This window comes from Molothrus aeneus, chromosome 1 (genome assembly GCF_037042795.1).
Source record: "Molothrus aeneus isolate 106 chromosome 1, BPBGC_Maene_1.0, whole genome shotgun sequence".
NCBI classification, from domain to species: domain Eukaryota; kingdom Metazoa; phylum Chordata; class Aves; order Passeriformes; family Icteridae; genus Molothrus; species Molothrus aeneus.
This window is the reverse complement of record NC_089646.1, coordinates 34,084,212-34,153,241: the sequence shown is the minus strand read 5'-3', so window position 1 is coordinate 34,153,241 and position 69,030 is coordinate 34,084,212. Positions and strand designations below refer to the sequence as shown.

General features: G+C 46.7%; 7 protein-coding genes across 7 annotated transcripts; all 7 read left to right on the top strand.

Annotated features, from left to right (window-relative positions):
- The first annotated feature begins 4,975 nt into the window (after positions 1-4,975).
- Positions 4,976-7,371, top strand: HOXA11 (homeobox A11). The gene is made up of 2 exons (XM_066568669.1): positions 4,976-5,642; positions 7,139-7,371. Exons 1-2 carry the CDS (start codon positions 4,976-4,978, stop codon positions 7,369-7,371), a joined length of 900 nt encoding a protein of 299 aa, XP_066424766.1.
- A 9,503-nt stretch (positions 7,372-16,874) lies between these two features.
- HOXA10 (homeobox A10) lies at positions 16,875-19,390 on the top strand. Its single transcript, XM_066568565.1, has 2 exons — positions 16,875-17,694; positions 19,116-19,390. Exons 1-2 carry the CDS (start codon positions 16,875-16,877, stop codon positions 19,388-19,390), a joined length of 1,095 nt encoding a protein of 364 aa, XP_066424662.1.
- Positions 19,391-26,015: 6,625 nt separating this feature from the next.
- HOXA9 (homeobox A9) lies at positions 26,016-27,931 on the top strand. The gene is made up of 2 exons (XM_066568508.1): positions 26,016-26,562; positions 27,693-27,931. Exons 1-2 carry the CDS (start codon positions 26,016-26,018, stop codon positions 27,929-27,931), a joined length of 786 nt encoding a protein of 261 aa, XP_066424605.1.
- A 7,023-nt stretch (positions 27,932-34,954) lies between these two features.
- On the top strand, positions 34,955-36,665 carry HOXA7 (homeobox A7). Its single transcript, XM_066568417.1, has 2 exons — positions 34,955-35,330; positions 36,382-36,665. Exons 1-2 carry the CDS (start codon positions 34,955-34,957, stop codon positions 36,663-36,665), a joined length of 660 nt encoding a protein of 219 aa, XP_066424514.1.
- A 6,978-nt stretch (positions 36,666-43,643) lies between these two features.
- On the top strand, positions 43,644-45,659 carry HOXA6 (homeobox A6). The gene is made up of 2 exons (XM_066568301.1): positions 43,644-44,079; positions 45,400-45,659. Exons 1-2 carry the CDS (start codon positions 43,644-43,646, stop codon positions 45,657-45,659), a joined length of 696 nt encoding a protein of 231 aa, XP_066424398.1.
- Positions 45,660-47,810: 2,151 nt separating this feature from the next.
- On the top strand, positions 47,811-49,609 carry HOXA5 (homeobox A5). The gene is made up of 2 exons (XM_066568182.1): positions 47,811-48,372; positions 49,359-49,609. The coding sequence occupies exons 1-2, from the start codon at positions 47,811-47,813 to the stop codon at positions 49,607-49,609; spliced, it is 813 nt and encodes a 270-aa protein (XP_066424279.1).
- An 11,945-nt stretch (positions 49,610-61,554) lies between these two features.
- Positions 61,555-63,022, top strand: HOXA4 (homeobox A4). The gene is made up of 2 exons (XM_066568057.1): positions 61,555-62,140; positions 62,694-63,022. Exons 1-2 carry the CDS (start codon positions 61,555-61,557, stop codon positions 63,020-63,022), a joined length of 915 nt encoding a protein of 304 aa, XP_066424154.1.
- Positions 63,023-69,030: the final 6,008 nt, after the last annotated feature.

Genomic DNA, 69,030 nt, shown 5'->3' with positions numbered 1-69,030 from the left:
CTGAAAAAAAGCGCGCAATATTTCGGCTACTTGCTGCTATCAGAGTCAGAGAGCCCTCAGATGTTCTTCAGCTCAAAGGGATGCAAAATATCATGATTGGTGGCCAACAACGAGTATATCTCTGTAGGTCCGTAGTCGTTTAATCCTAAAATTCAAACTAGACGGGAAGCTTGGTAGGAAAAAAACCCCAATCACCCTCTTAATTTCAGCAACTTAAAAAGACAGAGAGGGTGACAGAGGAAAGGAAAGGATTTTGCTAATTGATATTAAAAATTAATCTAAAGTATTCTAGCCCAGATGAGTGTAGCCTTTTGAGGTGTTCAAGCCTCTGAAATAATGTAATGTGGTAAAAATAAAAAAATAAAAAGGTCAGAATTACACCGAATCCCGTTTACATCTGCTCATTCTCTTTACACGTATTCTGCAGTTTCCTAGCAAAATCACAACCATGCCGCCTCACATTTTGGAAAATAAATAGCCATGTCACAGTACGAGGCTTCCATCTCATCAATATATACACATATACAAATACATACAAGAATTCACCTATTATTTAAATTATTTAGCTAACTGTTGTAGCACTTCATTCTATTGCAATCTTACGGAAACATATTTAGTTAAAAAAAAAAGAAAAAAGAAAAAAAAAGTGTACCTATAGCTCCTTTCTATAACAGACAAAACGGCAAACAGAAAAGAAATGCCTTTAAGAACTTCTGAGCCCGAGATATTTAAAATCCAAATAATTAGTAGGTTTTTCTGAAGCTGCATTCCTGGCAAATTTTGCGACGAATTATCGCCTTGTGCCCCTATTTGCATTGGTAAAGGTGGAAAGACGGGTGCGCTTTTTTTTGTTGGCAGCGACATTTCAAATTCCCTTATGCTACGCTTTTCTAATAAGCCTTTGTAGACTGTAATCAACCCTCAGTTTTACAAAACACTGCCCTAACTCCTTATATATTTTCTCCTGCTCGAGTGGTAATACCCCTCACCCTCCCTGTGCGAGAGAAGCAGCAGAGATTGAAGCCAGCGATCATGTAATATTTTAATTAGCTCCTCTTGACGCAAATTCCTTCTAGCACACGTTCCTCCTGTTAATTAGAGGCATCCACCCTACTGGCAAGGTAAATGGTCGGCTTCAAATATTTTCCAAGCAAAGCCTGGTACAAAAAGACAACAATTTAGATACAATAGAACTTGACCTTTTGGAGAAGCAGTAGTGAGTTAAACAGTTCCCCTTGCACACCATCTGTATATGTAAAAGCTAGACTATCGAGGCGTCCTAGTTCTGTTTATATTCCCCCAAAGAAGAAGAGATATAGCTTTTTTCTCCTCCCTTTGTTTAGCTTAGCTATGGGTAAGAGTCTCCCCACCTCTTGGCCACGCTTCTCCTTTGCAAAACCGTCCTGCAGCAGAGGTTCCAAATTCAGAGCGGTTTTACCCTCTCTAATCCGGTCGAAATACATGGGAAGGCGTAACGAATGCATTTTGCTTCTCCAAACGAAATGCCTGCCTTTGTTTATGTTGTTCTCAGTGAGGTTAGCGAGGGGAAAGCTCGGTTTTCCCCCTTCCTCAACGCGGAAGTCCCAATTACTGTATTAAAAGAGCAATTCAACATTAGACCAAATAATCAACATTGATAATTGTGCTGAACACAGCAACTTAACAGCAGGCTCCCTGCAATTACCCACACATTCCGGGACTTTAGGCGTACATTATCTCTTGTTTCACTTAACAGCAAGTAAAGCAGAGAACAGCCTGTGCCTTGGGTGTCTACTCGCTCCCAGACGAGCTGTGCCCCCCTCGGTTTTCCCCATCGCCCTTCCCGCTTACTGTGCAGGCGGCACCCGGAGGCGTTTTGGGGTCCCCCTGCGTTACAAACCCGCTTGAAGAGAAATAGGCTGCTCGCTTTGGAGAGGTGGGGGAGAGAGCCCGAGCGATTCAAAAGCAGGCATCGGGGCTGCACGTGTGCATGCTGTGCAAGCACATATATGCCCAGACACACGCACACCCACGCACACACACACTCCTATTTCCAGTTGCCTTCTCGCTCTTCTTGCCTTAATTTCCCTTTGTTTCCCAGAGGCAGCCCCGACCTCTGGCACGGCGGAGCCTCGCACGGCGCCGCAGCCCCCGCTGCAGAGAGGAGCGGCAAAGAGCCCCATACAAACCTGTGCCAGCTCTGCTCCCCATTTCTAGCCCCAAGGTTTGAAATTTATTGAAATGCAAGAGGGCGGCTGCAGTGAGTCCGAGGAGGTGGCGTCCCGCGATTAAGTGTTGGGCAGCTCTGTCATGTCTGCTCTGGCACAAGCTGAAGTTGACTGCCAAAGTGCTATAAAACCGCAGGTCAGTCTAGAACTGTTTTCGGTTCCCCTAGACGCGCCGTGTTCAATTATAGCCTTAAAAGCCCTAATACAAGTGCAAGAATTTGTTTGCCATCACACAGAGGCGGGGCGAGGCTCGGCAATGGTGGCGCCTTTGTTATCTCAAAGTCACTGAAATCCTTATACATTCCTTTTTGTTCGAAGGGAGGAGTGTCTGCGTGTGTGCAGGGTGTGGGGAGAGGTTTTCATCGACGGAATTGAACGGTGCGGGTGTACAGGGAAAATAACCAATGCTCGGACACCAAAAGAGGGTTTCCGACCCCCCAGTCCACTCCACCCACCACCCCACCACGACCACCCCTTGCAAAAAAAATGGGGGGAAAGTAAATGCGAGCAAAATTACAGCGTTAAGGAAAAAGCCAACCAGAGCTCTGGCACACCCCTCCCCACCTCAAGTTAAAAAAAAAAAAAATTAAGAGGGAGAGAGAGGGAAAAGCCCCCAAACCTTTTTACAATCCCTAAACGACATTGCAGTCTTCTGCTAGCGGTTTTGACGACATGCAATCTCTTTCCATCCACTTTCTAGCAAATATGTCAAGCTGGAAGATTAATTCATTAATTTCAAGTTCAGCTCACAGACGTGCAGTAAGCATAAGAAGTTCTTGCAGCAAACCAAAATAAAGAGTTCATTACAGGGATACGTCCGGAGCATGTGATTTGTGAAGGGTAACCCTTGTAAAATAAGAAAAAGGCATATAAACATTAATGCTAATAAATTAGTTTACTCCACTACAAAGTAATTACTTGATAATCTTGAATTTACAGCTTGAATTCAAACGCAATAGTTAACTATAATGTAGGGGAAATACATAATGAGAATATTTTCTCTCTGCATAACATGATTAGATTTGTTATTGAGTCGGTTACGATAAGCCAAGCAATAAATAAACAAATCGATGTTGACATTTAAATACCGAGGATCTCCAGAATTTAGTAGAGAACTTTCTCCGGATATATAAATACTTCCACAGCACTGCAGAGGAAGAGGGGGGGGAAATCCAAATATTATTTCCCTAACATTTTCGTTTCCCTTCCACTAGCCTCCCAAGTCCACGGAGGCATGGATCTTGAACTACGTCTGATTCCCTAAGAGTACCGACTTCACAATAGCCGTTTGCCATCCTGTTTTTCTATTTTGATAAAATCCAGCCGGAACTAAAATATTTCTTTTCTGAAATCGAGCATCAGAAGAGCAAAAAAATACTTTTTCCGAGAGCTTAGGGATGTCCGTGCCTCAAAAGGTGCTGTATTCTTTGGCGTATTTCTGTGTTTTCTTTGGCTCTGCTCATTCGGAGGGGTGTGCATTTTTATTGGCAGAAAAAGTACTTTTTCGTCTCTGCCCTGTACAATCCGCTTTCTATATCATCCCTTTCATGCAACAATAGTAAAAGTTTAACCAGGTTTTTAAAATAGGTCTCCCTGGGTGTCAGCCTTCAGCGACGACACAAAGCTAAAAGGAAAGTATCTCGGTACGGCGAGTTTGTTCCTACGGGTTAACAGTATGTCAAATAATTTTAACTAGGCTTCTGGCAATTAAACTCGGAGTATTTGTCAAGCTGGGGTAGCCCAATATCCACTGGTTTTTCAAGCATTTAGTTGCAGAGTTGAGGCGGAGAGATCAGCAAACAGTCTTTAGCTCCGTGGTCTGCACTTTAAAGGGCTTGCTGGCTTTCTGGCGTTGCGACTGAGGCAAGGGATGATTTGGAGAGGGTGAGGAGGGGAAACCTGCGTCCCGGGCACCCGACATTGTTAACTACCTCCAGTAAAGCTTGGCTGAAGCCGCGCGGGGTATTTGAGGTTAATATGTAAGTAAGGGAAGGAAGACACTAAGCGCTTCGGAAGTGAACATGAATGCAAGCATGTAATCTATTCACCATGAAAATCAGTAAAGACTTGACCCTGGCACATTCTTCCTCGTAAGGTTTCCAGAAAAACCCTGAAGAGTGAGGGCTGTTTTCTTTTTTTTTTTTTTTTTTTTTGGTGGGGAGGAGGGAAAGCTCAAACCGATTTAAAAAAAAAAAAGGAGAAAAAATAAAAAGAAAAAAAAAAAAGAGACGTTTTCTTCAGGAGCGTTTTCCTCCTCCTCCTCGTAAGCAGCTTTCCACAAGAAAGCGTGCGTGCATCCCTACTACGGTGCCCTCCTTCTCGGAGCCTGCCAGCGAGCCGCCGAACGCCCCAGCAAGCCCACAAACAAACAGAAAGGTCTCACCTAACCCTGGGGGGAATTGATAAGCCTCTCTGCTCCAGAGCCAGAGGGTGCCAGGGCCCGGGCGGCTAAGTCTGGGGCAGTGGCAGGGCGGCTGTGTGTCCCCCCGGGCTCCCCCCCGGCCAACCTGCGCTCGGCTCGCCCCTGGGCGCTGGCGACGAGCTGTTGCTTTCCCCCGCGACGGCCACAAAGGGAGCGGGGCCCGGGCCCGCCGCTCGTCAATGTCAACGTCGGGCCACGTGACCGCACCTCCCTGCCGCCGCCGGGAGAGCTCTCCACGTCAGCCTACGTCTCCCCATCCCTTACTTCACGGATCCGCTTCAAAGGGGCAGCTGCGTTAGAGAATCATGTTAAGCTCAGCTAATGCGGAGAAGCCGAGGTAGCCCTAATGATGGATTTTGATGAGCGTGTTCCTTGTTCCTCTAACATGTATTTGCCAAGTTGTACTTACTACGTCTCGGGTCCTGATTTTTCCAGCCTCCCTTCTTTTTTGCCCCAAACCCCGTCTTCTCGCCCTATGACATACTCCTACTCCTCCAACCTACCCCAGGTCCAACCTGTGAGAGAAGTTACCTTCAGGGAATATGCCATTGATCCCTCCAGTAAATGGCACCCCAGGAACAATCTGCCCCACTGCTACTCCGCAGAGGAGATCATGCACAGAGACTGCCTGCCTGCCACCAACACTGCTAGCATGGGCGAGATGTTCGGCAAAAACACAGCTAACGTCTACCACCCCAGCACCAACGTCTCCTCCAATTTCTATAGCACAGTGGGCAGGAACGGGGTCCTGCCCCAGGCTTTCGACCAATTTTTCGAGACGGCTTATGGCACGGCGGAAAACCTGGCCTCGGCGGACTACCCGGTAGACAAGAGTGGCGAGAAGGCGCCCGCGGCCGCCGGGGCGGCGGCGGCGGCGGCAACTTCAAGTTCGGAGGGCGGCTGCGGCAGGGCGGCGGCGACGGCGGCGGAGAAGGAGAGGAGGAGGCGGCCGGAGAGCAGCAGCAGCCCCGAGTCATCTTCCGGCAACAATGAGGAGAAATCCGGCAGTTCCAGTACGTATAAAGGCAGCGCCGGAGCGCTTTTAGGAAAGGCAGCTTGAAATCTAGCGCACCGCCGCTGTTAAATTTTTATATGCTGTTTTATAAGCATATAAGGTTTATGAAGGGCCTTTAGATTTCCCCCAACAAAACTTTGTTATAAAAGGCGAGATCACGTGTTTAGTGCTGAAATTGGCCGTGAAATACCCACCGGGCAATGGATGCCTAATTTTTTTTTTTTCCTTTTTCTTCTCTTTTTTTTTTCTTTTTTCTGCTTTTTAAAAAAAGAAAAAAATAAAAACCAGTTCCGTGGTCAGCTCTTGCAAATATAATAACGTTAGTTCTGTGCCTGTAAATTCGGCAAAAAAGGAGTTCCTGACTCCTTTGATATCAATGTAATCCAGTGATTTTATAAAAGCCATGTGTTGCACCAGAAGTCTAGTTAGGAGCTGAATTCAAAGCCCTCGCCGTTTTAACGATTGCGCTAGAATAGCGTTTAACAGATAAAGTAGCCGCCTGAACTGTAGCAATATATTAAAAGAAGCAAATTAACCTAAAGCTGGCCTTTTTGTCTAAAGGAAGCCATTTTACTAAGGCACTGTGGCAATTACGTGTTGCCTTCTGTCCAACAGTTTGTTACTTACAATTGTTATTCAATCTGTCAAAGTCTGATTTTTTTATGTGGGCTTTTTAAAAGGCAAAGCTAGTATACGGCCGGGGGAAAAAAATACCTCGACAATGAACTGTACCAGAAAAGGAAGTTTTTAAAGGGATAGCAGCTACGTTTAATGTAAAGAGCTCCTGAACCTTGAAACCTTTTATATTCTGCTTAATGAACTTTAAAACCGTAATGGCTAATCGAGAGGAGAATACCTCGATGCGGTGGAGAACGTGCTTGAAAATAGCCGGCTAGGGGGAGAGGGAGACGCCTCAGCCTTGGGCTCAGGGGTTTTTCCTCTGCTCGGGACGTAGGGACGGGATTAGGCCGGGCAACGAGGGCGAGATCCAAGCGGGCAGGGGCTCGGGGAGGGCTGGGCGCGGGCCCCCCCTCCCGCTGCAGCGCTGCCCGCTGCAGGCAGCCAGGTGATGGCTGCTCCCTGGGCAGCTCCGCGTGCGGGGTGGCGCCCGGCCGAGCAGCCGACAAAGGCTTTCCTCCGGCTCGTGAAATCCGCGAGAACCCCCCGCCACCGCTCTTTCCTCCAGCTGCCCTCCCCGCGGAGGAAGCGAGGCCGGATCCCCGCTCTCGGCGGGGGTTTCGCCCTGCGCGCTGCCCGGGGCCGCGGCGCCGCAGGGGCCGGGCTGTGCCGGCGGGTCCCGGGCCCGGCCGCACGCACCCGCCAAGGCGGAGGGCTGGCGCCAAGCCCCAGACCCACCAACTCCGACCCCGGAGCGGGCAAACCGCGTCTTTTCCACGATAACGTGCTTTCCCTGAGAGTACCCCCGTCCCTCCTCAGCCCCCGCCGCCGGCCACCGCCGGGTCTCAAGTGTTTCTGCCTTTTTTCGCTCCACAGGTGGACAACGTACCCGTAAAAAGAGATGCCCATACACCAAATACCAGATTAGAGAGTTAGAAAGGGAATTCTTCTTCAGTGTCTACATAAACAAAGAGAAACGCCTCCAGCTCTCCCGAATGCTCAATCTGACCGACCGTCAAGTCAAAATATGGTTTCAGAACAGAAGAATGAAAGAAAAAAAAATTAACAGGGACCGATTACAATATTACTCAGCTAATCCACTACTTTAAAACTCATAGCGTTTTTCAAGACGAGATTAAATTCAGATTTCGCCCTTGACAAGGTCAAGCCACGGGGTTACGTGGAGGAAGGAGGTGTGTATCTGACGGGACTAGAAGAATCTAAGGTTTTACACACACGTAAACCTTCTCTGGAACTGCGATGATGATTTTTTTATACATGTATTTACATATCAACTGGAATCGATTTGATTTTGACACACATGGGATCCATTTCTAAACGTGCACGTCACCTCTGAGTGCAAAATCCATACCTCTTACCTTTCCAGGCACTGCGGCTCACCCTGCCACCGCTTTCGGCAGGCACGGGCGGGGACGGTCCTTCTCCATCCCCGGACTCGCCCATCCTCGGCCTTTTCTCGCCCCTGTGCTGCTGTGGAACATCTGTCTGGAGATTGCCAGGTCGGGCTCACCCAACCAGGACCACTGCAGAATATAAACTCTGAGAAATAATCTTTTGTTCTTCCTTAGGAAAATATCTGGGTTAGAGGCAGTGTTCCATTGCTCATGGGTTTAAAATAAGATTTGAAGGACGGACACACACACACGCACACACAGACACACACACACATACACATACAGAACTAAAGAAAGGGGGGGATGTCATGTCCACACCTTCCTGGGGCCAACCGCGAGTAGTTGTAATATGGATGTAGTGATGGTTATAGTAGTGTTTCCTTTGGGGGTGTGGGATGGGATGGGGGCGAGGGGAAAAAAGACCGAAATTAAAAAATTAATTATTTACTTTTAAAAATCAGGTATAAATTCGCCATATGTCGTAAAGAAACAATCACTAAAAATAAAATTAGAAAAATTTAATTAGCTCTTGTATTATTTATGACAACAGACTATGTGTTGCCATCTTTTTGGAGACAAATCATACACAAATACTAAAAATAAATCGGCAAAAAAGTGTGAATTTCAGCATTTTAAAAGAAACAACTCCTTAAAGGAAACTAACCTTCTGGCTTCTGGCTCACAAACTTTCTTCAGGAAATACCTGTGGAGAACGACAGTTTAGCAAATACCACACAACACTTAATTGAAACTTGGAGTTGTGCAATGCACTAACATTGGATGATTAAAATAACTCTATTGCATGTTCGTTTAAAGGTGACTAGTGAGGAGTTTAAACAGAAGCCAAACAATGTAAATATGGTAATTTTGTTGTTGTCTACTTTAAATGTCATGAGCTCTACTTTGTCGCCCAGTCGACGTATGCAAAGAATGGAGAGTTGTTTGAACTTATTTTAAATATCTATAAATATATATATTTCCCTGCAGGAACCAAAGTGTGAAAAAAATGCAATTAAAAAAAAAAAAAAAAAGAGGAAAAGAAAGGAAAATATTTAAAATTCTATAACAGTTTACAAAGGATACCGTGTTCTATCGTTGAGGTAATTTGCTGTTGAGAATATCTGAATGTATATTTCATACAGGAATGGTGTTTTACAAGACTTGTAAATAATAAAAAAAAAAGAACCCATGACCTATTTTGTTCGAATGCCCTTTTTTTTTCCTCTGGTTGGTTTTTTTTCAGTGGTGGGGTTTTTTTGGGTTTTTTTATTGTTCCTTTGGGGCTAAAGGGTGTGGGATTTCTTTACATGTGCAACAAAGTGGTGATAAGAATGTTTTTGACTAATAAATTTTACCAAATGGATGTAATTTCTTTGTCACAATTCACAAAATGCAATATCTTTATATGACGTCACTGTTTTCAATATGTATCATCTATATGTATATACAGTTTTCTTTTAATATGCGCAAGTATTTGGTTGCATGTATACAGTGGAACAGCGCACAAGGAAAATAAAATTTAAAAGAAAAAAAAAGGAAACTTTATATTTTTAATCTGGTGTTACGTTACTGCATGTTCTTTTATCCGATGTAACTCTGGGACCCAAAATTCCTCGTGACCTTCTTTGGCCATTTGGGGTGAATTACTCTTCTTTTGTGAACTTCATCGTTAAACCTTCTACTCTGGAGTTAACAAGTGAACCTAGGCTTGTTTGAGCGTACTTCCAGCGGGTCACAGGAAAAGGAAAATTAAGTGTGTACATAGCTCGCTACATGCTAGGCCTTCTCCTGCCAGCACCGGTGGGGCAAGGTCCTGTGCTCCAGGGTTGGATGTGCCATTGCTGTTTGCTCCCCGCCACATGTGTCCAGGAGAAATGCCTGTCGGTAGCATTTGGGACACGTTTTTTAAATTGGCACCAAAGGGAAGTTTCGAGCCAGCTGATGGATGTGGCCAGAATTTGAGAGCCCTAAGAAAATTGTTGTCTTTGGGGAAAAGAATCCGCATGGCAATGTGGTGGAAATGGACTGTTTGAAATTGTCCTTGATCTCCAAGGCAGGGAGGGGGTGGACTGAGGCGGGCAGAGGGGGGAGGAGGGCTGGAGGGAGAAAGCTGGAGAGGGCAGGGGGGAGAAAACCCCAAACACCAAACAATAGCTGAGATAGGAATGTGTTTTGAGGAGAGTATTTGAATCTTTAATGTTGACCCTAATCCTAATTAGGAGAAGAAAGTGGATTCTGTTTTTGCATTGTTTACTGGCTTTGAACTTCTGTATTGCTTGGACATCACCCATAACCTTGAGGTGAAGGACTTACTGACTTTGGGCCTTTGTTGACCACCACCACCCAGCCAGACAACGTTTACCCAAAGGGAATGTTGAAAAGTGAGGGGGAAAAGAGGGGACTTTGTTTGTTTGTTTGTCTAGTATGCAAGGGGAAATGCCAGTTAAAAGGAGACAGACAGATGGATGGACAGACGGTGAGAGAGGGATAGAGGGACGGATGGAGAGCTGAATGGCAATGAAAGTTAAGCCTGCAAGCTTCCTTTCCTGGTTAAAAATTAACTGGTATTCAGAGCCAATCCTAGAGACAGTAAAAACATGGAGTTTCTGTGGTCGGGGTTTGGATTTCCTAGCCCAATAAAATCGCATCCTCTGTGTTGCTGTGACATTGCGGCCATAAAAACTGTCCGTGACTCGTCCGCTCGCCTGTACCAAACACATCGCTCTAAAGGCAGCCGAGGTGCGCCCAGAGGTTTTTACACCGGGAGGTGAGCCACCATTGCTCTCCGCCGCCGTCTGTCCGTCCCCCCGCCCGCCCGCCGTCCCGCCGCGGGGCCCCCGCGTGAGGGCGGGCGGGCAGACGGACGGACGGACGGACGTCGGCCGCGGTTTAGGGGCTGCTTTGCCACAAGATGGCGATCTTCAGATCAATGTCAAAGCCGCCCGGGGCAAGGGGAGCAGCCCTGCAAAGGGGAAAAAAAAAAAAAAAAAAAAAAAAGAAAATCTTGGCCTTTGTTCACTTTGCATCCCTGGAGCCACACGGGTAATTATTGCACTTACCGGGCTCCGCTGTACAAAAACCGGCTCGGGATGCCGGGGGAGGGGGGAGACGCTGGGGCTTCTCGGTGGAGTTAAAGCCTCTGGGCTTTGGGTTAGGAAATGCGCGAAGGTAAGTGTTTTATACATCTATCCGGCATGGAGAGCGGCGAGGAGTGTGCGGTGACCGGAATGGTACCCTGCCATGCGGGGTGGCCCTTGCCCCGACCGCCGAGCACCGCGGAACAGAACTGTAGGGAGGGGAAAGGATGCAAAAAGTTGGTGATTAGGATGTGAAATAATATAGAAGGGACTTTCTAAGCTGCAGATGACCTTTTATTTTCTCTTAGTTTTGGCCGGCCGCGTGGAAAATCCACGTTATCTGGAAATATTTTTCAGAGTAACTTGTAGCTTTCTTCCACTTATTAAAAAGAAAAAAAAAAAAAGAAGAAAAAAAAGAGTGTAGCATTGGAAATATTATGAAACTTGACATTTATGTGTGGAACAGTAGGTGTCTTCAATCAAATAGATCTATGGCAACAGAGTCTGCAAATGACAGACAATTCTGACGATCTTATTAGTCTTGAACTATAGTTTAGTTAGGGTCGTTTGGTAGCTTTAAAGGGTAGTCTGCTTCCTTGCAGCTGGACACAGATTGTGGTAAACAACTTTTGACATACTTATGCTAAAAACTGTTTATGTGATTGCATATTAAGTCAATGTTCGTGCAAGACCAGATTTAGATTTCGATTCTTTCTTTCTTTCTTTCTTTCTTTTTTTCTTTCTTTCTTTCTTTCTTTCTTAATCAGCACATGTGCTGTAAACAAACAATAGTCACTCATTCTCATGTGCTCAGGGCTGCTCTGGATTGTAGCTTTGAAACTCTATCCTCTCTACGAGTACCCCTAACTCCAGGTTACTTTTCATGCCCATAAAATTTTCACATGTTTTTCTTATGTCTCCATTTGAGAAGGGTGGGCGGGAAGGTGGTATTGTATGGAGAAGATACTGGTTTGACTACATACTTTAATACACGTGTTTCTTAGGGCAGAGTTTAAAATATCTGTCCGAAAAAATTAAAAATATTATTTTATCATTTCTTGTCTATGTATGTAATGCCTGTTGCCTGCAGTATTTTTTAAATTGTGCTTCCAGGGGACTGCTGCAAGTGTAGTTAAAAGCACATGCTCAGTCGACAGAGAGCAGTTTCAGATGATTATTGGAACCTATCGATTTCATCAAAGATGCTCCATTAAAAGCTCGGGGATGTTGATCCCTTTTGACTTCCCTCAGCAATGCCAGGATGCGAGAAGCCACGTGAGAAGCAGGGAGATTTGAGGGTCCCTTTGCAACATTTCATTTTACACCAGTCAAGTTAAACTCCGCATATTTGATCAAATATTTATTTTTCCCCTTGTTGTTTCCCTGTCCCATTCAATACTTGGCTGAATAAATCAAAGGGACCCCAGCAGCAGTTAAAGCGCCCTCTGGTTACGAATTGTTTACTGACGGCCGCGGTCATAGGATAATATTTTAAAAAAACAAGCTTTTTTCTTACAATAACTGTTTATTATTTCACATTATTTGGGTTTGCATGTTTTGGAGGGAAGAGGGGAAGCCAGCTCAGTGTCTACACTGTGTTTAATTAATCGTGTACTCAACTTCAGCTCACATACCACATCCAAACCCCTGGGAGGCTTTTTCATAAGCTCATTGGGTTTGTGTTTTGTTGTCTATATTTTTTAATTTTTTTTTTTTTGTTTGGGTCACAATCTTTTAATTAAATGCTCTGAAATCGAAACTTCTGGCCAACGTGTGTGTCTGACAGCCAAGCTATACCACAACCAAAAAAAAAAAAAAAACAAAACAAAACAAAATTGTATATGTATTCAGATCTTCTTTAAAGGGAAGACAGCCACAAAAAAAAGGAGAAAGGCTACAGTTTCAAATGCTTAATAGAGCGGTGCGGCTCATCTCTGGCAATAGAAGGGGTACACTTAAAAGACAGACTTGGGCATGCAATATTTTCCCCACACATATATAACCCGATACCGTTGTTGCTTCTGCATGGTGTTTGGGGCTCTCTGGACAATAGAAAGCCCCGTTGTTCTCGTCAGTGCCGGAAAACGGCGAGGAAATAAAGCCCTAATGAATTGGTTTGGGTGTATTTTGTCCTGCCGCACACCAGCATTTGAAACTCGTCAGAATTACTTGCAAAATATGTTCCTAATCCAAATAAGTAAAACGATACATGTATAATATAAAACATAGTTAGGCGAGCAAGCCTCCGGATGGCTGGAATAAAATTAAATCGCAGCCTAATTTTTAACAAGATAATCCGCCAAAACAAGCCAACCTCCCCAGCAGCACCACCAGCGTGAAAGAATTTCTAGTAAAGATAAAATTAGTGGGGCCGTCATTTGTCACCTAACTTGGCACAGACGCTGTTCCTAAGCCTCCTGTCTGAAATCCGCCTTCTTTGGAGCAAATCCAGAAAAGAAAAAAAAAAAAAATAAAAGGAAAAAAAAAGAAAAAAGAGGAATCTGGCACACACGCACGTTCCAGGGAGCTGACAGTTCCAATATTAAATAACTATAGTCTGATCGCATTAATTTTTGGAGCTGTATAAAATTTAGTCCACGGCTGTATTCTCAGATAGGCGGCGCATGCACTCCCGCACAGACTGCAAGGCCGTTTACGTTTTCACAAATTGCAGCTTGCCCATGTCTACAAATAAAAGCATATTTTAATTAGCTCGCAAAATGCGTCTCTGGATTAACAGCGCTGATCTTTTGGGTTATACGGGCCAATAATAAAAAGATAAATCACGGTTTAACACGATACGTTTTGAGATTTCCAGTCAGAGTTTGCTTAGGCTGAGCTGTCGGGTTTTATTTATTCCCTTTTTGTTTTTAATTTTAGTTCAACCAATAAAACGGCTTAACGACGCTATTAATGCATCTATTATATTTTTCTTAGATCAATAAAATTTTATTTTGATAGTATTGTCTATGTACGCCATGAATTTAGATTCTCCACGAAAACACCTTCTCGCTGGCTTTGATATTTATCAGAATTTTATTTGCTCGGTTTTATAGACCCTCGGATAGCTTTACTTACAGAAGTAGAATTAAAAAGAAAGTAATTCTCGTCCCCTGGCGTCCACAATATTCTTTAAAATTTCTTTTAAATAGGGGTTAAGTTCCAAGGGACACATTGTTAAGCGCTGGTAACGCAGTAGCTGCACTCGGCGCATGCCAAATTAGCTCAGTTTAGTCAGAATTGACCATTATCTTTTATAGTTACGAATCAAGTGAACATTATTAGTTTTACTTCGCTGGGTTTGATGATGCTGGTTACTATTTGCCTTGGCCTTGTTAGCGATTAAAGAAAGCGGAGATAATGCAGAGCCGAGCTGAGTTCATGATCTAGACGGGGTCGGTGCCTTGACCATCAAACCGGCTCCGTTTACTGCGGTCAACACAACAGCCCACGGCAGCTCCCGCGGGACCTGACACGGGGCTGGGGTAACCCACTGCTGCAAAACCTAAATGGGGAGGCTAAAGAACACCTTCAAAAATTCTCACCGGCCTCTGTGCCTTTTGTCTGATTCCCCTGCATTAGATTGCAGAGGGAGGAGAAGCCAACTCGCGTCTCATCGATGCACTCCCAGTCATTTCGGCTGACGAGGATTGCAGCGTACTTTTTATAGTACTTTCCTTCAATTTAATCCAATTTTTAAAAGGGAGCTGCTTATTTTAAAAACAGCTTTGGAATGATTTCAAGCGTTTCTCCTCGGTTCCGTATGGCTTTTAGATTTGCAATCCGTTTCTATTTAATTTGGCAAATGCAAAATAAACATACCGCAAGAGCGGACTTCCCCAGAGTAATTTTTATACCTGACTTGTGTAGAGAAATGTATTTGGAAGGCGGCGCTGGGGCTCACGTTTCTTTTTATTTAGATCTGTATTTATGAAGCTAAGCCTATTGATAATAGCCTTCCTGTATACCAGCCAATAAACCAGTTCCTTATGTGGTATTAATTTTGTTAGTAATGATATGGCCCTCATAGGAATCTGATAAGAGTTCGTCCATCGCACATTAACACATCCGAAGTTAGTCGGGTTGGGAAATCACAAACAATGTTACAGGAGGAAATGCGGGAAGGGAAAAAACCTCGAAGGGCTTCTATAGGCTGGGAGATCTACCCCTGTCACCGCATCCCACGGGCCGGTCAGAAGGAAACCGCGATGTGATGCTCGCCCCACCACGCTGGAAAAATCAGGCGCCTTTCCACGGAGATTTTATGGGTGTTTCAAAGTTGTAGCATCCCCTGCCTGCCCTGGTGCTTCCCGGGGGCGCGGAGGGACGCCGGGGAGGGCCCCGCGGGAAGGGACACTGCCCTCCTGCCGCAAGGAGGGATTCCTCCAGAGGAATGTCACGCTGTGGAAAAAAAGCTTTTCCCCGTGGCAGGCAAATATTGCGAGACAAGACCACGTGGGGCCTGACAGATCCGTGGGGCGAGGGGGAAGAAGCGCTCCCTGGGGGTCTCGAAGGCCGAGGGTAGGGGCCGGGGAATTCGGGGCGCCGCGCCTGCTCCGGCACACCCCTCCCCGCAGGCAGCGGCCCCAGCACCGCCGCCGGTGCCCTCCCGGCCACGGCAGCCGCTGCTCGGCAGGGGCTCTCGTCCCGGCCGGTGATGACGCCCGGTCGGCGGCCGCTCTCACCCGCCCGACCTGCTGGGAGCGGAAAGCGGCCGATGGCCGCTTCTCCAGGCGGCGTGCGGGAGAGAGGAGCGAGTGATGCTCCTCAGGGATGGGCAGCGGGAACTGGGCAGCCTCAGGCTCCCCTTGAACTAAAGTGCCCTTATTCCGCGGGCCAGGCAGTGAGGCGACTTCAAAATGGCATAAGCGAGAGATGATGGAAGTGAAAGCAAGCCATCATTAAGCATTTAATTACGAAATCTATCTGTCTCTCTGCCTGCGTCCCTGCCTGTCTGCTCTCTGTCTGCTACCTCCGCCACAATTACATATCGACTGGACCGGGCTGTCTAGTATCTCGGTATTTATCTGGCTACTCTTATTTCTATTATTTAGTGCATTGCTTAACGGAGACGATGCTTTTGAAGAGGCGAAAGTGAAAAGACCCAAATGGAGCGGGAGGGAGGGGAGATATAAAAATGATCGTCCAAATATAAACACATCAATAAACACGGTGCGCAGCATCCTGCGAGGATCCATTTGAACTGCTCGCGTCTGGATTCTTTCTGTGACATATGTCTGGCTTTATATTTTAAATGGTAATCAGACCTCAGTAAGAATCCAGCGTTAACTAAAGCATTAGAAGCTGCAACCGCACAATCAATCCTCCCAGAGTGGCATTGCTCCCTAAGAGATTCCTCAGCGCAGCGGCGAGCATTTTATCTCCAGGAAAATTAAGCCCAGCCTGGCGTCGTGGCGGTGATGTTAGGCTGCAAGCAGCCCCCTTCCTCGGTAGTTTAACGCGGGAGGCACCAGGCCCCTTTACGGTTTCCAATGATCCGTGATAAACAATAACACGTCTTTTATTTCTTAAAAAAACGAGACAATCAAATAAAATGAGCAGAGGCTGAGCATAAAACACCGGGCGAGCCGTGGCTTTATTAATTTCGTGTGACACATAGGCTGCGGAGGGAGGTGAGCAGGCATTGCTGCTGGAAAGCCCAACCACGGGGAGAGAGGAGCGATAGTAAAAGCTTCATCTGGACACGGCTTCAGCCTAGGTATAATAAACATCAGGACCGCCGGGCTATTTTATAGCGGTGTGTGTGATAAGAGGGGAGAAAACTTGGAGCCAGTACCAGCACAGCCCTCTCTTTCCCCTTCCCCTTCCCCTTCCCCTTCCCCTTCCCCTTCCCCTTCCCCTTCCCGGGAGTGCGGCTCCCGCCTGGGCGCAGGCGCTCGCCCATATGGTGGAAGTGCGCGCGCCCGTGTGTATGGAAATCCATATTACACATTAATATACATCTATCTTCCAAATTCAGAGGTCGACCTGAGAGCAGCTCTGTGCATACGAAACCAGACGGGGAGGGGTTGCTGGGGAGGCCCGGGCTTCCATTGGCTGCGGGCGCCTGCCGTGGTGCGGGGGTATCTCTCATCATATTCAGCATGTTTTGCACAAGAAATGTCAGCCAGAAAGGGCTATCTGCTCCCTTCGCCAAATTATTCCACAACAATGTCATGCTCCGAGAGCCCGGCTGCAAACTCTTTTTTGGTAGACTCCCTGATCAGCTCGGGCAGAGGGGAAGCGGCGGGAGCAGGAGGCGGAGGCGGAGGAGGAGGCGGCTACTATCCCAACAGTGGTATCTACCTGCCACAGGCGTCCGATCTGTCCTACGGGCTGCAAAGCTGCGGACTTTTCCCCGTTCTGGGCAAACGCAATGAAGGTACTTCTCAAAGCATGGTCCCCAACTCGCACTCCTACGTGTCAGGGATGGAAGTGTGGCTAGATCCTCCCCGGTCCTGTCGCATGGAAGAGCCGGAGAGCCAGCAGGCCACCTCGTGCTCCTTCGCTACAAGCATTAAGGAGGAGAGCTCCTACTGCCTCTATGACTCAGAGAAATGCCCCAAGGGCTCGGCCGCCACAGACCTCGCTCCCTTCCCCCGGCTGAGTGCCGAGGTCAGCCCAACCAGCGGCGGCGGCGGGGTCCCCGTCCCGGGCTACTTCCGCCTCTCCCAGGCTTATGGCACTTCCAAGAACTACGGCGCGGGGCCAGCCGGGGCTGCCCCCTTCCCTCCGCAGCCCCCCGGCCGCTTCCAGACGCCTCCATCTTTGCCTCCCGTCCCGGAGCCGGGGAGGAAGGAGGATGAGGAGCGCTCCCCAAGCCCCTTGGCGTGCGTCTCCCAGAGGGAGGACGAGACCCAGGCTTCATCTTCCACCGCAGAGGAGCTCTCTCCAGCTCCATCAGAGAGCAGCAAAGCTTCTCCAGAGAAAGAGCCTGTAGGTAAGCGAATGATGATGGTGATGGTGGTAGTGATGATTAAAGAGAAAAAAAAAAAAAAAGAAAGAAAGTAAGAAAAATAGTCGTTGAGGATCATAGTGGCATTGAAATGGCGAAAGGAGGATCCCAGCTGCCCCGCGGGGCTGCCAAGAAGCGCTGCTCAGACTGACCTTCTGAACTTTGTAATATTCGGGCATGGGGTTGCCGTAAAAATTAATGTCCATCCTATAGTTTAAAACCCTTAGAGCCTCCGCTATGGGCAACTTTAGCCTGCATGCTGCTAAAACATATAGAAAAACAAGATCAATCTCTCCCCCGTGATGTGAAGGTGCGTACCAGATAACAGAGATGTTTGTAAAGCATCCAAAATAAGCAATAGGCAGTGCCAATAAATAAACCTATTAACGCGGTAAGTTATATTTTACGATCCAGAATGCTTTTCGGAATAACAACCGCGCTGAAATGTGCCATCTATGAGCTGCTATCAAATTAGACTGATGAATGCACGGCGAATATCCTTCAGCATCTACACTAGATAACAGAGCTGTTATTTATACTTTTCCTTATTTATTTCCCTTTCGCGTCCCCATGGCAAAAAATAACTCCCCTTCCCCGGACAGCAGACTTAGCAGGAGCTTCTCTCCGTCCGCCTTTCGGACGCCCTTTTATTCCTTTCAGGCGACCCGTTGGAAAGTAGCATTTAAAGAAAAGGAAAAAAAAAAAAAAAAGGGTCACCGAAAAACTGTTAGAGAGCCAACCCCAAACCACTAACCACTCTGAGCCATTAAGGGATTGGTGTTACCTCTTTCCCAGTCAGTTCCACTGTTAGAAATCACCTCAAAACGTTTTTATTGTTGTTATGACCGCATTTTTTCTTTCCCGAAATGGTTGGAAATGAGAAGGCCATGGCGAAGCTCTCCGGAAAGGCAGGGGCTGAAGGCGGGGAGGCTCCGGCTCCCCAGCTCACCTTGTTTTCCACCTCCGTAGCATGCTTACAAAATCCGGATCCGGAGGCTTTGTTTTTTGGAAGCAGGTGCCTGGGGGAAAGGAAATAAGACTGAAGGCCCTTCAGCAACTGCCCCCAGTACCAAAGGGCTCGGAATGGCCGACAGGGAGAGGGTAGGAGCTCGTTTTGGAGGGTCGGAGATAAACTACAATCCGGGGCACGCTGCCCCGCCAGAGGCTGTCCGGAGGTTTTTGAGCAGTGCCAGTTCTTACCCGGACATATCCAAAACCTTTGGGAAACCGTTCTGAAGCTCTCGGTTCCCTCAAGGACACCCCACATTCCAATTCTCCGCAGCTGGCGGAGCGAGCCCATCGCACACACAGACACAGGCACACGCACAGATGCTCCTTCCTTCTCCCCCACAGCTCTTTGCCTCCTACCCGATGGTAACGTCCATTTTTTACTTTCTCAAAACTAGGCAATTCAAAAGGAGAAAATGCAGCAAACTGGCTCACGGCAAAAAGTGGCAGAAAGAAAAGATGCCCCTATACCAAGCATCAAACTCTCGAGCTGGAAAAGGAGTTTCTATTCAATATGTACCTGACTCGTGAGCGTCGCCTAGAGATCAGCCGCACAGTCCACCTCACAGACAGACAAGTTAAAATCTGGTTTCAGAACCGCAGAATGAAACTGAAGAAAATGAACAGAGAGAATAGAATTCGGGAGCTCACAGCCAACTTTAATTTCTCTTGATGAACCTATAAACACATCTTTATGGTTTAAAGAGCCAGTATCATTTTCCTAGGCTGTATTCATCCGCACCTGTATGGATTAACGATTTTAGGCGCTCTCAATATGTCCTTAACCTCTTAAGAGCTACTTTGGGGGGTGGGCGGACTAAACTCACGCTAAAGCACAAAATGCCGTGTGTGAACCTCCCGTCTTCCTTCAGCCTTTCCCGGGGCCAATTTGTTTCCTCTAAGCTTTGAAACACAAAAATACCATTTCAGGAGCTGCAAATATGTTTCTCCCTATCTGTCTCTCTGAAAAGTAAACAATCCTAGTTAAAGGTGCATACATTTAAAATATAAGTGCTGTAACTTGGACTGTACGTAGCTGCACAATGAAGAATTTAAGCGTTGCCATATTTCTATATATTGGGAGCTTTCCCCTTCTCTGTTTGCCTTTTCTCCCCCTCCCCCTTTTTTCCTTCGAAAAGCGGGACTTAAAATAATGAAATGCAGGCATCCTTTAAAAGGGTTTCACGGGAACGGGTGTTAGGAATTATTTTTCTTTCTTTTTTTTTTTTTTTTTTACACTTTACCTTAAAAGCCAATATTACAGCTTTAAATTTGGCCAGGAAAATGAAATATCTTCTCTTTAAAGGTATAAAAGATTTCGTTTTGCTCATGGACTAAATTATTACACTTACCTCTGAATTTCTCTCGCTGGTTGTAGATATTTACTTAATGTAGTTTTGCTTAAATATGTGAATTTGGTGATTTTCTTTTGTGTCTATATATAACGTTACCATTGGTAACGCATGACAAGCACACAGAAATTCCCCCTTGAAAAGAAAATAGTCACTTTTTTCCTCACTAATTTCACTGAAAGTATATATCCTGAACATCAGATGGACTTTCTGAGCCAGAGTCTGAGATTGCGAGGGAGAATATGTTCGTCTTCCTTTATACTGTGAAGTTACATTCATTAAAGGGTCAAACATATAGGTCAAAAAATTAAAAAAAAAAAAGATTAAAAAAAAAAAAGAGAAAGAAGGGGAAAAGCTATAAATACAGATATGGATAAATGTCTATTATTATTAAAATGCCGATACTGTTTTAAGCAAATGCATTCTATCGTTATTATAAATGTTAGTTCTAGCTATATCTAGTTCTTACCTTAAATCGGAATAAATTAATATTGTAATGCTGCTGTGCGTGAAAAAGACGATGTTTATGTTCTCATAGAAGAATAAAAAACCGTGGAATGAATCCTTTTAATTTTACCTCTTTTTGTGACTGTTTATCCTCAGGTTCTACTTTATGTCTTCGAGAACTTTTACAACAGGAATAGTTGCCTAAACCCCCTGCAATTACTTTAGGAATCTATTTAAATATTACCTAGACGGTCGTAATTTGTCTGGGCCATATAGCGATGGTGCTCTAAGGTTTGTCGGCTTTTGTTCAGTTTTATGACTTGCTAGTATATCTGGATTGTTGCTGTCTTGAACGAGTGGTTTCAGTTGACTGAGGAACTGCATAGACTGAGGAAGCAAATTACTATTTCTTGAGGGTAGGGAAACGATATATTTCTTCTCTTTTTTTTTCTTTTTTTTTTTTTCCTTTTTGTTAATCGAACACCTACAAGTGTGCGGAGATCTTTAATTCCAGAGGACGTTGACAAAATTCTAGCTTTATCTCAGGGCTGAGAAGAAATCGTAAAGGTGAGATCATGGGAGGGGGGGAGACCCCAGCCTCGCCTCCCTGCCAGCGGGCCCCTCCAGACAAGGCTATTCCCTACCTGGCTGCATGGGGAAGAGCTTATTTCACACAGGCTGCCTTCCTTTTTTTTTTTTTTTTTTTTTTTTTTTTTTTTTTTTTTTTTTTGCATCCTCTCTTCCTTGCTGCATGTTTAGCTAACAGGGTCTTTGCACAAAGGGAACCCAAAAAGAAGGCTGGAAGAAAACAGACAGCTAATGCTTCCTTGCAAGGGTATATGTATGCCGGGAGGAGGGGGGGGACAGACTTTGAACCCGGGCTGGCTTCTTGGGAGCCGTTAGCTTTTCGTGATGTAACATTGTCGTGCACGGCCCTTTTTTCCCCGATTACATCTGCATGGAAAGGCGAAAGCTGCCCGCGCGTGTGTGTGTGGGTGGTTGTTATTATATTTTACTCTTGTTTTCATTAACCCACCCGAGGCTGGCCGAGGGGCGCGGAGGGGCGCCGGCGGGGTGGGCGGGAGGGCGAGAGGCATGTTTTAGTCACGTTTCTGGTTTTATTTTCGTAGCGGGATCCTTGCGTTAAGGACCACGGCAATGGGGAAAGTAATAATTAGCGCCTGAGAACTGCTCTGTGGTTTAGGTAGTTTCATGTTGTTGGGGCTCCACCTTTCTCTCTACAGCACGAAACTGCCTTAATTACTTCAGTTGATATCATCACCAGGTATGCTTGGTGCGAGGGTCCTTTCTACCCGAAGAAATCTTAGCGCTGAAATGAACTGTAGGCGTCAAGTCCCAATGCCATTGTTTCCCATCTGCAGCGGAGCCTCCTTTGATTCCTCAGATAAACACGGCAGCCGAGGGGGGAAGCTTGACAAGTTCTTCAAGGTTAGCTAGCTCCTAAGCGAGTCCCTGCCTGCTTGCGGGTTTTTAATATATCTCGTTGGCTGCATTCAAGGTCAGGTGCGTTTTTGCATTCCGCTCGGCGTGGGTCGAGCTCGGGGGGCCGGCGGGAGGTGGGTGGCTGTTTTATTTTTCAATCTGGATTTATTAAAAACCGAGATACCTGAAAGCGTGCCTGGGGGAGGGGGTGGGGAGAGATCAAATCTACCTGCCCCACTCCAGGCGTCATCAAAAACTGGGGCCCGGAGCGCAGCGCCCGCGGCCGGCTGGACCCACCGGCGGCGGGGGTGCCCGGCACCGCCGGCGGCTCTCGGCCCCCGCGCTGGGGAGGCCGGCGCTGCCGGAGCCTGGCGCACGGCTCGGCCGGCTCCGCGCCTCCGCCGTCGGGCCCGCTACCCCGGGGCTGCCCCGCGGCCCGCAAGGCCTCGGTTACGATCACGATTGCAGTGCGGGCTCTCCGCGGCGGCGGAACGGGCAACAGCGACCTCTCCGGGCCCGCTGCCGTCGCCGCCACCGCCGCCTTTTGTGTTCGCAGCGCGACCGCGGGCAATGGGCGGGCTCCCCCCGGGCCCTCCGCCAGCAGCCAGCGCCGCCGCGGCCGCGGAGCGGGGCACCCTTCGCGGAGGAAAGGAGGGCGGGGAAAAGGACAGAAAACTCATTCGTGGCTCTTTTATTTCTATTTCTTTTTTAGCTGTCGTGATTATGTTTGCCTTAAAAAAATAGCAATAGTAAAACCTAAGAACTTTTTCGAAACTTCAGGCTGGGCTGCAGGAGCTCAGATGAGTTTGGATAGCGGATTTCAGCCATACTCAGAAAAGCAGTCGTCCCCGACCGGGGCAGGAGCAGAGCTCTGCATTGCAGTCAAATTTAAGTGCTTGTGTTTGCCTCTCCACACAAGGTCTGACGAGCTATCTGCATTGTCTGTGTACATTTCGGAGAGTGTATTTACAGTTCTGTGTTTGTGTGTGCCTGTATGGCGTCTTTTGCCTCTGCCCTTTTGATTCCCAGTTGAATCGCCTCATCCTGATTTTGGACTGCTTCCTCCAAATTCTGAATCATTTTTTCTCTTCACTGTGCCAAAACCCCTCCGTGGCTTCGTACCACCACTGGTTCCGTGAGAGAGGTCTGCAGTGGCAGGAAACCCTGGGAAAGGCGATCCTGAACTTCCCGTTCAGGCGAGATCGCCAACGCCCGCGAATTCCTGCCCCGCGCCCGCGTACGCTGAGCGCCTCCGTGGTGCGCGGCTAATGAAGCAGCGCTTGAAGCTGCCCCCCTGCTTAAAAACCGACGGGATCCTTCCTGATGCAGCCTCCTGGTGCTGGAGTTAGCGGAATAGGAGCTCTGCTCGTTCGGTTGTGTTGGGATAGAGGACAGGGAGTACTTTTATTCGGACATGATCGCTCCAGCGCTGCTTCGTTCCTGGGAATTCTGGTTTCATATAGCATTTTAATGTCAATGTCTGTTTCTGCCCTGTTTGAGGTCTTTTGCCCCCGATGGTGGAAGTCACCAAAACCTTAAGTAATTTGCAAAGTAAATTGATGAAGCGAAATCGCCTACGTGGCTCATATGAAAAATGTACTTTTGGTGAAAATGGACCTAAAACCGCGATAAAAGAGTCGAATATCCCAGCGTAATTATCAGCAACGTGATCGCGTGAAAAATATCTAATTATTTGCTGTGTTTCTCCTCTTACTTTCTGTACAACCTCTCCTGCCTCTTGGATGTTGGCAGCGAACAAATGCGGAATTTTACAGGGGAAATAAAAACGCAGTCACGTTCTTTTAAGCGCTATTGTTATTGTTATTCATTTGCTATTAGTTTTGGTGACGAACCAAAAAAATAAAACCCGCTGCTGAAGTTGAGAACCCAAATTCGAATATAAACATCCAGGACTCCTGCAGCTAAGATTATTTTTTCTGAATGGAAAAGGAAGTTCTACAATCACATTTCACCACAGCTGACTCTTAATAATAAATACAAATGACGTGGAGTTCCGTCTTTCCAGGAAAGAAATACAATTATTTTTTTCTATTACGGAGTGTCTATACAATGGGGAGAAAAAAAAAAAAAAAGAGAGAGAGCTTTATTTGCATTTTTAAAATTGTTAGAAAATAACGGGCCCCTTGTTTATTGAGATCTTGAACTGTTCCACGATTTTCGAACTCTAATGGGGGATAATAGTTTCATTATGAGCCTTTGTAATTTTGAATGTGGGAGACAGCGGTGTTAAAATAGGCCCTCTGTAAGATTTCGGATTAAACTGTTGAGAAGACATGAAAAGAAAAAGAAAGAAGGAGAACGAGAGAGAGAGAGGGAGAGAGACAGCCCACATAGCGATGTAAAACTAATTAAAACCACACTTTCGCATGCACAATATTTACACGCGATTCTAATCATTACTCAGTCGTCCCTGCCATTTGCTGGGCTCTATTTTCAATACAAGATATTTCGAGTAAATTGAGCCTCTCACGGAGATTTTTTTTTGTGCCCTCTGCATCTTAGTGACCGCGCTCCTTCGCCAGCCACGGGGATAAACAGCGTCAATGTCCGCCAGGGAGAAACCAGGGAGTCGCAGGCACATGTTTGCCAAGAGCTCAGCCACTACTTTAATTCCTAACACTGGACTTGGATCTGGCCGCCTCTTACTTTCCCCCGCGCACCCTCCCCTCCTTCTGCGGAGGATTGTAACCCTCCGCTCGGCTTCCGATGCCGCTAGCGTGTGTCCTGCAGTCACAGGAGGTGCCAGCAAATAAATAACTATATTTGCACATAAATTTGATTCACCAGAATGCCGGACGGCCGGCTGCGAACGCCCCTTTGATAGCCGCCTGGAGAAGCAGGGTGCCTTTCGGCAGAGGGGAGACGGGGCATTTTCTCCCCTTTCCCCCCGCTGCTTCCCTGCATAGTTGAAGAATTAATTGTGGTGATAAATACCGCCGCCCGGCTCTGCCCGCAGTCCTTCCCATCCCGGCCAGGACGGCGGCTCCCTCCGGCCACCGCCGCACCGCCGCCCAGCCCCGGCTCCTCTCCCCGGCCTGGCGAAGGGGTCCCCGGTCCAAGGGCAGGGGCGGCGGGGAGGACGAGGAGGATGTTTCGGTCACTGCCACACCGTGCCCGGCGGGGTGGGGTGGTGAAGTGCAGTTTGGTGCGGGCCGGGCTAAATACCGAGCCAGCGCCTGCCCCTGTCCTTCTCCGGCCGGGCGGGGAGGGCCGGCTCTGCGCCGGGGTTTCGGAAAGGGGATACGTTGAATTTGACTTTCCGCTGCCAGCTCTGAACCGAACGGAACGGTATTATTTACAGTGGGTTCCCAAACTAAACACAATAGTATAATTTAACCTTTCCAAGCACTCGTAAATTTTTACTGCTGTGAAACACAGCGATGCAAATGAGCGCGCTCATAGTTACTGACTTAATAACAACCCCGTGGCTCCCGAAACAATAACTCCTTATGAAATATAATAAATGTATATTTAAATACAGTATACCGCAACTACTATTTTGCTCTTTTTATTGCTTCGGTTATTGTATCGTTTTATGTGAAGGTCTCCGATCACAAGGGTGGAGGGATTTTTTTCCGCGGAGAACACGACCCACTGATGGGATGATTAATTTTGATATAAAATAGTCCGCTTAAACGAAAAAAAAAAAAAAAGAAAAGAGAAAGAGAGAGAGAGGGGAGAGAGAGAGGAAGAGAGAGAGAAAGAGGGGAGGGGGGCTGTAATACGGAATCTGATCTTTTAATCTCAGTTGGCCGCAATTAAAACAAACCCCGCCGTATAACTCAAATATCCCTTTGCATAAAAACATATGGCCTCGCTATAAAAATTATGGCTGGAAAACACTGACCCATTAATAGCCCGCGGACTGATTTATACTTTATTGTTCTGCTACCCCGCCACGTGACAGGCGCAGCCAATGGGCGCCTGCGCTGCCCTCAACTTATTACTGACTCTACTTCTCCGCCAGCACCAAGTTGTTACGTGAAACCCGCAGCCCCGAACCGCGGCGGGTCCGCCGCCGCCCGCCCGCCCGCCATGTCGGCTCCCGGGACCCTCAGCAATTACTACGTGGACTCCTTCCTGGTGCCGGAGGGGGACGAGCTGGCGGCGCCCCGCTACGCCCCCGCCCCGCTGGGGCCGCCGCCGCGGCCGGCGGCGCTGGCCGAGCACCCCGAGCTGGCCCCCTGCAGCTTCCAGCCCAAGGCGCCCGTCTTCGGCCCCCCCTGGAGCCCCGCGCACCCCGCCGGCGCCAGCGGCGTCCCCGCCGTCTACCACCCCTACGCGCACCACCAGGCGCCCGTGGCACCGCCCGACGGCAGGTACATGCGTTCGTGGCTTGAGCCTGTGCCGGGCTCCTTGTCTTTCCCCGGGTTACCTACCAGCAGGCATTACGGCATTAAACCTGAACCGCTGGCGGCCAGGAGGGCTGACTGTACCACGTTTGACACTCACACTTTGTCTCTCTCTGATTATGCTTGTGGTTCTCCTCCAGTTGATAGAGATAAGCAAAACCACGAAGGCGCATTCTCTGAAAGCAATGGAGAAAGTGAGGCAAACGGAGAGAAACCGCAGATCGATCCAAGTAAGTGGGACGGCGAGGGTAATGGACTTCAGGGCTCTGCGCCGGCCGCGGGGAGGTGTCGAGGCACTGGGGCTAATTACGCGGCCGAGCACCGGCCGCTGCCGCCGCCGCTGCGCCAGCCCGCCGGGGTCTGCCATCTGCAGAAGCCAGCGCTGCCTTTCTCAGGCTCGAACGGGATCTAGGACGGCTCTGGCTTTCCTGGGTGAAAGGAAAACAAAAACCCACCCTACAAATGCAACTTAAAAAAAACATAAAAAAAAAAAAAAGGAAAGGAAAAAAAAGAGGGAGAGAGAAATGCAATAGCCGCCCATCCTCACTCCTGCCACCCCAACAAACTCAGCAGGACGTGCTCTCATCCTCCTGCCTCGCCGCGCTCCCAGGCGTGGGCAGACGCCGGGGAGACGGGTGCCTAGAAAGCACTGGATATGAATCAGATCTTTTTTGAGACGGCTCTCAGGACGGGGCGGCTATTGCTGGGCTGAGAACAGAAACCTCGCCGTTGACTTGGTTCCTCCCCTCCCCCTTTCTTCTCCTCGGTGGAAAACCCCGGGCTGGATGCTCCCAGGACTACGAGACTGGTGGCAAAGCGCCTCGGGATTACTATCGCGATTAACGCCGTGCGAATAAGGGTCCTAAGAGGGCGAGGGTTTAATTATGCCAGCTGTAGATTAACTCGCCAGCTCCCTGGGTTTTGCCAGGGATGACACAGGAGAAGGTAGAGATTAAAAAGACAAACAATTTCGATGACATGTTGATCTGGCTGGTTACTCCCCGGGCTGGCAGCTTGAGGTGTGGAGAGGCCAGGAAGGAGGGAGGGAGTTAGAGAGTGAGGAAGAGAGAGGAGGAGAAAGTATTTAAAAATTGTATTCTCTCCAAACAATAAAAAGGGCCAGGGGAGGCGGGGGCAACGGGGCTTTGCCGCGTGTGGTTGCGTGTGACCTCCCCATGTGTCTGTATTTTGGAGTCCATTGTGCCTCACGAGCCTCTGTGCCTGGGGAAATGAGAGCCACGTCCCAAACACGAATACCGGGACACCTGATGGGCTCTTTCTGCGTGGATTTCCCTCCCAGCCCCCTCCCTCCACCTCCCACCCTCCCCCTCAGCCTGAACTTCTGTTGTTTTCGTTGTAGATAATCCGGCTGCAAACTGGCTCCACGCAAGGTCCACCAGGAAAAAGCGATGCCCTTACACCAAGCATCAGACACTGGAACTGGAGAAGGAGTTTCTGTTCAATATGTATCTCACTAGGGACCGTAGATACGAGGTGGCCAGACTCCTCAATTTAACAGAGAGACAAGTGAAAATCTGGTTTCAGAACAGGAGGATGAAAATGAAGAAAATCAACAAAGATCGAGCGAAGGACGAATGACGGCGACACGTGGGTTAAAATGAAAATGCGTAAAGTAAAAGAAAAAAAAAGAAAAAAGTTGAAACAAACAAACAAACAAACAAAAAAACATCCCCTCGAGCCCTGCCATGCAATGCGTCTGGGTCCAGGCCTCATTTTTCCCTTGGCAAATTCTGATTATGATTGTACAATGATAGTCACAGAGGCCAGATTGCCAGGAGAGGTACAGTAAGACTTTTAATTTTCTAATAGGAAAGAAAAAGGGGGCATTAGCACGAAAAGGCTGTCTAACTGGCTTGTATAAATCTACCTGTTTCTTCACTTATGGAAAGAAAAAAAAAAAAGAAAAAACTACCTTTTCATAATGCACAACTATTTACGGACTGTATAGTTTAGTCTACGTAGTTAATTTTATTCGCTTTTTTGCGTGGCAGAGAGATCTCTGCTCTAATACTTGAACACTGTGTTTTATTGTGGTAATTATGTTTGTGACTCAATTTATGTGCTTGGGTGCTGTACCGGATGTAATGGTGTAAGCTAGAATTCAATTTGAACTCAGGTTGTTTATTATAAAAATTGCATAGAGTATAGCTCTGTAGTGTATTAAGTCTTTTCTGTATAATTAGACAGTTAACCTTTGATTGTAAAATATATATATTATATATATCCCAATGCAAAATAAAATTTAAAAAAAGGTAGAAAAAACCGTTCGTTCGGGATGTCTGGGAATTATGGTTCTCAAAATATGAAGCAAGTCATTTTAGTATGCACAGTTGATACATATATAGTACTGTCTTTGTCGGTTGTATATATAATCTATATATTAAAAAAAAAGTAAATAAACAGACTAGCTTAAATATTGTTTTTGCACCAGTGAGCAGTTAGCAGATTTCGGAGCTATACGTATATGTGAAAAGGGTAACTACCTATGGTTTATGTTTGAATTTTAATCGAATGATTTGATGGTTATTGTAATGAAGGTTAATTTTATTGATAATAAATTATACATTATAAAAACCTACATTTGGTTATTGTAAATTTGTATCCATTAAAAAAAAAAAATCTGGGAAGTTATGTCAATGCAGAACGTACACTGTCTATTTTGAAAGTTACCTCATGGCCTACTGACCAAATCGTTGTGTTGAAATGATATTTAACTTTTTGCCAAATAAAATATATTGATTCTTTTATATTTTGTGATGTTTTAAGATTATTGAGGAGAGATTCTTCCAGCAGATGTGGCGGGGCTAGGGCAGCTGCAGAGGCGAGGGGTGGTATTATTTTAGAGCCAAGGCAAACCCACGGTTTTATAAACGCAGCCCCCAGGTGATGGAAATTTGGTCTTATTTTTATCCGAAATGGACAGATTCAGGTCCTAAACGCCATAGCTTCTCTGAGGATAGGGATTTCTTCCCCCCTTCAGGGCGTGATTTGGTAAGCTGGTGCTTAGCAGTGCGCGGAGGGAGCCCCTTGGATGGCAGCGGGGCACGGTGCCGAGCGAACGCCGTTTTAATAAAATTCGCCGCCGAGGCGGGGGAACTAGGACCAAACCAAAATGTCCGACGTTCTTCAGCGCGGACAATAATGTAAATCTGCTCAGACAGCGACATTTAAACTGAGATTGTTAATTAGCCTCCACCAGAAATGTCCAGCACTAAGTGTGCTTCCACAATCCCGGTGAGAAGGCTCGCCTTACCAGGGCGTTCATTTCAAATTCCCTGCTAGAGATAATTGCCCATGCAAAATATGTTATTTCAAACGTCATCCACTTTTTTCCTTCCCGTGCCTTCATTTTTGTAATTTTTTCCCCCCTTTTAAATGTCCCGTGGCAAATAAATACAACCCGTTGCGTTTTACTAGTGCCTCAGATTATATATGTATTTATAGATAGATATAGAAACAGATAGAATTTTACTGACAATTGTGGTAGAATTTATGGTGTCAATTTTAGTCGCTGATTTAGCCGAAGAAAAGCAGTGGGCTGGCCACAGTCTACAGCAGAGAACACGAAATTGTATTTATTTTTAAAAAGAGAAGGATGATTTCTTTGGAGTGGAAGATTTCCATACATCCCCTCCCCATTTCATCTACCCCTCCCCCGCCGCCCCAAGCCAAACCAAGCTCAGCAACAAAAGAAAATAGCAAAGTCTATGAGCTTGCTGAAATTTACCCTTGTTTTGGGCGGACATCTTACTGCTCACGGTGGATATCCTCCATAACATGAATCGCAGCACAGTTCTACATCACACAGACCCTTGCTTGCAAATATGGCGAATAACAATAAAATTCTTCTTGTTTTATGAAGGTACCTTTACACATATATACATATATATATACATACATATATATATATATGTGTGTGTATATGTATTGAAAGCAAAATAGGACGGAACACGCTTATGGTCTTGGCAGAAGTTGTTGTTAGGAAAATTCAGAGCCATACTACGGTGCAATAAAAGAAAATGACTGCTGTAACCGTTTATGGGGTGTAAAACGCTGCAGGGCTGAAGACAAAACTTAGGGAGCCGGCAAGAAGTTTACAGATGTGCAGAACCGCGGGAGAAAAAAAAATGCTTTCGACTTCACCTTAAAAAAAATAAAAGGAAATAAATCCGAGGTAAGATTTGATGAGTTCTAATTAGCAAAAGGGAGCCCGTTCTGGCGTGCACACACACAAAAAAACCCCTAATTGATCCCCGAGCCAGTATTTGGGGATGCTGGGACGCCCTCTGTTGTTGCAGACAGAGGCAACTTCAAAGAATCAGCATTAAGAGTGTGTAATAAATGACGGGTCTGCAAACTGTCTGGAATTCGGCTCTTAATGAGTTTACAACTGTCCAGCCACAATTAAGATTTTCTACAAAAGCCTTTTCATTTGTTTTGTCTGGCTGTTTTAGATAAAGCGGGAGAGCGGAAATAACAACCTTTTATTGGCCTTCCCGTGCTTAAATCCAGGCTGGGAGGTGGACATTTATCTTGCCGCGGGCTGGCGGGCCGGGGCGCGGGCCCCGGCGGGCCGGGCCGGGCGGCGGCGGCGCGGCAGTGGCGGCCGGCCGGCGGCAGGTGGCGCTGTGAGCCCGCGAAACGGAGCCCGGCCGCCCTCCGCCATCAAGCGCTCGGCCGCCTCCCGACAGCTCCTAAAATGTCGACTTTATGGGAGCATAACCGGGCTTGGGAGCTCTGAGGTGGTTTTGACAAAGGCCGATGGGTTTGAGGGTGCTTTTTGCCCCCCTTTATCCCCGAGATTTTTCCCGCCTTATCCCGCCGAGCGGGCGCCGTCAGGGTGGCGTTTGCCGCCTGGCCACGCTTAGGGCACTCGTGGAGAAAGTGAAGCTTGATCTGCACCAAGGACATACTGTGCATTTTTAATTCTCAAAATACGGAGACATTTCCTATTATGTGGTAGAGACGGATTGAGCCCTGGCACCCAACTGCCAGCTCCTTCTTTTCTCCCTTGTCCCAAACCTTTGCCTCCTCTCTGCTTAAGCTTCGAGCCTGCAAACAGGGTATCCTGATTTCCCGAAGGGCTGGTGTGAAATGAAATATTGGGAGAAAGGGGGAATTGAAGGGTTCGGGCAGGATGTAAGAGGGTCTCCCCGGCTCAGCCTGGGAGGAGAGCGCCCGAAGATCTTCACCCTTGGAGCTCTGGGGCCACCGATGGATTTTCCAATGCCCTTGTCCGTTCCGCGCGGCTGAGACAGCCGTGCGGGGAACCGGCAGTGCTGCAAAAATCTAGTTTGAAAATTATTTACCGGCCGATGAAATTCCTCAACAGCTGTCTTTGATACAAATAAAAAGCCCTGCTTGTGTCCGAAGCAATTTCAGCTCTGTGGGACCCGTTGTGATTATATTACACAGATGTGAGAAGGCTGATGCTCTGCAAACTTGACATGTCTCTCAAAGTCATTCCTAACTTGTTCTCGCCGTCTATTTTGTTTCCTCAAATAGTTTTCTTTTTTTTCTTTTCTTTTTTTCTTTTCTTTTTTTTCTTTTTTTTTTCTTTTTCTTTTTTTTTTTCTTTTTTTTGCCGCTTTGCTTTTGTTGGCTCCCGCGTCTTGAGAATGAGACTTAGTGTGGAGTTGTGGAATATTTTCAGATGGCAATTGCCAAAAAAGACGGGGGAAAAAAGTAATTGGAAGGAAAATAAATGCAGGAGGAAAGGAAGCATAAAATATGGGCTGAAGTATAAACGTTGTATTTCGTAAGTTTACGCCAGACAACTAAACAAATCCCTGCATAGTCCTCTGTAACAGAGCTACTTTCTCTGCATCTTACTTACATTTCCTTAAATCAAAGACATTCTCTTTATATCGAAATTCAGCACTGGGAATGTAGTGAGCTAGGTTTTTTTTCCCGCACTGATTCAAAGATTTAATACTTTCTAGGGATAAGGATCAACAGCCACTCCCTGCTTTCTAACAAGAGCCTTCCTATCAAATGTTTGTCTACAATGGCATTGCTAAACTTATTATGAGTAATTATTTTTTTCCTTGGGCAGTAAAATTATATTGAAATTAAAAAGTGTTTATGCATCGTCATACTAAGTAATAACTTGGCACAGCATGTTCCATTATAATCGTGGATAAATTATGGCGAGAACAGATTCCAAACCAGCAAAATCTTCTCTACTATGAACCACATCAAGATACTGCTTAGTACACAAGCCATAATCATGTAGTGCTCCCAGGTCGCTTATAACTTACGAGCACCGTTTTATCACTACATTTTACTTCCCGGAAAGCTCAGTGCCAAAGAGGGGTAGTCCAGACCTTACAAGGAAAAAAAAATACAATTAATCCATCCTAGAGGATTATTTTTTAAAGCGTGCGAGAATATTACCATGACCAAAACCTTGAAATCTGCGCCTGTTCACCCTTTCTCGATTGGAAAAAAATAAATTCAAATGCAAAGCGGATTTACAGGCACGATAATCTAGCCTGATCCTGTAAGCGACAAAACGGGAGATTTCAGAGGGTGTTTCAGAAGCAGCGTTATGCCCAACTCGCAGAGGGTGGGGGGAGTCAACAAGGTGGCAGGGACCCATGTCTAGGGGTCCTTCTAGCATTTATTCAGTGAAGGCTTTTTGATAAATCTAAACGGCTGGCAGGGAAAAATAAGCTGCAAGCAAAATACATTTTAAAAAACCGTGGCGGCGACAAACACACGTAAGCAAAGAAAAATACATAAACGTGCGAACTGTAGAGAATCAGAGAGCTCGAAATGCAACCAACCACCCAGACAATCTATTTAGTCCTACGCTATCCATATTTAAGTCTAGACATTGGTTATATTTGCTGTTTCTTTTTTCTTGCATCTTGGTATGTTGTCACCAGAGGAGCAATTTATTGGTCTAATGCCATCTACTTCAGCCTCTTTGATCTTCTTGGTCGTCGTTTTGTTTGCATCGCATTCGTTTAAGTTCTTGGGCCTCTATTCCCTTCCAGCAGCCTCTTCTGCCGGCATGCTCCCGCACCGCGATTGCGACCGCAGGGATATTGTCTAATATTGGTGAATTGGAAGAAATAGCCGAAGGGGCTCTTTCGGCGGCTTCTCCCTTAATGCCTGCGAATAATAACTGCGTTTTCACATACTTAACACTTGGCAAGCATTTACATACATACACCACATCTGCATGCTCCGAAGCACCAGTATCTCAGGGATCTGCTGATTTCAAGAATTGACTTGCTTCTGTCAGTAACCTGTGCTCATGGGGCTGCAATAACCACGCGTAAAGGGTGCCAAAGGGTGCGCGGGTGGGTGTTGGAGGTGTGCAGGGGGGGAGAGGGTGCTCCACGTTTACAAAACACAAAGTTTAGGGTCCGTGCGAAATATCGGCAAGAACAATTTTAACTGGTGAGAAAGTCTTTGTACACGGGGCACCAAACTATAATTGAAAGGAGAATTTCCGGGGCAATTCCATTGTGCTTCTTCCAGTTTATGATGTGCAATACAGGCAGGCAGTAAAAGCTGTCTTTACCAGGACTCCCTGTCTGAGGGAAGGAAACTCATTTTACGATCCGTTTAAAGGAAGGGCACGGAGCAGCATCCTCAATGGAGAGCCATTCGCATTGTTGGGGATCCCAGTGTTTAGAAAAGCAGCAACTCTCCCCGTCATGCGAGCGTACCGCTGCCGCCTAACGCTCTGGACTGCAAGGTATGTAGGGCGGAAAGGTAACTCGGGCAGGAAACAGGCGGCGGCGATTTGAAGCCATTTGCAGGCGATTTCTTCAACTCTAGAGTTTCGGTTTATTCTGTATTTTCTTCCTGAGACATTCAGAAAGTTGAGTCCTCAATTTTTTTTTTTAATTTTTTTTTGGCCATTATTTGTAGTGGGTGCTAGGGGTTTTTTGTGCGCTCTGTTGTTGGGTGGGAGTTTTTTGTTTAGTTGGATGTCGTTGTTTGTTTGGAGGTTTGGGGTTTTTTGGAGTGTTTTTTCAGTGTTTTCCCTCCTTTATTTTCCCGGGGAGGGCAACTGTGATTTTCGCCCCCCCTCGGGGAATGGCTGCTGGGAAGCGCCTTGATTTCCGCGGCTCGGCAGCCCCTGGGGGCCGGCGGGGGTGCCCTGGCACACCCTGTGCAGGGTGGCCGCCTGCTTCTTACCATTACAACGCGCAAACAACGCGGGGTGAGGGGGGTGGGGGGGGCGGAGAGGAGCCACCTCCTTTAAACCTGGCGCACACAGATAACTCCACGCGTGCACATTTAACGCTTTAAAACCTGATTTCTCCCAGCGCCCCGCGGTCCGTCAGCGCCCGGGCGGGGCGCGGTGTCCCCGGGGCCGGGCGGGCGGCGGCTGAGGGCGCTGGCGGGCGGGCGGCCCCGGCCCGTCCATGGCCGGGCACCGTCGGGCCCCGGCCGGCACCACCTGTGAGGCGGGCGGGGATTGGTGGGCGGTGTCACATGACCGGTCACGTGCTGCGGGCAGCTCGGTCCAAAAGAAAATGGGGTTTGGTGTAAATCTGGGGGTGTAATGTTATCATATATCACGCTACCTCGTAAAACCGACACTGAAGCCTGCCGGACAACAAATCACAGGTCAAAATTATGAGCTCTTCGTATTATGTGAATGCGCTTTTTAGCAAATATACGGCGGGGGCTTCTCTTTTCCAAAATGCGGAGCCTACTTCTTGCTCCTTTGCAAGCAACTCCCAGAGAAGCGGCTATGGACCAGGCGCGGGTGCCTTCGCCTCCTCCATGCCCGGCTTGTACAATGTGAACAGTACCATATATCAAAGCCCGTTCTCTTCCGGATACAGCCTGGGCTCTGATGCCTACAACCTGCATTGTTCCTCTTTTGATCAGAACATTCCCGTCCTCTGCAATGAGCTAACCAAACCCAGCTGTGAGAAAGCGGAGGAAAGCAACCTGCACAACCAGGCTGAGCCTAATTTCCGGATATACCCCTGGATGAGGTCTTCAGGTAGGGGCGAGCGGAGAGGGCTCGGAGCCGTGGCAGCCAGGCAAAGCGTGTCGCCAGGATTACTGTCAGCACAGCCTTTATGGTTTTAATTATAGCCGAGGCGCCATTGCGTAGAAAGCCCGTGGCATTGTATGTAAATGAGTATCATAAAACTTTTTATTGCCCAATTAATGGGTTCTAGCCTCGTAAATTTATTTAACTCCATTTGCTATGGAATTTTTAGCATTGAGTTGATTTGCGCTGTTTGCTATGAAAAAGCGGAGAGCTGGCTGCGGGCTCCCGGGGCCCCCACGGATTAAGCGTCTCCCCTACCCTCTTGTCGAAGTTGGGAAAAAAAAAAATCCCGCTCGCTGGGCGAGGCGGAGGGGACAGAGGCGTTCGGGAGCGAGGGACGGCGTGTCGAGGACTTTGCCAGCTCGCGTTGCCGAGACGTGCCACTCTCGTCCCCCCTGCCCTTTCCACGGAGATAAGAATCTATAGAAATGTACTAAACAGGAAAACGGAGGGGGGAGGGGGCACTGGGGCACGAGTGTGCGTGTGAAAAAGGAGAGCTCTCTTCTGGAGCTAAATGCTATGTATTGTTTACGATCCAGGCGGGATGGGTGGGGGGAGCCCACGACATTAAAATAAAATAAATACAGCCCAGCCTTCCAGCTTTTTATTTCCCCTTGCGAAACGTGAAAGTCTGGAAGGTTTTAGGGAAATACATCGCCTGGGGGAAAAGTTCCTCCTCCCAAAAGCAATTTCCTCCCCCACCTCCTCGCCTGAACGCTTTCTCTTCACTTTTTCTAGGTCTCGAGCAACTTAATTTTTGCCCTGCCTGAGCAGGGCAGTTCGTGTGGCTGAAATGTCTTTGTTAGGGCAAAGTGGGGGGGCGGGTGGAAGTCGAAGAAGGGGATCGTTCACTCTGGCTCGGCCACTTTTCTGCTTGTATGCTTGTTTATTTATTTATTTATTTATTTATTAAAAATATCAATAAGAAAAATAAAAAGAGAAAACTTTCCACTTCTCTTCTTGTCTAACTCCTGGCCGTGTGTGTGCCTGTTTTCAGGTCCAGATAGGAAGCGAGGGCGCCAGACCTACACCCGCTACCAGACCCTGGAGCTGGAGAAGGAATTCCACTTCAATCGTTATCTGACTCGGCGGCGAAGGATAGAGATCGCCCATGCCCTCTGCCTGACGGAGAGGCAGATCAAAATCTGGTTCCAAAACCGGAGGATGAAGTGGAAGAAGGAGCACAAGGAGGAGAGCTCCAGCACCCCGGCTCCCAACGAGCCCACGTCAGCAGCAGCCTCTGTCGAGAAAGTGGAAGAAGACGAAGAGGAGGAGGACTAAGGAGTCCCACTCGAGGAAGTGATCTCTTAGAATAGTGTGTGCACATGACAGTTGGAAAAGCTCCCTTTAAAGGAGAAAGAAAAAAAAAAAAAAGAGAGACTTTTTATTAAAAAAGAAATCAGTTCCCTTTAATGATCATCTTGAAAGCAAGCATTTGCAAACATGCAAACATTTCTTGGGCTGGTCTTCCAGCCTTCTCTCCACTCTCCCATACTCCCCAAACCTGCCCTATGCCGAACCTTTCGGTAATATCTCCTAAGAGCATCTTACAATCAGCTTGGTTTTTTTTATCTCCATTAACCCAAACCTGGGTGGGCTTCTTCAGGGGACATTTCAGTGGGAGAACTGCTGCTTGCACAGATAGTAAACCGTGACCTTCCGAAGTAACTACCTGACTCCATAGTCCCAATCATGTGTAAGGGGAAAAGTGCATTAGGCTGACATTAAGAAAAACTACCTAATTTTGAATAAGTAGCTCTGCACTTCTCTTTTTGTTTTCTTTTTTTTTTAATTGTTGTTAGAAAAGTATCTTAAGTAACAGCTACACTAACAAAAGGTTAAACAGCAAATAAGGGGGGGAAAATGTTCCACAAACCACTACAATCTACAGCAATTATTTGTACTACCTATTTTCCAGACTACCTACCTATATATCTTGCTCTGCCTACCTATCTTCGAAAGTATACTGTATTTTAGTAGTCAAAAGGATGTTACAAGATTACTGATGTGAATCGCGAAATGCTTTTAGACATGTAAGTGTAGTCGTTCAAAAAGCACGCATCAATAGCTTTGGTATAGAATTTGGTACCGAAAAGGCTGAATATATTTAAATTTAAAATAATATATTTATTCCAAAGCAATTATAAATGAAAACCATATGCTGCAATATATCTTTGTTCTCGATTCTTTGCTATTTCGAGAGAGGAAGCAAACACACGCCAATATTGTACAAAGCGGTTTAATATCTCCCGTTGGCTTCTACCTTCAGCTGCTTCTGCTAAAGGCCGTTTTCTTATTCTACATTGATCTTACTTAATATAGCGGAAAGTGTTCTTTGAAAAGTGAATTTAAATGATCATGTAACCACCTTTAAAAAAAAAAATCCACAAACTATTTGTCCTGATTATCTGAACGTGTTAATATGTAATACCATGAATTTTCCTACAATAGCAGATATTGTAATTTTTTTGTCATTTATATTCGTCTTGAACCTCATTTGTAAGATCATGTCATAAATTGGGAAGTATGTAATTAATTTGGAAACTTTGTAGCATGATGTATTGTTAAGAACTCTGTATAAATCCGTCTTGAAGGTTTGACTAAAGTTTATTCACAAATTGTATGTTACAATGTGTTTCGGTGTGTTCGTTGTGAACATTTGGATATGCCGTGTAAGTATTGGAAGTGGGAAAAAAAATGTCTGTGAACTCTCTTTGGAAGTGATACCGTGTTCAACTATCTCCCACGATAAATGTGTTTTATGTTACACAGAAAATAAATATGCTTGTTGACAATGAAATGTGTTTCTTTATTAAGGAACCAGTTCGAGGGAAACAACAAAAAATATATTACATAGACTAATAAAGAAATTAGACCACCTAAACATTTTTTTTTCGGTAATCAGAAAGGGAAAAAAAAACCACCAAGGTGATGAATTGATAGGAATCAGTCAATATCTCTATCTCGACTTTGTGATTTTTTTCCTCTAGCGTTGTTGATTAATAAAGCGGAAAGCCTTCTTTATGGGAGAGCTTCCTTCCACCGTGTTTCCGTGTCCTCTTGCAGTCATTACCCCAGTCCAGACGATCGGCGATCAAGTCGAAATCTCATGCAGTGAAAGAATATTTTGTAATGAACAGAAAGTGAAAGACGAAACTTCCAAGTGTAAATGATCTGATGGGGTACATGTGTGGTTTGTGTGTGCGGCTTTCGGGGGCCAGGGGGCATCACGGTAGCACGAAAATGGGGCAAAACTGCCCCGCTTTAGAAAACGTCTTATTTTTGCCTGGTACCACGTAATATCAATGAGATCTAATATTACCCCCCCCACCACCACCTTTTTTTTTCCTAATTAAAAGAAAAAAAAATCGAACCTGAAAAGTCCTTTTATTCGGCCGGGTAAATACAGGTAAGACCTGGAGCATTATTTGCACTGAAGTTCCCTTTTCTCTACTACACTCCGTTCCTGGTCAACGCACTAATTGTTATTTTAATAAAATTAGTACAAAGTCTAGGTCTTTTAAAAAACTCCAGGGCTGCCTCTGTGGTAAGATGGCGCCTCTCTAAGACCTGCCTCTTCTTAGTGATGAGGAAAAGGCCATAAATCCGTTGTTGTTTATGAAAATTTACAACTTTGCAATACAACTTTATGAGTTGTTCGGTTTTTCCATTGGTCGTTGTCGGTCATGTGGATGGTAACCGTGAACATGAACTTTTTTATAATTTCCCTTGCGAGAATAGAGCCGCATTCTTTTGCTGAGCTCTGTCCTGCTTCGGATCTCTCTGGCTTTCAATCCCCATTTCATTTGTTCTTTGTAAGGCAATAGTGAACAAAGTGTGCTGAGGTTCGGCATAAGCAGCCGCCTAGAACACAGATCCGGGATGGCAATTTCCAGTTCCCCCGCTGGAAGGTGTGGCATATTGGATTCAAAGCACTGGCGTGGCAGATTTTCAACTTGCAACCTGGCTAATTTCCTGCTTCTTCTGGCACCAAAAGGAGGGCGATTCGTCTCCTGTGCAGCCAAAGCGACAGCTGTCAAAGTCGCAGGGGCTCCTGTGAGCCAGAACCTAAAAGGTGAGAAATGTATATGACACTACTGTAAGCAGGGAAAAATGGTTTAATACGTTTAAATATTAGACATGTGCAATTAAACCAAATGGAAATGTTACCGGCCAAAAATAGAGATGGCTGCAGCTCAGCTGATTTTAACTTAGGCAGTGCATGCAAAAATATGCCTAAATAAAATGTTTGTTTTATGTGATTTAGCAAGGAAGCGGTGGATTTATTTTTTTTTTCCACGAAGTTGATTTCTTTTTGCCTTAGGCAGGGGTATATTGTGACGTTCAGGTTATTTTCTAATAATTCAGTTTTACAGCATCAGTGGAGGGGATTTTTTTTCCCAGCACGGGGGGAAAAAAGTGATATCCCCAAACATTTTTTAATATTAATTCGCAGTATTAACTCATTAGCTTAAATTTCATTTGCGGTCGAAGAAATTTAGATGTGATTTATTTTTTTACTATTTCAAAAAAAAAAAAAAAAAAAAAAAAAAAAAGGAAAACAACAGCCAAACAGCACAATGTCTCCTAGCTTCTCTGCCATGTCCGGGAGGTTATTTCTAGACGGGGGGAAACGGCGCGAATGTGGCTTAGATTTTCTTTATCAGATCGAGCGCTGCCTGCATAAATCCCTTGCCCCGCCGTGGGTCCGCTGCCGGCGGCTCGCGGCGTGGGCGGCTTGCGCGCCTCGGGTGCGCGGAGCGGGCTTGGCGGCGGCTGAACCCATTTCAGCGCCGGAGACGGAGCTTTCCCCCCCCTTTCTCTCCTTGTTGTGACTGTTACGGTGCGGCGCTGGGGCGGGGGAGCGGCGGCCGGCGGGCCGGTGCCCCGCGGTGTGCGCCGGCGGGGGGCAGCGGGGACCCGGGGACGGCGCCCCCGGCTCCCCCGCCGCTGCCGCCCGGCTCCGCTCCCGCCTCCTCACGGCGAAAGAGCGGCTCGGAAGGCTTTAAACGGCGGCTCCGGCTCCGGCTGTGCCGCCGGGCTGATAAAGCGCTGGATTTGCATTGCATTGCGGTATCCGCCGGACTGGAGCTGCAGTGAGCGCCGGATTATTTATTGCGGTGGCGGGTGCTCAGTGCTGCCACGGCGTGGCGGGACGGCGGAGGCGGGCGCCGAGTAGAGCGGCCCCCGCAGCCCCTGGAACAGCAGCGCTGGCTGCTCGGGGGAGCCCAAATAAAAGACCAAGAGGAAAAAAAAAAAAATAATGCGGCCTACCTTTTACTGTGGGAGTATCGGAGCTCGCCCCCGGGCAAAATATTCCGGCAGGACCGGCTCTGCCCACTCCCCTTCCCCTCCGATTCTAGCTCGGTGTGTGTCAACTGCAAGTTACCACGGTGAGAGCCGGCTGGGGAGGACCCGCCCGCGTCCCCCCGGCCGGGCTCTCTGTACCCCGCCAGTCTAAACAACGGTCCGCCTTGCCCAAACTGTTTGGATTAGGAGCTATTAGTTAAAGGTTGGTTTTGATGACGCTGGCGAGCACGAGGATGATTTGAAAGTGGTTTTATATACGAAGAGAAGGAGGCTTTTAAGCTTAAGAGGGTAACTACTCCCGCACCTGTATCCGAAAGTGGCTGGGGTCGCGGACGCGTTTGCGGCGGGAGGAGGAAGGCGGAATGTTCTGTGGAGGAGGTGCTGGGGGTGCGTGGGATTACGAAAACAAATAAACGGGGTATGAAATACACAGGTACGGCAAAGTGTGACTTTGTTGCAGTGGCAAAATGCAGCGACTGGCTTTCTTTCTGCTTTTCAGAGTGGGGGCGGGAATGGCGAAGGAAAACTGCTGTGAAATGTGTCCAGGCCGGACATTTCCTCGGCAGACTTGGGGGGCAGCAGATTATTGTGATTCGGGGTTTTCTGGGGTAGGGGGAGGAGCGGAAAGGACGCCTGAATGTGACTGAAGCAGAGATTGCGGTGCAGATTGCTTGGCTGTCACTGTAACTACTCGAACACGACCCAGTCAGGCAAACGTGCAGATTTCATTCCTTTTCGTGTTATGGGATCGGCGAATAAATGTTTTCGGTGCCTGCGATCGGGCTTTCACAACTTGGTTTGGACGCAAAGAGTAACTTGAAAAACGGGAAAGAAACAAAAAGGAATGGAGGAGGGGAAAAATCAGACTGTAGTCCATGCTACAAAATGTAAATATAACTAAGCCTGGAGAGATTTTTATTTTAAAATTTGTTTTGGTCTTCGTGTGATGTATTCAAACAAAAGATCGTCTGCCCACAACTTTTTGGAAGTAAGGCCGGTGGGGTTTGTTTGTCCCGAGTATTCTTTTTCTCATGGTGCGTTTTCGTTCTGACTTACTGGCGAAAATATGCTCTTTTAAAAGCCTTTTCGCATTTAGCATGCTGTGTATGAGTGCTTGCTTGCTGGAGTTTCCTCCTTTTTAAACTCTATTCTCACCGAGTAAAAAACCCCTTATTTTTCCGGAGAAATCTGCTTTTCAGGAAATACATGTTTCTGAAATGACCTCTCAAAGCATGCAGCTAGTGAGCTGTAATTCTACCAGGTGTGTTTGTTGATTAGCTGGGCTGAAGAGGTTAAGGAAGTTGAAAAAAAACCCGAAGGCAATCAACATCTGAATGTGAAAGTCCAGCTGAGACTGCAAACAATACAAACTATTGTGGAGCGATGTTTTAACTCACTACTGTTTTATAGGTATCGTAATCTGCCCCCGGAAATGAGACAAATAGTCTCCCAACAACAACAAAACTGTCCTTTGAAAGCTGCTTTAGGAAACGCTGCTCGTACGAATGTCACTTTACGTGACAGAGCGCGTTTAAAATTAGTCCATTCAATCTGTTGTAATGGGCAGGGATTATGAGTAAACACATATTGGAATGAACAACCCCATGTTATCTGCAGCAACTGCAGGGTTACGGCTGAATTAAACCCGCATCAGCGAATTTCATCAGAACAGTTACTGTCCGAGCCCTGGGCCAAGAATTATATTTCCGCTATGGGGTAACTGCCATATTGAAAAATGAAGGTGGAAATGTTTGTTTCGTGTATTGTTCTTCCCCTCTTAAAGACACAAATCTACGTTTAATCAAATTATCCCGAGCAACAACGAAACCGATTGGCTTCCGCTGAGTCACTAGAGGGGTTGTATTAATTAGGAATAGTCCTACTGGCTCGTTTTTGAATTTGAATGTTTGATACCCTCGGCTCTACTCTGGCGGGAGGAGGGTAGACTTGGGGAGAACAGACACATGGAACTTCATCTGGGCTGCCGGGGGACGCCGGGAGCCCATGCGGCTCTTCCCGAGGCCTCCTCGGGCACTTGGTGCAAATCAAAAATCCCACTCCCCAGAAGGCCACCGCCCCAACCTCCTAATGCTGGGGATGTTCATTAAGATACGAGACCTCTTCCACTGCAGGACGCGTTAGCCTCTCTCACAAAAGCTGGATTCGGCGCTGGGACGGGCTCCCTGAGCTCCGAAGGGAAGCCTTAGTGGAGGGGCAATTTTCGACCGAATGGATAAATAAATGCGTTTTAGAATAGCTTAAAAATCCTTGAATGCAGTTGTGGCATCGCGACGGCAAAACGGAGAGAGGCCGGGTCCCCCCCTCGCCCCCCAGGCTGCGCGGCGCTCCGCTCCCCCTTTCACGTGCTCCCTCCTCTCCAAAGTTTCCCTTCGCAGCATCCTCCACCGCCGTCTCCTTCCCTCCCTCCTCCCTCCCTCCGCCGGAGCGCCGGGGGCGGCTCGCCCACCCTTCCCACGGGGTTGCGCGAATCCTCGTCGTGGGGCCTCCAACTTTTAAGGGCGCCCCCCTCCCCACCCCTCCGGCAGCCGGGGGGGTGTCCCCGCTGCCCGCTCTCGCACCGCCCGCGCTGCCGGGAATTATCGCCGCTCCTGTTGTTGTTATTATTATTACTGGATTATTTTCCCGCGCGGGGGCGGTGCCGCGGCGGGGGCGCGGCCGGTCCCGCGGGCTGCGCGGGGAGCGCGGCGGGCGCGGGGCGGCGCGGCGGGGCCGGGGCTGCCGGTAAGTTGGCGGCGCGGTGGCGGCGGCCCCGGGGGAGCGGGCGCCGCGCGCGCTCCCATTGGCCGCCCCGCCGTCAGCTGCTCCTATTTTCTGCTGTCGCTTTTGGCGCTCGGCCATCCAGAAACAAACCACTTCGATGACTCCTAATAGTTATCGCCAGATGTACTAATACACAACAAATCACGGTCCGGGAGAGGGGGAGAGCAAATGAGTTCCTATTTTGTGAATCCCACTTTCCCGGGGAGCCTGCCCGGGGGCCAGGACTCCTTCCTCGGGCAGATCCCCCTGTACCCGGCGGGCTATGATGCTCTCAGGCATTTTCCGGCTTCGTACGGGGCAAGCAGCCTGCAGGACAAGACTTACACCTCACCTTGTTTCTACCAACAGTCCAACACCGTCATTGCTTGCAGTCGGGCTTCCTATGAGTACGGAGCCTCTTGTTTTTATTCGGACAAGGACATTAGTAGCGCCTCTCCTTCCGGCAGTGGCAAACAGAGGGGGCCCGGGGACTACCTGCACTTTTCTCCCGATCAACAGTACAAAACCAGCGGCGGCCAAGCCAAAATTATAAATGACGAAGGCACCGACCGGAAGTACACGAGCCCTGTTTACCCCTGGATGCAGCGGATGAACTCCTGCGCTGGTAAGGCATCTCGGTGCAGTCAAGGGCGGAGAGGGGAGGAAAAGGAAAAGTTTCTTTTTTTTTTTTTTTTTTTTTTTTTTGGCTAGATAAAGTCCAGATTGCTGGAGAAACACGGTTCCTGCAGGGCAATATGTAACATGAAACCTTCGCAGGTTTAGATCTGGCACGTTGGCACCCAGGGAATGGTGGCCAAGGTCCCAGTATGTAGGTTTACTGGTGAAAGTTACAGGGGAATCTTTGGAAAGTAGGGAAAAAAAAAAAAAAAAAGGAACAAAGCACTTTTATCGCTCTCTCAAAGCCATCCCAAAGCCTCTGCTCTGCTTCCTCATTGTCAGAGAGCGATGCATGGAATATGCCCTCTGTACTGAGGATCCAAAGCATTTGTGGTACATTCCTCCTCGCCCCCCTCCCCCAGCTCATTAGCCTGTGAGTATTGGATATTGAGAGCACGTTTCTGGGGCCGTGGGCGCACTTCCATGGCATCGCGAATTTTTTCAGACTTAGGAGTGAACTTCACATAATTGAACTATTCTGTACAGGAGTGGTACTGGGGGAATGGGGGGTGGGGGTGGAGTGGGAGGGTTGTACTGGGGTGACATTTATTTTTTATAATCCCAAATTTAAACGTTTACTTCAAGTGTTTGCTAATGACTCGCCTTCTCTCCCATCCTCCCGAGTTTATGTTTGCAGCAGGGTAGGTCTCACTCCTTTTTTTGAAAATTAAACTTTTAGCAAGACCATTCCGATGCTGCTTTGCATTCAAGAGCAATAAATTCCGGAGCAAATGGCAAAACGCTCTTCTATGATCTTTAGCTGATGTCTATAATTATACTTAGAGACCTTCTGCAGTCCCAGCCATGGCAATGGCTGTGTGTTTGTGTCAACACAGCCACATGTGCGTGCACACACACACGCACAGAACATGCGTGAGGCTTCCCGGGTAGCACACGTGTGCCTGTGCCTGTGTGTGCGCACAGGCTCCCAGCGCGCACAGAGCAGCCTCTGCCCAGCGACTCGCACCGTGCTACCTCCTGCACCTTCCCCACGTCCACCTTAAAGCCTCTTTGTATCCCACTTACCCCGTAAGCACACTGCACATCTGCATTTACAGCTCGTCAGGCAGGAGAAAAGGAAAAGAGAGAATTTAAAAAAGGAAAAAAAAAAAAAAAAGGAAAAAAAAAAGCCTCCAGGAAACCAGAGCAGCTTCCCCCACTCCCCGTGATTGTGCCTGCAAAAGGAGGCAGAATATTCTAATCGCTCTTTCTGGTCTGAAATCAGTGGGCCCTGTCCAATGCGATCGTTTTGTCTTTACTTCTACAGGTACAGTATATGGAACACATGGGAGACGAGGGAGGCAAACTTACACCAGATACCAAACGCTAGAGTTAGAGAAGGAATTTCATTTTAACAGATACTTAACCCGAAGACGACGTATTGAGATTGCAAACGCTCTCTGCCTTACTGAACGCCAGATTAAAATATGGTTTCAAAACAGGCGGATGAAATGGAAAAAGGAAAACAAATTCATAAATTCCACACAGCCCAGCAGCGAAGAAACAGAGGAAAAGTCAGGGGAGTAGAACCACGTTTAATAAACGCTACCAGGCCTTTCCTTAGCGCTTACTACTACTATTAGTATTATTATTATTTACATTGTGTTCCTTCTGCTACTGAAATCCTATAGGTTTGTCACAGTCTATTAATCCCCAAAAGGCTTGGTTAAAAGATGTATATTTGCAATCATCTGTGACTTACTCTAATATATGTGGAAGCCCCAGCTTTCGAGCTACAGGCATGTATGTATGTAACCACCTTCCTAAAGCGTATATGGCGTCGGTTAAAGCATTAGAGAATTGGCCCAGAATTTTAAATGTTTGAGATTAGCATCTCAAATGGGTGAGTGTGTGGGTGTCCCTGGTGTGCTTGTGTGAGAAAAGATAAGCAAATTATTTTTTATCTTTTTTTTTTAATTAGAAATGCTTATATTGTAGAAAGAGAAGAGATTTTAGAAAATATTTGGTTTATGTTTTTGCTAGCTCCCGTTACAGCGGGCCATCTCGTTATTCTGTGTTTGGGAGTTTATGATCCGCAGGGGAGAAAAAAGTTTTAGTTATGTATAAGATATTTAAATAGCAAAAGGAAGAAAATTGCTTTTAAAAAACGTTGTATAAATCCCTGTGTATAAACTTTCAGTTAAAGCAAAGATGAATTGCAGGGAGTTGTTTGTTTTTTTTTTTTTTTTAATGCCGCTAAACTGCTTAATCTGCACTATAGAATTAAAGTAAAAACTCGGCGTTAAACTTCAGGGGAAGCGAGGGAAGAGGTTTCGAAGCGGGCAATTTTCTGTGGTTCCCGTTGAGCTTACGCTAAGGTTTTGGTGAGCTCAGCTCTGCACTGAAGGGGCTTTGAATTATGGACTACATTTCTTGGAGCTTCGTGAGCTTAGATTGATCTTTTTTGCTTTTATCTTTTTTTCCTTCTCTCTTTCTTTCTTCCTTCCTTCCTCCCTTCCTCCCTTCCTTCCTCTCTTTCTTATTTGAAGAAAAGGTCTTATTAACTTAGGGATTTTCTTTCCTGCTTCTGCGGTATCTTAATTCACATTCACATTACTTAGCACTGGAAAAAATAAATTGATACTTTGAAGAAAAATAGCTGCCATAAAATGCTTCTACTTCGAGCTTTGTAAAAGTAAAATAAGTGCAGAAAAAATATTGATTAATATATATGTATATCTCTCTATATTATATTGCGTGTGCATGAGTGTGCATGTGAAGCTGTGTACAAATGCACTTGTATACGCATCGAGGCTCTTTTGTTTGGAAGGCAGCACAATTTGGGCTACCACTCTAAATGTTTTAAAAGCCAGATCTGGAGAATATAATGCAAAATGGCCACCACCGCATTTAGAGGATTTTTTTCTCTCCGAGAGGCGATGAAATAACGGCAGCCGTAAAGTCGCCTGGAATCTGACCCCCTAGTTGGAAAAAACGCCGCACGATATTCATCTTTAATAGATATCTGCCATTTCACATCGGCAGGACCCGGCTGCCTCTCGAAAGCTCCGGCACGGGAATAAGTGTGGGGGAAATTATAAATCTATGTATATATATGTAGAAGGGACATAAGCCTTGCCAGCACACGAGAACGGATCCTATAGGATTTGTGAACCGGTGTAAAAAAGCCCCCGCACGGAGGACAAGGCAGGCACAAAGCGGAGCGCTCTCTGCACACCCGGCTCGGAGGAGCAATGCCCGCCAGCCCCGCAGCCTCGCCGCCGCTGCCGCTGCCGGTGCCGGTGGCGGCGGCGGCGAGCCCCGCTCCACTCCGCGCCTCTCCGCGCCGCTCCGCGCCGCCGTCGGGGGCCGTCACCCCGGGCCGACCCCGCCGAGCCGCCGCCATCCCCCGCGCCGCCAGCGGGTGGCGCTGGAGGCCGGCGGACGGGCGGGCGGCGGCGGCGGCGGCGCGCACGGGAGGCGCGCCCCGGGCCGCCCGCGCCCTCCCAGCTCCCCCACCAGTGCACGAGTTTACCTCTAGAGGTCATCAGGCAGGATTTACGACTGGACAACAAAAGCACGTGATGTGAAGCCGTACCCCATATTTGGGTGCCTACGTAGGAGGGAACCAAGTACATGTCCCAGTCATTTCCATAATTCATCATAAATTGTGCAAGGGTGCTATAGACGCACAAAACGACCAAGAGCCACAAATCAAGCACACATATCAAAAAACAAATGAGCTCTTATTTTGTAAACTCATTTTGCGGTCGCTATCCAAATGGCCCGGACTACCAGTTACATAATTATGGAGATCACAGCTCGGTGAGCGAGCAATACAGGGACTCCGCCAGCATGCACTCCGGCAGGTACGGATACGGCTACAATGGCATGGACCTCAGCGTCGGGCGCTCTGCTTCCACTCACTTTGGTGCCAATGAGAGACCCCGCAGTTACCCGGCCAACACCACCTCTGCCTCGACAGAGCCCAGGTACAACCAGCCCGCGACGTCTTCCCACTCGCCTCCCCCTGACCCTCTGCCCTGCACCGCCGTGGCCGGTTCGCCTGTCAGCGAGAGTCACCACGGGGTGAAAAACTCCCTCGCCAACTCCACCAGCACTTCGTCCAATTCCAGCAGCAACACGCACATCAGCAGAGACGGGGTTGGCACCTCGTCTGGGACTGAGGAAGACACTCCAGCAAGCAGCGAGCAGGCAAGTGCCCCGACCGACCAAAGCACAGCCCAGCCTTCACAGCCCCAGATCTACCCCTGGATGCGAAAACTGCACATAAGTCATGGTAAAGCAAATACCCTGTTCTTTCTTTATTTCTCTGGAGGAAAAGGAGGATTTAATGTAAACCGGGTGGCTGCGCCGAGCAAGGTCGGGGAGAGGGGGAGAGGAGGGCGTGAGAGCGGGCAGTCTCCCCGCACACCACAACTCTGCTCGCAGGGAAGCACGCTCCCTTCTCTGGGCGAGTCCCCCCCGAAAGGGAAAAAAAAAACCTCTCGGCCCCGAAAACACCGCCCGCCTGGCTCCCAGCGCCGGCGGGGGGAGTAGAAGGCGCCTTGCCGAAGGGAGATCGGGAGCAGAGGCTGCTCCCGGCTCTCCTCTGAATGGGGGACCTTCCAGTGGGAACGGCGCGGCTGACCCCATTTATTTTGCTTAGACATATTAAAAAGAGAATAGGAAAGGGCGAGAAGGGCAGTTTTCACTGCTGGGAAGTCGTGGGGGAGGGGGCAGGGCGAGTCGCCCCAAACTCGGGGTAGAGGGCTCGAGGGGCAAAGCGGGGGAGCAAAGCAACTTTCAGCCCCGAGTACCTGCCCTGCCCTCGCTGCTGGGAGAGCGGCCGGAGGCTCGCTGCCTCCCAGAGCCTTCCCCAGCTCAGCCGTGGGAAAGGGCTGCACGCTTCAGCTTTGCTCTCTCAGCTCTGAAAACCCAGCTATCAGCAGAGACATCCTCCAAATCAGTTTAGCTGGGGGAGGCATGGGGGAGAACTAACCTTATCAAAAAATTAAAAAAAAAAAAAAAAGAAACTGAAAAAAATTAAATTATAAAAAATCGAATCGCAAATCCAAGCGAAAACTTACCGAGACTACCAAATCCCCCTCCCCCAAGCCTTTCCTAAGAGGGGCTGGAGGGGGAAACTTGTTGAGCGTTTATCCAAACCAGAAACAAAACCAAAGCAGGACTGAGAATAACGGTCCTGGTTGCTGGTAGCTGCAATGAGACACGAAGGCTCCGAGAGGCTGCTGAGAATCTAAATCATGTACTTTTCTCTTCCAGACAACATAGGGGGACCAGAAGGGAAAAGGGCTCGGACTGCTTACACCCGCTATCAGACCTTGGAGCTCGAAAAGGAATTTCACTTCAATAGATACCTGACCCGCAGAAGAAGGATTGAAATAGCACATGCTCTTTGCCTCTCAGAGAGACAAATAAAGATCTGGTTCCAAAACAGGAGAATGAAATGGAAAAAGGATAATAAGCTGAAAAGTATGAGCATGGCAGCTGCAGGAGGGGCATTCCGTCCCTAAGCGTTTGATCAATTAAAAGTACTGAGCAGTATTAGCTGACCCTGCGTCGTCTCATGTCAGTACTAAGTTGACTTTCTAAAACTTCCTTGTGTTACTTCTGTGAAGAAACCCTGTTCTTGTCGCCCTTATTCATCTTTTAATCATGAGCCTGTTTATTACCATTCTCTCGCGTGTATAAGTAGATCTGCTTTTATCGTACATTTCTTTGTCTTGAATGGCTTTGTCTTGAAAAAAATAATAGATGTTTTAACTTATTTATATGAAGCGAGCTGTGTTACTTGAAGTAACTGTTAAAACAAAACAAAACTAAACAAAAAAGAACAAAAAGGAAAAAAAAGAAGTTAAAAAAAAAGGAGAGAGAGAAAGGAAACCCTCCCCCGATTTAGTACAAATGTTATGTGTTGCACTCAACCTGCTTAACTGTGCATGTGTGGTCAAGTGTTAATGTCTGTATAGCTCCAAGCTGTTAAAAATATTTTTATTCAAACTACCTATATAATTCCTGTGTAATTAATGCTGTTGTAGAGGTGAAATGATGAAATCAACTGAACTTGTCCTACGTGTAGTGAATAGTGAATCTGTGACGAAAACTGTGATTCCAAGCAGTATGTCCTTGCTGTGCCTTTGTATATGACTCTTTGCACGAACTCTTAGAAGTGGCTCTTATTAAGCGCAGCTTCTGTGATGTATGTTTTTTGTGAACAAAGTTACAAATATAGTCAAAGTCTGGCTGTTTGAGCAAACTGTGATCAGCTTTTTTTTTTTTTTTAATTATTATTATTATTATTATTTGTTTTTAAAAAAACCTGACTGGAAATCAACAAAAAAATAAACTTTCTATTGTAAAGTTTTTGTGATCTGGTTTGTGCAAAGCAAGAAGTTGTGCTTCCTGATTTGCCTCTGAAAAAGAAAAAAAAAAATTAGCCCGTGCAGAATTTGTTGTAATATTTTACCTGGCTCCTGCTGCACGTTGCATATGGTGGATGCTGCAATTGTCCACTACCAGTATTTTTAATTGAAAGTTTTACCATAAGTTCTTCCTTACTTGTTTCTCGCTAGGTGGAAAGCTGCATCGCAGGATCACAATCAACACCCTTTGTGGCTGAATCAACTGTTAACTGTTTGCTGATGGTTGAAATTAAAAAAAAAAACCCAACCAAAAAAAAAAAAAAAACCCCAAAAAAAACCCCACAACCCAAACCCCAAAACATGTGCTTTGTTAAAATACGCTGCGAACTCCAGGGTGTGTTTGCATCGCTCTAGAATTTCTCCTGTGGTTTCATTAAATATATTTTAGGACAGCCATGTCCAAGCCCTCTGCGCCTATTAGTAATCCTCTCTAGCCACATTCCCACTCTTCACCCTTTAAAGATTTTTGGTTTTCTTCGCTAGATTTAGTTTGCTATAAACGTAATGTTACTTACCCCATCAGAGCTTGAATGGTTAACTCTTCTGAGCTTCTAAGAGCAACTAAAGATTTGCACATTTACTGACTGGTTACATTGATGCCTTCCCTTAAAAGTTATAAAACAGTAAACTTTATAAGCCCCAGTTCCGGCTATATGACATTTGGGTGCCAAATGAATAGGGTTTTGTCTATGAATTAGATCGTAAAATCATCCATAGCACAGACAGATAGGCTCACTGGCTATAAAAAGTCACGTGGTGCCATTAAAGTAAGTTTTATGGTTTTGGGGAGTTGACATCCAACATTATATACCACATAACATATAATCTCACTGACGCTGGACTTCATTTGACTCTTTTGCAGGCTACGTGTGCCTCCTGGCCATTCAAATTGTCAGGTTTAGGGACAGAAGTATCCAAACCACAAGTTCTCAGTACTATGTGAAAAATGGCTCCTTGCAAGTCAAAGGTAAGTTTTGTGCACAAGTTCCTTAAAGTTTATTTGTACAGTGGGGAAGCCGAGGCTCCTGCTCGCTCTCGCTGCCTCTCGCCTCTCTCTTTCTTTCTCTTTCTCTTTCCCTTCCTCTCCGCCTGGAGGTTTTCAGGACGGTCCCACCGAGCCCGAGAGGCAGGATCAAGCACTAATGATCCAGGTTGCGCTGCAAATACCTCCCCCCATCCCTTCACTCGCAGCAGCTAGCTCTCTATTTTAACGATCAAATCAAAGTAAACCACAATAAGCGACTTTGGCAGAGATGGATTTTGGGGCCTAGCTTTAATCACTTTGACTACCGCAGAAGATAATTACTTCCTTTGCTCCAATAGACTCTCCAAGTTTGGAGAGGTTTTGTTTAGCAAAGAGTAGTTACTGCAGGCGATTAAAAAAAGGGAGAAACAAAATAGATTGGGCTTGATATTATCTGGGCAGTATCTTATGGAGGCATGATAGAGTTGGAGGCGTGATGATGTGGTAATAATCTTTGGATTGGTGAAATATGTTGCACATCAGAGCCAGTATTAAAATGGCACAGACTGTACTGGAGTGTTTAGATACATATTTTCTGCATTGGGTTGTGCAGAAAGCTTTAGCTGTGTGTATATGTGCATCTGTGAGTGTGTAGTGTGTTTTGGGGGTGCGCATTTATAACGCTGCTGTAACTTTTTCCCGGTTCTATACGTAACTGCAGAAATATAAATGTATTTAAATTATATTCATGTGTGCCTGCATGTACAAATCAGTTTGTATGTCTGTGTAAAGCCGTGCAGATGCATATATGTGTCTAATATTGGTGTATGCATGTACACAAAGGGTGTGTACACATATATAGGTTCCTGTGACTTCCTTTTTTTTTTTTTTTTAAAGCGAACCAATTGACTGTAACTTGTAGCATTAATACAAGAGACTACAGGTCATTAGAGTGCTGCAAATTATGAAATACGGGCTTGGTTTATTGAAGATTGTAAATATCCCCCTAGCTCTGCTCTCTCCCTTTCTGCCTTATATTGCTGGCTGCCATTGTGGGGTAGGCCCCAGCTGCGTGTTTACTTCAACATTCTTTTTATTTAAGTGGACTGTTCTCACTAGAGTGTGATTACTCAGCAATAAACTTTATGGCCGGATTTAACTTCAGTCTTTGAATTTCCAGGACTTGAATGAAAGGGTGAAAGGAACTCTATCTTTCTCCGGGTAACATTAAGGCCTGATCCTTATCCTCAGAGCTGTTACTTTGGCGAGTGATCTCGGGCGGTATAAACAGACTAGTCAGGGGCTATGGTAGAATTCTGAGAATTGCCTATTATCTATCTATCTATCTATCTATCTATCTATCTATCTATCTATCTATCTATCTATCTATCTATCTCTCCAAACCAGCTGTGGGTATCTCTTTCTCTGCACAGGTTTAGAGTAACATTGATTCGGCAGATTGCATAGTTTTCTTTTATGTGTCATAAAGTCGGGTTTGCAAAAGAATTGAGTGGTTTGATGTGAGAGAGAGATGGGCTTTGTTTTATTTTGCTAGTGCTATGCCATTTGAATGTTGTGGTTTAGGCTGGTTTGGCTACTGTGAGCAAAAATGGGAGAAAGGCGCAGGGTTTTAGGAGGGTAAGGTTGTTGTGTACCTCTGCAAAGTCTGCATATTGCTGACTGATCCCTATTTTTAATTTATTTGTCTTTAAAGAAATGGTAGTATCTAAGGTAGGTTCATCCCAAAGAGCTCAGTTTTAAAAGCATTTAATATTTAAAGTCAACCCTTGCGGAAGATAAATAGAGTCTGATGCCTTTGTGTCTGTCGATCCTTCCTGTCAGCACTAAACAAACACATCTGCATATATTTCATATTAAAAAAATGAGAAAGGCTTTAAAAGAGCATATCCAAATGCACATTTGAAAATAATTTCCTTTTAAACAGCTGGAGATTTTATAGTGCTCTAGTTGACACATTTTCGTCAATAGGAATATCAGAAAGTTGTATATGATAGACGTGTATTATATTATACTATATGCCATAAAATTTTATAGTTTGAGGCAAGGCATGAAAAACCCTTAAAAGTTTGGTCCTCATTTATATATAGGTCGTTTTCCAAGGAAAACCCTTTGCTTGTAGATGGGAATTATATCAGACACAAACAGCTCATGACTACTCAGTATTTAATAACACTGCCCTATTTGAATTAACTGGCTAATATACAAGCACACACGGACGCACGTTGGACTAATATTTTAGGATCCTGGATATCATCCTGGATTGTAATTTTTCATTGCCTGGAGTGAAAAGATTTGCTACTGTGTATTTTCCACATTTTTGAATGTGGCTTCTGGACCATATCCCACACAAAATAATGTACAGTCGTTCAAGAACTATGGAAAAGAAAGATATCCCTAGGTCCAGAAGCATATGAGCCTGCCTGTACTGCAAAAAACACTGGCAACAAAAGAAAGTTAGCTAGAAATCACAACTTCACCCTGTTTCTGGCCCTGCCCCGTATTAAGCATCACAGTTGAAACCATTCAAATACAGAAATGAGTTAAGATTTCCTAATACGCTTTGAAATTTGAAATTCAAACGAGCCCAGACTGCCGAACTCTGCGAAAATAATCCCAGATCCGAATTGTTTTCCGAGGGAAAATGTAATGGGAAATTATACCTGGGAGTCAGGCGAGAGGTATCTGCACACCTTATTTTTCTGATGAGTTTAGCGGATTAATAAGTGCAAGTTTTTTTCTATTTTAGGAATGGCACGTTGCGTTCTGAGATTTGAAATACAGTTTACTTAATCCTTTGAAAGAAATACTTGCCTGTAGTGTCTCATGTCTAAGTGTAAAACCAATTAAAGATTAGGCAGCTCTCTTAATGTGTGGAACTGGTGACTTTGCAAGACTTAACTTTCTCTAAACCAGGAGTGTAACAATCCAATGGAAATTCATCCGTAAATTACAGCTCTACAGCCTTGTCTAAACCATGCAAATGCCCTAATTTCAGAACAAGGAAATTATTATTCTGCCATTTCCTTACATGTAATTTGTGTGTATCTGTGGAAAGGTGACAATAGAGGAGTTTGCAATTTGCTCCATGGGAAATTGAATGAAACCGATCATGAGGGGGGAGATCAGGAGGTTTCGATTTCTAACGCTGAATACGGGAGCAATGCGTTTTCCCTCCCCGTAAATACAGATTTGACGCATTTAATGCAGACACGAGTAAATCTCTTGACCAAGTTAAGATGTCGTTTGCTTTCTTAGTCCTTTCTCTTTCTGCCCTCAAAATCTCCCGGATTTGAGGCTAGGGTTACTAGCTAGAGCGGAAAACCACAGTTCCCACAATCTTCTGGTCATCTTTGAAGATATTATCCCTTTCAAATTAAAGCATCTTCACTAATGTCTCTCTGTAAGGCAAATACTCATGGACCACCCCGGTCACATGTTCCTATAGCTATGCGCACAAACAATTTCAAATCTGACACAGAGATCGTGTAAAATTTGCATGGATTTTGCCTTATAACACGCAAAAGGAATCTTTTCTATATCCCCTCCCCCCAAAAAATGTCTTTTCAATAATAATATTTGCTATGAAGGTTATTGGGTAATTATTGCAATTTTGTGGAACAGTCCTTGCTTGAGGTGAAGTCTGTCTCCGGATAATAAATGGCAGCCCATGCAGTTCACTGCCAGGTTAAGTAAATGCAGAAAAGATAAATCTGCACACCCTAGGAATCACCAGCAGAGCTCGCTTTAGACCAAGTTCACAGTCAACTCGTTTGCCTAGACAAGGCTTCGCAAACAATTAGACTTGTTTCTTTATGTTTAAATCAAGGAGAAATGACTAAAACCCTTCAGCAGAGAGCTGCAGCTTTTCCCCCAACGCTCGTCGTTCCATTCCTTCCAACCTCACGCCCGGAACTTACCCAGCAATTCACCTGCAATTGTAACCATTTAGCGCCTTTGAGTAACAGGCTTCCCTCCAACGCTGCCGAAAGGCTGTGCAAACTGATCTAACAGCATTTTACAAAGCTGAGAGATTAAGAAAAAGGAAAAAAAACGATTAAAAATGCAAAAGTATCCGATTTCTCAGCAGCAAGAAGAAGGAAAAAAAAAGCAACAATAAAAAAGAGAGCCCTTAGAAAGCTGGGGGAAACAAGCAGAAGTATTGAAACAAACAGTGCGAGTCTCTTACTCCTAAAAGAAGCTGCATAGCTTTTGTATATCTTTGTGGTTAAGGGCGTTACAACTGCAGGTCAAAAAGTTGAGGGTCAAAAGTTTACGTTTTGCACCACTCTTAGTCATTCGCCCAGACAGAGTTTGATGTCAATGTTATAGCCGAGATCTTGACTATCAGCACAAAAGATAAAATAGCTTTGAGTTACGTGTGTATCACAGTATGGACTCCAGGTGAACCCTACTGGCTGAATGACCTCAATTACCAAGGAAAGGATAGAAAATTCCTCTTTTCAAGAGTAATACACGTTGTATTTCATCTTGAATTATCAGCCACATTTGCGTCTGAATATCTCGGGTTCAGCCGCGGCAGGTAAACACGCGTGTTACCCCCACAGAAGCCACTGGTGTTGCCTCCTCCGAAAGTCAGGTAGCAAAATGCCTCACCCTTGTTTATTATATAATAACCTACTCTAAGAGGTTTAATGTTAAGCCTTCTCACTTTGCAAAATGGCAGGAAGATAAGATAGGAGCGAAGCTATTAACGCGTGTATCGATCCTAGCCGCGTCTTTGTTTTTGCTCTCATTTCTGTAGCGACCGCTAAACTGTGCTTAAACAGGACATGCCGGAGATAATACGGGCTATATGTTTGGTCCGAAGGAGCTCGTTTAAAATGCGGAGCGGTGGAGCTGTGGTGCGATACCCATGGAAAATATTACGGAGAAGCTGGCCCCCTGCGCCTCTCCGTGATTTGGAGGGTTCTCACAGCCTTCTGGAATTACCCGAGGCGGCAGTTCCCAGCGAAATTGGGAATAGGACGCGTTGTTTTTCCTCTCGCCACCCACCCCTCTTCACCCTTCCAAGAAAAAGTTTAGTGGAATTTCTTTGCGCGGAGAGATTCCCACATTGCTGGGATTTTTTTGTTCCCAGTGCCGCCTCTGAGTAAAAGCTTTAGCTCCTTGGTTAGACGCGTCTGCAGGGAGAACTAGCCAATATTGCTCAAGCAAATTCATTTTGGAGGACATCATCGCAGACGGGATTCAGCTTGAAATTTTAAGGCTGAGGGGTCGGTGGAAGAGGGAAAGGATACTCGAATATAGCCATAATCAGACCTGAAAGGTGTGGAGGAGGCGACAGTGCGACAAGGAAATCCGAGAAAGAGCGCACCTCACCCCCAGCCACGCATTGCTGCCTTTCCACCCCCAAGGCAGCAGCCTACACCGGCCTCTGTGTAACTGGTACGCGTGAATTATTTGCCAGAGACACAGCTGGATCGTGGCAGGCGAGCGCTGTATCTTGGGAACAAGTACGCGAGAGGTTAGATATCGGATTAGCCAAAGTGATTATCGGAGATTGTGCCTAAAGTACCTGCTGAAGCCTGGAAAGTGTGTAATGCAAGTGTTTGCTCGGCGTGTAGACGCTGTTCACAAGTTGTTGCTGCTGCTCACTTGTAGCGAGCCCTGGCACTGCACGTTTAGGGAGCCTGCCCGCTCTGGAGATAGTATATAACCTTTCACATCCAGACTATTTATTTGGTGTAAGAGCGAAGCCTGATAACAAGCTAAAAACCGTAGCCAAATATCTATTTTGTTAGAGAATAGCAGGCGGATTGTTTCCAAGAATAACAATGCGTCTTTGATATACCCAGAATGAAAGCTGTTACTATAACCGGCTTACTCAAGAGTAGGTGACAGAAATCCATTTACATCCTCACTAAAACAATTAGTGGTCCGAATTCCATATTTTAAATCTGGTTTAGAATAAAAATATCAATGAGAATAATTTCAAAGGAGTTGAAACCGCGACTTACATAAATATTGACTCTTTTCAATTATTGTTTAAATTGTTTCCCCCTTCCCCCCCCCAAAAAAAAAAAAAAGCCAACGGGCTACAACAGGACAGTTCAGTTAATAATTTGAGACGAACTCTTTCTGTCCTTTCACTCTCTGCATTCAGCACGCTGCTCTCTGGCGTGGAAGGTCTGCTCAAAAGACCATTCATTTAAAATCCGAGCACAAATCACATTTTACGTGTGTTTATTTAAGCGCACCAGGACAGGGTGACCAAACCCCGCCAACCATCCCGTTGTTAAGAGGAGCCCCAGTGCCAGGGAAACCATCGCTTTCATCAAATGCTGAACTTGGGGCAAAAATGCCAACATTGCCCCGGCAGCGCCCATCGGGAAGGACGCTCTCATCCGCGGAGGCAAGAGCAGCCTCGGGGCTGTATCATTCCCAGGAACAAAGAAAGGAATACAGTCGATACATTCCATAACGTTTACATTTTCCCTCGATTTTTTTCTTATTTTTCCCTTAGAAGAAGTGACCTGGGCAAAGCACCCTGCTATCTAAAAGACACTGTTATAGACCTTTTAGAAAAACTAAGTCCAAGGCCGAGGTGAACTTCAGGTCACCGCGTCTAACAAATATGAAAATGTCGCCTGGTGAAGGGCACGCCTTGTTATTTAACAAAGACTGTCAATGTGTAAGATTAATAAGAAACAAAATGCACACGGTGTCACTTTTCGGTCACTTTGAAACTTGGGACAGCCTCGCATTCAAGAGGGGAAAGCTGGGACTAAATATATTCAAAATGGTTCAAATCAAAGTCAAACCAGGCTGCTAGTGCGATTCTTCCTCCTCCTACCGCTCTCGGTGGAGGATGCCCGGCAAGGCAAGAGGTTGACTTGAATTATTATTATTATTATTATTATTATTATTATTATTATTATTATTATTATTATTATTACACTACTACTATTCTTATTATTGCCGTTGTTATTATTATTTTCTCTTTCGTGGTAATTATGTTTTAGCTGCGTATGTGGAGGGTAACAGGAATGCTTGCCTGTTTCACAAGAAAAAGAGGGATCCCCTTTTTCTCCCTCTTTCGGTATGTATTGAGTTGCTTTTCTTGGTGCATGAAAATTTACTCTGTCCCTCTAAACTTAATTCCAGTGCTGTCCCCATCCCATTCTCGGCCAGCCTCGGTCAGGAAACTCTCGCTTTTTTATTAATTGATTGAAGTCTCCTTCTCCAGTGAAATCGAGCCTTTAGTCCTTCTAGAAAAATAAGGGAGCTGGCCTATTTTATCCTATCCTTTTCTTTCTTTGAGAACTTAGGGTGATGGTACAAGTTTGTTAAAGGGAAGTACTGGGGGAAAAAAGGGTTTGAGATTGTTTATTACAGCCATAAATCTTGCAGTAAAATGTCGAAATGGCCGTGTGCAAGATAACACTTGGTGGTCTTGGCTGGGTTCTTGTTTATGATAACAAAACCAGAAAGACACGGAACAGGCCTTTTGGAGGTCCTGCCTCAGCACATCTTCACAGACTAAGAGAACCACACGAAAAAGCCAGACTTGAGCTGGGCAGCTCAGGTCACCTTGCAGATTTACACTCGTATACAAAATTGAGTCCTTCTCTCTGTAACCAAGCGCCAGAGCCTTCCTGCAGAAAAGGGCACGGTGAAACTTTGAGATCTAATCACAGTAAATAATATGAAGCAGAGCCCGGTCAACTCTCCCAATATAGCGCTGATCTTACAAAACCGAGACAACACTTCTCGTTGTGTTTTACTGTGGCGTGGGAACACGGCAGCCCGCTGTAGTGCTCCGGCCATAGAGCCTCAGGACTTATGCCGAGGATAATATTTACGATACCCCAGTGTAATTCATCTGGTGCTAGCCGGCAGGTATTTGTATGTATGCGTCTCTGTGTGTGCATGTATCTCTTTATACCGGGAAAACGTTATCGTGGCGGACTTCGGCAGTCTTTTATTTTTAACAGTCATGCAGATGGGAGCTTTTTTTTCTTTTAGGAAATGGGTTTACTGTTGTTTTGTTGTTTGGAATCTAAATAAAACAATCTCCCCTTTTCTATCAAATGTGTGCTGTTGAGCAGTTGCGGCTGTCTCTGTGTGTAACCGCGTGTGTGTAACCGCATTTCCTCTCCACGCAGAGTAAATAGAGAAACTTATCTATTACTCTAGTTAGAGTTCCATAGATGTGCTGTTGGAAATGAGTAAGTAAATGTGTTTTAACTCTCTTTACAAATTAGACATTCGATAGTAGGAGGAAATGAGTGATTGTTTAGATAAGTACCCCAGTATACCCAAGTGCTGGAAATGTTCTAGCATATTACAAGCCGCATGCAACGTGCGTGCCTATGTGTCTGTGGATAAAATATAAATCGATACGCTGTGTGTCTTGTTAGATAGAATATATATTCAAATAGAATTTTATTGCATGTATCCATTATCTATTAAACTGCAAAAGACAATAATCTGAATTTAAACCACGGTAACTGTTAGTGTAATATCTTTAGGAAGGCAAGATCTAAACTGTATCATATTTACGCTTGATATATTAGAAGTATTTACCCATACCAGCAGATGAGATTTAGCCACTCAGCAATTATATTCTCTAAGGGTGTGGTAAATATTTCTATCTGTTTATATTCTTTCCTGTACAGATAAAAAAAATAATCTGAAAAAGTTCGCGTCTACTCCAAATGTGGCAGACTAACTGACTTTCAATAAGTACTTTTTTTCCCCTTAGAATAAGAGCGTAATTAGTTTAACCATCAAATTTCAATTACCTAAGGTCAGGGCGGTTGCCTCGTTTCCCCCTGAGCTGCAAATACTGTTAACAGTCTCAGTTTTAGCAATCTGGAAGTGCCCGAGTGCCCTCTCGCTCCTACACCAGGGTTTACGAGCTACTGCTACGAAGGCGCTAGCGATTTCTTATGGAAGTGAAAATTAAAAATAAACCCCAGACGAGGCAAACCAACGGACTTAAATTCGTAGTTCAGAAAGCTCTGCTCCGCGGGGAGGGATGCTCCCAGGGAGCCCTGTAATCGCCGGTAGGAAGTGTTTGATACCGTCGTGTCCGTCTTCCCCTCTCCCTTCCCCCTCTGCTCCCCGTTATTTTCAGGCTCGCTCTATGCCTCACACCCCGCAAGCCCCTCGAGGACTCTCCTCGGCCTCCCCGCGACCTTCGTTCTAACTTTCCCTCCAATTAGCCCAGCTTCAAAGGGGCACAAGGCTGTCCCTGGAGCCCGCGGCCACCGCGGTCCGCAGCGGCGGGGCGCTGGGGACAGAGGCTGGAGGGCGGCCGGTGGCCTGTGCCCGACAGCCGCTGCCGCCCTCTGCCTGCGCGCAGCCCCGGCGTTTGGAGATGGGCTTGTTCAAAAGGGTTGTGCAACGCCTTGTGCAATGCCTGCCTCCCTCCGGATCGCGCAGCTGGGCTGCGCTCCGCTTCCTCGCACTGCTTCCTACACTCTCCCACGGGAGAACGAAGACACAAAAAGTGCTGGGGCGGGCGGGGCGGGTGGGAGACTGTCAAAGCCGGATTAGTTTTATCTCGCTTGACACCGCGACTGCTGGACGCGGCCCGGGCCGGCGGGCGGGAGGAGCCGGGGATGCTGGTGAGGAGCGGACGCGGGGCGCTCCCTCGCCAGGCAGCCGCCGCCCGTGGGGGAGGCGCGGTCCCCGCCGAGGGTCCGCGGGCGCGGAGCTGCCCTGCGGCCGCTCGTCCCTCTTCCATTTCCTGATCCGGGGTCCGCGGCCCCGCGCGGTAATTGGCGCTGGCGGTCAGGTGGTGGCGGGGCGGCGGGGGGTGCGGGTGTGTGTGTGCGCGGGTGTGTGTTTGTGTGTGTTGTAGGCGCTCCAGGGGTGGGAAGAGAGGAAGGGAGGGGAGTGCAGTGGGAAGGAGGGGGGGGGGGGAAGGGCTGGAGGCCCAAACTTTGGCAGCGGCAGCACTTGACAGCAGCGGGAGGGGGAGAGGGAGGGAAGGGAGGGAAGGGGGGGGGAAGGGGAGGGGCCTCGCCGAGCCCAGAAAAACGACAACGCGAGAAAAATTAGTATTTTTGCACTTCACAAATTAATGACCATGAGTTCGTTTTTGATAAACTCCAACTACATCGAGCCCAAATTCCCTCCCTGCGAGGAATACACGCAGCACAGCGGCAGCGCCGGCAGCTCCGCCAGCTACCACCCGCACCACTCGCACCCGCACGCCCCGCCGCCGCCGCCGCCGCCGCCGCACCTGCACGCCGCGCACCCGGGCCCGGCGCTGCCCGAGTACTTCCCGCGGCCGCGCCGGGAACCGGGCTACCAGGCTCCCGCGGCGCCGCCGGGGCCGCCGGGGCCGCCTCCCGAGGCGCTCTACCCCGCGCAGGCACCCTCCTACCCCCAGGCGCCCTACAGCTACAGCAGCGCCGGCAGCGCCGCCCCGGGCCCCGAGCAGCCGCCCCCGGGCGCCTCGCCGCCGCCGCCCGCCAAGGGCCACCCCGGCCCGCCCCAGCCCCTGCTCCCAGGCCATGCCCTGCAGCGCCGCTGCGAAGCTGCCCCCGCCGCCGGGGCCGGCACCGGGCCCGCCTGTCCGCTGCTGCCCGACAAGAGCCTGCCCGGGCTGAAGGGGAAGGAGCCGGTGGTCTACCCCTGGATGAAGAAGATCCATGTGAGCACGGGTGAGTTGCCCTTGCCAGGGGGAGGTGGGGATGCGCCTGCAGAGGAGGGAAGGGGGGAGGGTGCTCCCGGGACCGGGATGGGTCGTGGCGTGTGTGGCTTTTTTTTCCCCCTCCTTCTCCCTCCGCGTTTCTTAATAGTAAAGGGAAAAAAAAAAAATCAAGAAAAAAAAAAAAAAAAGAAAAGAAAAAAAGGGGAAAAAAAGAAAAGAAAAAAGTGAGAAACCTTTTGTATCCGGGGTCCTTTATCAAAAGATTTACGAGACGCCAAACTGTTAGGGCAGTAATTATAGCCCCCATAAATTTAATTGCCCTGCAGTGGCTCTGGGCCATGTGTCTTTGAAGCTTTTCTTCTAACCCAAATGCCCATCACCATTTTTTATTGCTCCTCGATTGTCCCCACTGTCGATAGGCTGGGAAACAATTTTTCTTGCCGTTTATGTATCTTATGTGAACCCGGTGTCAAGTTATTATATAATGATTATGTTCCATCCCTTCCCCTCTCCTTCTTTCCTCTCCGCGTGTGTATGTGTGTGCCTGTGTGTGCACGTTTCAGTCAACCCCAATTACAACGGAGGGGAGCCCAAGAGGTCTCGCACTGCCTACACCAGACAGCAGGTCCTGGAGCTGGAGAAGGAGTTTCACTTCAACCGCTACCTGACCAGAAGGCGACGCATCGAGATCGCGCACACCCTCTGCCTCTCCGAGCGCCAGGTCAAAATCTGGTTCCAGAACAGGCGCATGAAGTGGAAGAAAGACCATAAACTGCCTAACACAAAGATGCGTTCCTCAAACCAGTCCACACTGAGCCAGCAGTCCAAAGCACAGACACAGGGCCACCCCCATCCGCTCGATGGGGCTACACCCAACGCAGCTGCGCTATAAATACGGTTTTTGGTTTGAGTCTTTTTGGTCTTTTTTTGTTTGGTTGGCTTTTTTTTTTTTTTTTTTTTTTTTGTCGTTGTTGTTGTTGTGTTTTTTAAAATATATATATATACCTATCTATTGGGGTTTTCAAGCTGCCTCGAGGGGGAGGCTGGCCTTTTGGACCAAACTGTGTAAAACAAAACAGGAGCAGAAAAGGAAGACGAGACGTGTCCAAGAACGGGCACATGTTTAAACCAAAACCCGGACGATTGTCTACATTGTATATAGATAATGGTTCCATGCCCATCATTTTTTTCTATTTATGGAAACACTCTCTTGCCCTCGGTGTAAGAGAGGGATGGATGCTGTCATGGACGAATACTCTGTACCTAAGACGGACTCTTTTTTTTTTTTTTTTTTTTTTTAAAGGAACACGATAAAAATAAAAAACTTTTAAAACAAAGGAAAGAGCTCGTGAGACACTTGTGTAAGGCATTGACTTGAATAGCGCTGTTTTGTGGTGTGTTCATGGATTTCTCTGTGTGTGCTTGTGTGTGTGATGGTGCACAGGCACGTATACACACACAGACCAACATGGGAGAACGAACACGTCCACAAGAGGTTAAAGACTTGTGAAAAAGTCCTCTTACGCTGTCTAAAGGAAAATGTTTTATGTATCAAAGGTAACTTAACTGGTTTTAAGTGTAGTCCCCTCAGTAGCTGTGATCTATTAGTTTTTCTCCACATTCCCTATTGCATTTATTTAAAGAAATATTGCTATAAAGGCTGTTGCTGTCTTCATATTTGGCACCGTCTAAATAGTTTGGGTCCATGTACAATTTGTGGATTTTTGGTGTAATGTATAACAGTGCCAAATGCTAGTAATAAAGATTATTCTGTACAAAAAAATTAAACGCTTGAAACACAAGTCCACTACGTGCTGTTTCATCCACCTTGTCCATGGCTGGTGTTGGCATCAGGAATGGAAAACAACAGTTTAATGCATTGTTTTGACTTGGATTCATCTTGTCAATAAGGTAATGGTTATTTTAAATGTGGTGAAAAACCTCCTGACTCCTACTCGCCTGGCTGGGAAAAATTGAGTTGCAGGACGAGGAAAGGTCTTGCTTCATTGTATAGGTGAGTGGTGCTCTCTTTAGCTGACTTAGACAGAATGAGGCTGACTCCACCGCTGGCCGTGCGACTGTTTTCAGCTGCCTGACAAGAGAAACTGTGCTTCTTCTGGGAGCCAATAAGCTCCCATGCCGTGATAACACTTTAAATCTTTAGCCAGTCGTGGTTTATTCATTCATTTTTGCCTGATTATGATTTCTTAGCTGGCTAGCACTGTTTAAGGGGAATACATGAACGGTAACCTAAAATTTCTTTTTAAGCTGCCTTTTCTGTTTCTATTTCCTTTTTTTATTTTTTTATTTTTGTTTTACGATTATTTCAAGATGTGTGGAGAAAGCCTTGGTAGACACATGAATTTGGATACAACTCATGAGGCTTTTTTGACTGAGATTGTCACAACTACTGTGGCAAAATGGGATTCAGCTGGTTCCAGCTCAGGCTGTGCATCTTCCTGCTTCCAGGCAGCTAGGGAGTTCAGGCAAAGCAGAGCTGCTAACAGAGCTGCTTGGGGCTTTCACAACACGGTGTAGCACTGAGCTGGGTAGGAAAGGTCTTGGAAAGGAGCTCAAGTCTTCCAGGGAAGACCTGAAGGCCAATAGTACAAATACATACAAGATGGATTCTTGGAATCAGTGCTTGTCTTCACCTAAGTGGGGCCACCAGGACCAGGGGGCATCATCATCCCTGGTTGAGGTAGCACCAGGCTCCATAGGTTGTGCCAGCATCCCTGCCTAGCCATGGAATATGTACTATCCCAGAGGAAAATGGAACGTGCCACTGGCAGAACACGTTCAGCATCAGGAAGGTGGCAGCTGTAAACACCCTCATCAAACACGGCTGTCCCCATACCTGACCAAGGAGCAAGCCTGAAAAGCACACTTCTGCTCACATATTGCTGTTTGCTAAATCCTGAGTCGCCAGTTGTCTCTTATAAAGGGGAAAAAATATAGCTGTATATAGGTCACTGCTATCCACAAATGTGTAACTCTTCATTTGGTTTATTGCTTGAGAATCCCTTAATGTGTTTAGAGCCAAAATTAGCACAACTGAGCAAAATTCCAGCTGAAACGTATTAACTGGCAGTGCAGGATTTCTTTCGTGTGCAGCCTATGCGTACAAACCTGGTTTGCTCCCATTGTAAAGAGAAATGAAATCACGCTGCAAATAGCAATTTTAGGGAGAATCATTAATCACCTCCTACAATAAATACTTCTTTGTAATTCAACAGCGGTTCTGAAAGGCATTCTCTTGGAAAAGTCTGTGAAGACGCAAAGGATTTTCCTGGGGAAAAAAAAAAGTGGTCATGTGTAAAGACACAGCATCTTGGCTGTCTCCTAAAAAAATGTACATTCTCTTGCTGGAGATTGAACTGCGGACTGCAAAATACCCCATGGCCGATTATCATCGTTTAAGGTAAATTCTCCTTCCTTCTCTTCCCCTTCTGCCTGTTCTGGGAACAGAATGCTGCTCCTGGGCTGGGAGCCCTCTGCTCCCCGTCCAATACCTCCCGTCTTTACAATAACCTCAAAAATTACATCGTCCTGTTTAAATTCTCGCATTGTGCTCCCTTTGCTAAGGCAACCAGGAGTTCACCGAGAGGACAAATTTTCTATCCCATTAATTGTTTTTTTTAGAGGAGCAGACTGACCCTTCAAACCCTTGACCTTTAAAGACAGTATTCTTTTTAATCCGGCACTTGGACCTAAATGTCTCTCCCCCCCCCCCTCTCTCTCTCGCTCTCCCGGTGTCTCTCACACACGGATTTATCTGCTCTGGCCACAAAGGCGAGCACAGCTCAAAACGCTGGAAGTGGAAGTGTGTCAATATTTCAAAGAAAGACCAAATCACCTCGGAGTCAATTTGCTGTCAGCAGGGAACGCCACTCGGTTAACCCCGGCACCCACCTCCCCTCCACCCACTAAGAAAAATACTCCTCTTCCGAGATCCCCATCCTCGTTTCTCCTGCAAGCTCTTGCTATACCTGGTGTTTCATTACAGGAGGAGCTGAACTGTGACAAGCGCCTTGTGGTATTTAATAACCAGGGCCATCCTGCACCGGGGGATTACGCAATGCTAGGATTCTTTTCCCTTTATTTTTAAATTTTCTTTCATTTTCTTCTTTTTTTTTTTAATTTTTTTTCCCCCAGGGTTCTTGCAGTCCCATGTCTTCTTGTCCTGTGTTTGTAAACGAGGAAGGGGTGGGGGGAGCCCTCACGCAGGCGGAGATCCTGACAGGCTTGCAGTGAAACTCCAGCTCTCCCGGCCCCCCCGTCTGGCGTCGGGGCCGCATTGGGGCAGCCCGGGCTCTCCCGCCGCTCCCGCACCTCCGTCCGAGCGGGGCGGGCGGCGCGGCCGCGGGACCCGCGCGTCACCTCCCCGAGGAGGCGGAGGCTGCGCCCGCAGCCTCAGGGCCTGGCCTGGCCAGGCCGGGCCGGGCCGGGCTGGGACCCCGGGGTGTCGCTCCGGGGCTGTCCCCAGGCCCGGCCCACGGGGGTGCGGCGCGGTCGGGGCTCCCCGCGTGGGCAGGGGGAGCTCCGCGGCCGCCTCCCCCCGGCCCGGGCAGCGCTGCTGGCTCCGCCCGGGCCCGCGGACAGGCGGCACTCACCCGTGGCAGGCGGCCCGCGCAACGCCGCCCTGGTGCTCTCCGTGCCCCTGGCAGCAGCGCGGAGCCCCCTCCCCGCTGCAGACAATGACGATTTGGGTTCAACTGATTCATTTGGAGTTGCGGGGGGAGGAGGGTGTAAAGCTGCCCCGGCTCGCTGTGCAGAACGGGACAAACCCTTGTTAATAATGCCCCAGAGCTCTCCCTGGAAACTGAGGAGCTGTCAAAGGCAGTAGAGATTAGGGGACCCAAGTACGAGCATCCCTGCGCTCGCAGATAAAGGTGTTGCGTCTGTTCTGGGGGAGATATTGAAATTTTAATCTTTAGGGTCACGTGACTCATTAAATAATTAATGCAGATAGTCAGGAATGGATCTGTGGCCGTCAGTCCTCACTAGGAGTGATTCTCTCAGAAGTGAAACTCAACTCCTTGTTACTGGAGTTTGTTTTTCTTTCTTTCTTTCCTTTTTTCTTTTTTTTTTTTTTTTTTTTCCTTTAAAAAACCCCCACCTGATTTATCTTGAAAGATTCTAAACTTCTTAAGCAAGCAATAGGGTCTGTGTTGGTAAGTAGGTAGTGTGTATTTCTAGCTTGATGACTTTAATTGTTTGTGCTTGCTTTGTCTGCTGAGCATTTGCTTAACAAGTTTAATATTTAGAAATGTTAAATCTTTGTTTTAGCTGCCTTGTGGTCACATTATGGCTTTTGGTGATTAAGTGTTACGGAGGCAAACACACTTGATAATGTTCTAATTCACACTGTGGAAGGCTGGGTGCCACAGTGCAGGAGGACCTGCTTTGTTCAATTTTCCTGGCGTTAATAAATCACCGTCTCTTAATACATGGCCAAAAAAGCAATGGAAAGGCAGTGAGCATTGCAAAGGAAAAGTCATGGGCGAATTTCTCTATGACTCATTAGTCTGAACGATTTATGTATGAACTTTGAGTGCCACAATGAATATTAGAGCTTGGGATAACAACAAATTAAAAAAAAAAAAAGTCATAGTTTTTTTAAAGTGCTTTATTGCTACTTAGCAACTCTTTCAAGAAACAGCACACTTTAAAGGACCGTGGCAGTGTAAAATATGGTAGCGTGACCTAATAGCTCCAAAATAAATAACAGAAAGTCGCTGGCACCGTTTTCAGATACACGCTCCATATTTAACACGAGTGGGACAACCCAGTCACGACACGCTTGATCGATGATTATTGCTGTTTGTAACATGATTATTGATTAGGGATCAAAACAGCTAAGGTATGACTTTGAGCCTAAAATGCCGGGGGGTTCCCCCTGTGCTGAAGCCGAGTGGAAGGAAAGGTAGAGCAAAGGATAACCTCAGGAAGCAGCGCCTGGGCTCTGTGATTGCAGTTCGAACTTTCCATTTTCTTTTGTGTTTGCCAGTAGATTTTAACAGTCAGCGCTCGCAAATTTATGAGACAGCAATAAACAGTTTAGTAGGCTATTATTGCATGATTTTATGTAGACTGGAGTTCAACACCAAATTTAAAATTATTAGTGTAATTATGGAACTACTAAATTACCAAAGCAAAGTATCTGCTCGAAAAGTTGTCCCAAGACAGACTTAATATTTCCAGGGCTCAGATAACACCCTTCAGCAAGAACGGTGTTATTTAATTATTAGCATTTACATTTACTGACGATTGTAAGAGGCGTTAGATGGGTTTTATTAGCAAGACGGAATACAGATGTAAAATATTAGTTCATATGTAAAAGTGATTCAGTAAGTGGCATGCAAATAACCTGACTATTGTCTTTTTGGACCAGCAGTACTGTTTATTTTAGGGGAAAAGAAGCAGCCCAATTTTTTCCCCTTCGTCAATGGCTTTCATGGATGTCGACTTTTTCGTTGCTGTTTTCTTCGTGTGTATGTTGTGTTGGTGAATTTTTTTTTAGGCATTTGGGTCCGATCCCGCTTCGCTGAGGTCAATTGTTAGTCTCTTAGTGAGCTTGTGGTGGCAGGATTGGGCCCCGGCTAACCGTTTGAATAAAAGCCCAGCCACAATACGCCCCGCATTTAAACTGGAATCCTTTCCGAGTTTTATTCAGCAGAGATGAACACCACGACTTGTGTTTAATGTCTGTTCTTGATTAAATGATCCTAAACAAAGGTTTCCCAGAGGAAAATAAAGCAGACATTCATGTAACAAGAGTTAGGAATGACAATATTTCCAAACACTTGGAGACAGAAGGCATAGCTGTCTACAGGGAAAAAAAAATAAGGAAAAAAAACCAACCAAAACAACCGCACGCTTTTATTTCTCAGCTCCCCG

What these genes read in the sequence shown, in the direction of transcription:
- HOXA4 (XM_066568057.1), top strand. Translation starts at nt 61,555, where the DNA reads ATGACCATGAGTTCGTTTTTGATAAACTCCAACTACATCGAGCCCAAA. An exon ending in GAAGATCCATGTGAGCACGG is followed by an intron (nt 62,141 to 62,693) that starts GTGAGTTGCCCT and finishes TGCACGTTTCAG; the next exon opens with TCAACCCCAATTACAACGGA.
- HOXA10 (XM_066568565.1), top strand. Translation starts at nt 16,875, where the DNA reads ATGTCAGCCAGAAAGGGCTATCTGCTCCCTTCGCCAAATTATTCCACA. An exon ending in TCCAGAGAAAGAGCCTGTAG is followed by an intron (nt 17,695 to 19,115) that starts GTAAGCGAATGA and finishes TCTCAAAACTAG; the next exon opens with GCAATTCAAAAGGAGAAAAT.
- HOXA9 (XM_066568508.1), top strand. Translation starts at nt 26,016, where the DNA reads ATGTCGGCTCCCGGGACCCTCAGCAATTACTACGTGGACTCCTTCCTG. An exon ending in GAAACCGCAGATCGATCCAA is followed by an intron (nt 26,563 to 27,692) that starts GTAAGTGGGACG and finishes TTTTCGTTGTAG; the next exon opens with ATAATCCGGCTGCAAACTGG.
- HOXA7 (XM_066568417.1), top strand. Translation starts at nt 34,955, where the DNA reads ATGAGCTCTTCGTATTATGTGAATGCGCTTTTTAGCAAATATACGGCG. An exon ending in CCCCTGGATGAGGTCTTCAG is followed by an intron (nt 35,331 to 36,381) that starts GTAGGGGCGAGC and finishes GCCTGTTTTCAG; the next exon opens with GTCCAGATAGGAAGCGAGGG.
- HOXA5 (XM_066568182.1), top strand. Translation starts at nt 47,811, where the DNA reads ATGAGCTCTTATTTTGTAAACTCATTTTGCGGTCGCTATCCAAATGGC. An exon ending in AAAACTGCACATAAGTCATG is followed by an intron (nt 48,373 to 49,358) that starts GTAAAGCAAATA and finishes TTTCTCTTCCAG; the next exon opens with ACAACATAGGGGGACCAGAA.
- HOXA11 (XM_066568669.1), top strand. Translation starts at nt 4,976, where the DNA reads ATGATGGATTTTGATGAGCGTGTTCCTTGTTCCTCTAACATGTATTTG. An exon ending in GGAGAAATCCGGCAGTTCCA is followed by an intron (nt 5,643 to 7,138) that starts GTACGTATAAAG and finishes TTCGCTCCACAG; the next exon opens with GTGGACAACGTACCCGTAAA.
- HOXA6 (XM_066568301.1), top strand. Translation starts at nt 43,644, where the DNA reads ATGAGTTCCTATTTTGTGAATCCCACTTTCCCGGGGAGCCTGCCCGGG. An exon ending in GCGGATGAACTCCTGCGCTG is followed by an intron (nt 44,080 to 45,399) that starts GTAAGGCATCTC and finishes TTACTTCTACAG; the next exon opens with GTACAGTATATGGAACACAT.